A 72,089-nucleotide genomic window follows, 5' to 3' on the forward strand; every position below is an offset into this window, starting at 1 on the left:
TTTGAGGATAGAGTGAAGAAATGGTTTCTAACTTAGAACTTAAGATTTAAAGTTCCAAGTTTTTGGAATAATCAGAGTTTGGAAAAATAAATCTGGACTTCGAAAGGAATGATTTTGAAGTTGAGATAAAAGTAGAAGAAAAGAAGTTTCAAAGTCATAAATGGACTTTGAATTAGAATTTTGAACTTGAATCTAGGAGAAGGAATGAATATTTAGAATAGAATTGAATTCTACATGTGAAGCTTTGAAATCAGAATGGGATCTGAGAAATCCAAATGGAATTGGTTGTAAAAGAAATGGAATGGGTTTTTGGAATTTGATTTGAAGTCTGGAATTCAAGATGGAATTTAAATCCCAAGTGTGGATCCTAATTTGAAACCCAAAATGAAATTGAATTCTGGATTTAAAATGGGAATTGCATCTGAAATCTGAGATCCAATGATGGAATTTGGATATGAATTCTGAGATGCAAGATGGAATTGAATTCTGGATCCTAAATGGAATTTTGGACCTGAAGTCTGAGATCCAAGATGGAATTGGGTTTTGGATCCTAAATGGAATTTGGATATGAAGTCTAAGATCCAAAATGAAGTTGAATTATAGGATCCTAAATGGAATTGGATTTTGGGATCCTAAATGAGATTTGGATCTGAAGTTTGAGATCCAAAATAAAATTGGATTCTGAAATCCTAAAATGGATTTTTGGTCTGATTTCTAGGATCCAAGATGAAATTTGGATCTGAAGTCTGGGATCCAAGATGGAAGTTGAATTCTGGATTTAGAATCCTAAATGGGATTGGGTTAATTTTGGATTCGGATTTTAAAAGTCAAAATGGGACTTTTGAAGATGGATCTGGGTTTTAAAAACCCAGATTGAATTTAAAATTAAGGAAGAGTCAAGTTTTGAGGTTTAGAATCAATCTCAAACTTTGATTTTGAATTTGAAGATAAACTCGATTTTGAATTTGAAATCAGAGGATGAATCATGAACTTCAAAGTTAAATTGAACTTTGAAGTTTGAATTTTGATTTGAATTGGAAATTTGAAGCTTGAATACAAGATGATTTTGAAATTTTAAAGTCAAATTGGACTTTGAAATTTGAATTTTTGAATCTCGAAATGAGATAGAATTGAATTTGAATCTATAAATAAGATTTGATCTGAGAAATGAAGAAAATTCTCAAAATCACTTGGAGTTTTTAAAAGGGAATTTTGAAAATATGATGCAATTCTATCCTGAATGATAAATGAATTTAAAGAATTTGAAATTGGATTTTGAAAAGCATATTTCATTCTTTTCATGAATTAGAAATAAGATTAAAGATATAATACATCCCTGACTATGGTCATTGAATGTATTATATAATAATCATTTTTAAATTCAAGTGAAGAATAAAATACATTTTTGTGCTTTTATAGAGTTTAAAATGAAATTAACTCTCAATATATCCTGACTATGGCCATTGATATATATTTTGAGCTAATTTTAAATTAAACTCTAATAAAAGAAAAAAAATTGAAAATATGATGATTTTTGAAGAGGATCCAGTGTGGATCCAGTGTTATTCCATAAAAGATGAAAATCTTAAGTATTGTCCACATCCTGACTATGGCCATTGATGTAAATCATCAACTTAGAATTAATTACCTTTTACAAAATGGTGCACGTGCCATTCATGTTCCCATTTGTGAAACTTTGAAATAAAGGAAAAATGATGCAACAAATGATATTTATATGCTCATTTATTCTAATCTAGAACAGGAAATGTAAATTTTCATTAAGATCTAACTTATTACAACATTAGAAATTTACAATCCTCAAATAATGACATTTTCCACATATTTCCTGAAAAAAACATTTAGTTAATGTGAATATAGAAAAGAATTGCTCATATATGGATTTCAAAGAAGCCAATGGTGAGATGTTCACATGCCATGACATTTAAGATCTAAAATATAGAAAGATGGAAATGATATATACCTATGTACATACATATATATGTATACATGTAAATCTATATATGTATATGTATATATATGAATGTATATATATATTTATATATATGTATATATATAGGTGGAATTGTGTGGGGAGTTGTTATACAGTAGTGATAGTGAAGGAACAAGATATCAGGTAATGTTTCCTGTGGATATGCTATAGGTGTGTGCAGAGAGTGGATGGCTGTAGCAAAGGATTCTTGAAGAATCCAGCAGATGCTTGGGTCAGTAAACCAGAAAATTTCACAATCGTATTGTATGTTAATGCAGCAGAGACACAGAGTGATAACAGGGAAAAGCTTGAGAGGCCCGCAACAGGCTCAGCATACAATAATCAAGGATTTAAACCATTCAAGAGAAATACCCTGTTCAGCCTCACTTTATTGGGGTTTATGCACAACCTGATTTCAGGTATTGGGGATATAGTTTATCCTGAAAGATTCTTATGAAGGACAGAGAAAAAAAGTTAACATATTTATTCATTGTAACATCAACCTGCCACTGAACACAGTCATGATAAAAAATACTTTTGAATGCTTTTGAGGTTAACCATAGACAGCGTCTACTCTTACAGTAGATTGAGTTCAGATAACTACTACATGGGATGATGAAAAATTGATAATGCAGTATGGAGATTGGTAAGACGATGAGTGCTATAATCAAAGCAATGTCACTGTGAGAAGATAGGATATGTGTGCCTAAATGATGTGCACAGGTTATCCATACAATGTTGTCACATGTATTGGGATGACCTACAGGTGGTACTGTTATGAAGGGTGACTTTGTATGAATGCAACAGTGACATGATATACAATATGCTGAGAACTTGATACACTAGAAACAGGTCCGTTGGTGAAATAGCAGGTTTATCAAGAGATTTACCTTCAGTTTTGGAGGGATAATTGCTATTATGACTAGTTGTGGCAGAGTATGTGCAGGAAAAGAGTGGAACAGGTGTTTAGCAAACAAAACCCGATTTCGAATCAGGAAACATATGCTTTCAGCCTATTACAGTAATTTTGGTTAGCCTATCGAGGCATTTCCAGCCGACTTATCAATCCAGCAGGCCATGTTTGAAATAATTCTCTGTGACATACCAGAATTTTCAAAAGAAAGTAGGGAATAACATGGTTGCATGTAGTGAGATGCTTGGGTGGATATGGAGGTGAGTTATGCGTGCCCCTAGCGAGATGTACTTGTCGAATAGACACGCAATACCTATGTTCATGGTATATACAGCTTATGTGCAACTGATACTATAGGTAACTGATCACCAGTAGAGGATTTGGAGCAGACACTAGCATGCTGGAGAGTGGTTGTGTAAGTGTTGTTGTAGCCATTACAGCAGATGATGAGGAAACCTATCATACCGATTTAGGCCATTAATATCCACAGGAAAAACTAACACAGCCACAGAATCTACTAGAGCGATAATCCAAAACTCAACTTCACCCATATAATAAGCATGATATATCAATGCCTATAGAGATAAAGCTTATTGATACATAGGGAATATGTATAACAAAACAGAAAAACTTGGCGTTATGAATCAACCAAGTGCCTAAAAGAAATGTCATTGAAACATATTGAATCAAAATCAGCAAATTGCAGTCAAATATTATGAATGCAGATAAAATAGACATGGTAACCAAAACGAATTGAAGAATAACAATGGGACAAGAAATAAAGAGAAAAGATTTACATGCATACCTGAAATCAATCTGACAGTGGGGTACAAGTGACAAACCTGATATTATGATTTAGGGCCCCAGCATCTGTTTCCTTAAAAAAATACATCATTATACCCAGAACTCCATGATTCACGTAACCCCCTGCAGTAATCTGATCGTGTTTCCCAGATTCAGCAAATGTTTTCAAGTTGTTTCACCTTTGGCATCATTCTTGGAGAGATGTCAGCATATCACCACATTTCTTTACCCCCAGTGTGACACCAAGAAAGAACAGTATGGCCGGGACGGAAGTAACAAAACGATTCATAGAGAAAAACTGTACGATTGGGTGATCCACGCAGAAGATAGACAAAAGGCATGCTAGGTGTAAATACATCTCCAAATGATGCCATCAACAAAATGTTATAAATCAGTAACTGTGGCAATGTCAACAGCTTTAGCATCACATCAAAAATATTCAGAATACCAAATTATATGAAGCTTCCTACATCTTCAAATGCACACTAAGATTATGGGCACACACACACACACACACAAAGACTACATCTCACAGTAGATGGTAGCCAAACAATTAATCTCTAAAATATTGAAAGGTAACTCCCAGCAAAAGGGACTTGTAGAAGACAACAACAACAATCCCCAATATTGAAGTATGCATGCATATACCCAATCGCCATAAAAATAACAAAGGGACACAACAAGGAACTAGCCAAACCACAACGAGATCAATCTCTGGTGGGCCAATTCAGCGTGACTCAAAGTTGAAGTTACCCATATTGAAGTGCATTACAGAAAGCAGATATATAGAGGAGGAATGAAAGGGGTATTACTATACGACATTGTATGCTTGCTGAAGATCTCGCCAGCTTTAAGTAATAAATTTCGCCATCACAGAGCAAAGGGACATGCCTGCTAGTGCCTTGGAGGCTTTTCCCTTTTAGGGCCTGTGTGGGTCTGAACTCTACTCATGGAGACCTACAGTACAGATGTCATAGATCTGGGAATGGGTTGGAACGTCAAATATTACATTTCCAAACCATGTCATGTTCTATCCTTCCCAACATTCAGCTTGGCAGCTATCGTTTGCATCAATAGTGAGCAATCACTTAGCTCAAAACTCCTCAACATCTCTTCTAGACTACCTTAACCAACTTTCACCATACTTTCAATTCCTTCACTGTGCTATTGGGAGACCTGACCAACCTATATGCTGCAGAGAAAAGCTCAGGCCAGTGTATTATCGTCATTCCATTCAGTAAAGATTTGGGCCTTTTGTACATATCTAGATGCTTCAAGAACTTCTAACACTATACAACCTAGCTGCCTTGTTACCAGCGTTAGAAAACAAGTGAACTATTGAAATTGATAAATGATCGGCATGAATTACATTAAAAAAAAACAATCGTAATGTCACGCCCAACAAACAGCAGATTGATTATGCAGGGATCCATAAAAAGCAATAAAACAGGGAAAAAAGGAAATCCAGGAAAAATTTACATGAGAGGAAACGAATGTCAAATGATATTTTAAGACGAGAGCATAGCAAGGATGAAAAACCACGAATCTAAAAGAAACAAAACATCCAATGTATACCGATAATATTTCTAAAAAAAAAATGAATCGAAGAAAATCAAAAATAGAAATGTAGGTCAACTTATCATGAGGAATCAGAATTCCTATATAAATAGGAAGTTGAAACAACAGAATGAAATCAAAATAAACTTGACTATGGGTCAGAAGGTAATGTAAATAATAAGATGAATGAAAGGAAAGAAAAAAAAAACAAAACAAAACAAAGTATGTCAGAAAGGGGCCATTCTGTCGTTGTTGCACAGTGATGGATTGAGGTTGCTATTGGCAACTCAATACCATCGATGATGCATTAATGGGACTGAAAATAGAAAAAATTTAAAGGTAAAACAAGGAAAAACACAGGGATGAAGAGACACTTACCGCAGTTGTCACTGGAAACTGAGTTTCCTTTGCTCGATCAGGGAAGATTTGAGAGTAGGAAGAGGAAATGAAAAGGAGACGTCAGGGAAAAGGAGAGGTGAAAGCGATCCTCTGTGTAACACTGCAGAGACGAAGCCGATGCTCTAAGTGGCGGTAGTGGAGATGAAGAAAATGGAAGGGTGGAAAACGGATGTGGAGAGGAAGAAGGTGTGGGGGTGAGAGGCGATGGAAAACCCTCTTCCCCCTGTGTCTTTTTATAAATAGGGGAAGAAGCATCGAGAAAAGGGGGTTTTGCGATAACGATACGGGAATTTTAAAAAAATTCAAAAAAGTGGCCGCTTTATAAGAGATTTTCAAAAAAAAGGTTTTGCTAAAACGACTTTTATAAAAATGGATTTACTTAACCACTTTTCCACATCCCCCCCCTTTTTTTTTTGCTCCTTTGTTCTTTGTAATTTTCTATATATATATATATATTTTATCTTTTTTGAAAATAAAAACTATGAAATCTGAGGAAAAGTAAGGGGGTTAAAACTATTTTTTTGGTATTTTTGAGAAATAATCTAAAAAAAGAGGTTTTCTGAGCATTCGGGCTCGATTTTCTCAGAGAATGGGGTCAGGGTCAAAAAAAGGAATATTTATAATGTTTTGAAAAATTTGGAGTGTTCACATATGGTCATTGAATGTATTATATAATAATCATATTTAAATTCAGGTGAAGAATAAAATATATTTTTGTGCTTTTATAGAGTTTAAAATGAAATTAACTCTCAATATATCCTGACTATGACCATTGATATATATATTGAATTAATTTTAAACTAAACTCTGATAAAAGAGGAAAATGTTTAAAGAAAATATGATGAATTTTGAGAGGGATCCAGTGTAGATCCAGTGTTATTCCATAAAAGATGAAAATCCTAAGTTTTGTTCACATCCTGACTATGGCCATTGATGTAAATCGTCAACTTAGGATTAATTACCTTTTATAAAAATGGTGCACGTGCTATTCGTGTGCTCATTTGTGATTTTTTTAAATAAAAGAGGAAAATGATGTGAAAAATGAATAATTCATGATATTTACATGCTCATTCATTCTATCTAAAAGCTGGAAATATAAATTCTCATTAAGACCTAACTTATTACAACATTTAAAATTGAAATTACAACTCCCAAGTAATGACATTTTCCACATGTTCCCTGTAAAACATTTAGTTAATATGGAAATAGAAGAGAATTATATGAATTTCAACGATGCCAATGGTAAAATGCTCATATTCCAAGATATTCATGATGGGAAGATGGAAAGTGACATGTATACCTATATACATACCTATATATATGTATATATATATATATATATATGTGTGTGTGTGTGTGTGTGTATACATATATATACATATATACATATAGGTATATGTATATATATATATGGCATATACAATACTTTGTGAGAAAAGAGAGGTGACAATTGGGTATGCACTCATGTGTTGCTGAATTGAACTGTTCCAGTTTATTGATTTTTGAATAGACTACAAAACAACTCTTCCAAGACATGTTCAAAGTTGATTTTATGGCAAAATCAACCTCAAAAGACATCAATGCTAAATTCCATAATGAAGTTCGAAAGTCAGCAACATTTACAAGGAAGGAAGAGCAAAAGATGAGCACCGAGCATTTGGGAAGTTGTGTGAAGGCGAAACACAGCAAAATGCTGCTGTATAGCAGGTGTATGATGAATTATGGGATGTCGGGCAGCTGTAAACATTGCCAGGGATGTTGCAGCTGTAAACATTGCCAGGGATGTTGCAGCTGTCATGACCAGGGCTGGTAAAAGATGTGCTAGAAGAAAGCAACACTATGCATGGTGGATGGCAAGGTTATGGGAACAAGTGATAGTATTTGAGTGAGTTGTAATGATGGTTTGAAGGAGACTGGTTCAGCAGTGAACCATCTCCTGTTAATGGGAAGTGGTGATGTTTTGTGGCAACGGATACAGCGGGGTGCTGCTGGGAAAAGTAAAAATAAGAAATACCTGAATGCTAGTGCAAATAGAAAGTGTAGGAGATGGAATATTAAGATACTGATGGTGGGAGCAATCTAAGTGACAGTGCTGAAAGTGATAGCACAGGGATATGTAACAGACAGGTATGATGTACTGGAGGGTGTAAATATACAGGTAATGGGGTGGTGTAGGACACAGATGTTGACATGCAGTGACGGGTGCAAAGGTATATCAGTGGTGGCACCTGTACTTAATAGATCATTTCAGCAATGTTGTTGAGCCTAATACATAGGTATATAAGGGAGCACTATTATATAGGTGACCAAGTGCTGAGTGCCCACAAGGTGTTGTGCCAAAAAAATGTACATATATGAACTAAGATGCAAAGACATATATATCTGTGGGCTAATGTAACAACATTCATGGCCATAGGCTGATACAAAGGCACATATTGGCATGAATCAAAATGCTAAGATACCCATAATCACAAACAGAAATATGACATTCTAAAAAAAAATCGTCTGCAGCTGAGAAATGAAAAGAATTTGTATTGAGGCACATCTAATCTTCCCCTGTTTTTAAAGCTTTGGTAATAAGGGCCTTTTCCTGCAATATCTTTACAACTGGATTATTTTGGAGAACCTGTGATAAAGAATGAACAAAATATTTCCTAGAATTTTATATCTCCTGTATATTCACAAAGAATTAACCTAAAGTGCATATATCAGGTTACAGTTCCATCAATCCTTGTGTGGCCTCTCTAACCTTCATTCGTATTCTTCACTTCAGCTGGTTGAAAGAAGGAAAAAGACCCTCACTATACTGAAACAGAGATCAATGTATGCCAACATTCAGACAACAACATGATTCATCATGTAATGCTGAATCCAGATTTTTAAACATTAAGAAGGCCTCCTGCATGGTTTTGCAATATTTGAATAATAACACACAGCTATTTCCTTACCTGAGTGGACGAACACACAAAAGATCATTATTGTTCCTATTCAACTTTGAATAACAGCATGCTAACCCTGTCATTCTCCTTCTAGAGGGATATTCATACTGATAATCAACTGACAAATCTGATGCTTGGAGATTTTTTTTTTATCGAGACTAATGGGAACTGAATCCAAAACAACTTTGAATTACAGCGTCATTAACCATTCTAAGGAACATTATTGAAAAAAATAGGCCATGGCTTGATTTTATTCACGATCTGAACCAGGGAAAATGGCCCTTCCCTTCTGATTCGGGACTAAACTGAAGAGGATGTGAGATCCAACATTTTATTAGCTTTCTTGGAGTCTGGGTGTCTCCAACTTAACCCCAACTTCACGGCCTATGTAACACCATCACTCGTGTTATTTCTCTTTTTTTTTTTTGGATTATCCATCGGATGATAAACAGACTTGAGGCCTTAGATCATGGAAAATATGGAGTGATTACTGACAACATGGTTCTGACATGGTCGACGACCATGTGTAATCAGCATAGACTGCCGAGGAGCGAGTAGAGAAACTCGCAGAGGCAATGCTGATTATCAATGCAACGATACATGATGCAGAAGGACTTGCTTCAGAAGGGTATCCATTCAGTAGACTTTGAAAGTGGAAAAAGAGGTCTAAGACTAAATAGATGCAGATAATATAATGGATGTCATGGAAAAAAAATTAACAAGGATCAGAAATAATATAGCTAAAAGACAATTACAGGTGATGAATATCTAAATGGAAGACAAGCAACCAACATATAAAGAGGAACAGAAGGAAACAAGGATAGATTGTTAGAATAAAGTAAAAAAAATCAGGTGTAAATTAAGAAGAAACAAAAAACGACAAGAAAAAGGGCCAAAATAAAACAAGGAATGTAATTTTCAGAGGAGCCAAAGGAAGTCACGGTGGGAAATCACCGATTGCCCCAGTCTAGTGTTATCACGGGTGCAAATTATACCCATGGATACTATGAATTTACCATAGATAACATCAACGTGAAGCAGATCTTCTGCAAATCGTAAACGTACATAATGGAAAATGGCTTATCTAATGTGAAAATGCAAAAGTAAAAAAAAAACAGAGAAGAGGGAAAGGAAGAATGTCATACCGAAATGTGGAACATAAAAGGTAGAAAATACAGTGAACTATATAACGACTTGCAAGTAATACCAGGTTTAAGCAATATCCAGCGACCATAATGTAAATGAGAATTGAAATACCATGGTCAAAAGGGCAAGAAATCAAATATTAAAACAGAGATCATATAGGCAATTCAAAAATTCACCAGCAGACTTGAACAGGAAACTGCACTGGGATTCGGATAATCCTCATCAGATCATTAAATCTGATAACCCGAGCCCAGAAATCATAATATAAACAAAACAAAGATATAAAGAGATGTTGGAACGTTATTGTTCCATTAATGCTGCATTAGGAGGAGGATCGGTCCTGCTACATGCAGGTCGATTTCTTCCTTGATGCTCTTTGATGGAAGGAAAGAATCAAAACACAATGATAAGATAAAATTTGTACGAAAGGAAAAGAAGAAGAAGAAAGGAAATCAAAATAAGAGGGAGGAGGAAGCTAAAATGAAAGATGTCGTAAAGCAGCAACAAGGATGAGTAGTATGAAAGAAAAGGGGGAGAGACGAGCCGCTTACCACTGATTGCTGGTGTGAGAGTGGATGCGTGGAATGAAGAAGTAGATCAATGATGGTTGCTCAGAGGAAAAGAAAGATGGATCTTCAAAGGGGCCTGGAGGTTTCTTCTTAAAGGAAGAATGGAAGGCTCGAGAATAGGGGTTCGTTGGAGATGGAGGATAAAGATGAAGGAGGTTTGTTGAGGATTGATGATGGAGAGCCATTCTGCGATGGAGCTCGATGGGAGCTTCCAGAGAAGGAAATGCGCAGAAGGTAAACCATTGCATATTCCCAATATTTCCAAAAAAAGGATTCTTTTACAGAAGATTTTTATAAAATGGTTTAAAAAGAGTTTTTTAATAAAACTAACTTTAAGAAGTTTAAAACCACTTGTTTTCTTCACATTTTTTCCGATTTTTTTGGTTTTTTTGTTATTTTTTTCCATATTTTTGTATTTTTGGAATAAAATTCTAAAATTTACGAGAAAACAAAGATTAAAAACTACTTTTTTTTGTGTTTTTGCAAAATATTTACAAAGGAGGGTTTTCTTGAGATTTCAAAGCTATTTTGGGGAAATTTCTTCAGAAAATGGGTTTGGATTCAAAAATTTTAGAAGATTTTCGAGCTTTTAATCTCAAATTGAGGAATATCAAGTAATGAATCCAAACGGATGCCGGATGGACTGTCTGAGCCATTCAAAAACTATTTTTGGTATTTTTGTAAATTCAATTTAAAAATTTGGACAACGAGGCTCAGATTACCGGATCTGAAATCGAATTGGATATATCAATATGGGATTTAATCCAAAAAATCTGAAGAATAACTGAAATTTGGTTTTGAAATTGCTTTGATTTTCTCAGAAAATGGGGCCAGGGGCAAAAAGGTCATTTTTATAAAATTTTGAAAAAATTGGGGTGTTCACGGATGCTTCTCTTTGTTAATAAGCCGGTTGAAAGCCAAGCTTAGTGGCAAAGAAAACACTCCAAATTTTGAAAATGCCCCAGTCAGGAGATATGAACTGGGTGTGGAAGAATTATTTTGGAAATATGACTTTTCAGGCTTAAACCCTTATCTTGAATGGTTTTGGGGAGACAAAATCCTTGAAAATGATATGACTGAATAAGTAGAAATGAGGAAATCGTGACGAGACTTTGGATAAAAATCCCAAAAGTGGTGGGAAATAAGGATTTTGATCAGGTCTCATGGGTGAGACAAGATCAACTTTCTGGAATGACTCAGGTTTAGCCCTTAACCTGGATGGGACGAAGATATATCAAAATGAATTGAATGATGAAAGGAATACATGAGGACCTTGATGGGACATTTTTGGAAAAAATGCCTCGTGAGATGAAACTCGAGTATGATCCCTTTTTTTTGGATGGATATACAAAGAATGGATTCCTTGATGGGAAGAACTATGATGGGACTGAAAGAAAAATATCTCATCAAAATGAGGAATCTCATTGGAACGAGACTCAGGTTTAACCCAAACCTGAAAAAGGAAAATACCTCATGGTACGAGGTTCAGGCTTAACCCTTAACCTGAAGGGGACGACCAAATGGAATCCTCAAATGAAGAAACCATGATGGGACCTTCGGAGTTTGGACGAACAAATCCGAAAGGGGTTTGCGAAAGGAGGAAGATGGGGTTCCCTAAAGCTTGGAAAAAGGGATGATTTTGGGCGTCTTATTGCTGAGACTGAAATAGCTTTTGAAATCAATGACCTCTCGCAGAAAGTTCAGGTTTTGACCCTTAACCTGAGTAGGAACAACCATACGGAGTTCTCGAATGGAGATACTATGATGGGACAGGAAGAGATACTTCTCCTGAAAGAGGCAACTCTTTTGGAAAATATAAACAACGCTAGGTTGCATCAAAATGGATATTGAATATTTATTTCATTCTTGGAATAGCTAGAAAATTTTGCCAATAAGATAAAATTATAGTTGACTCAAATGGTTGAAAATGTGCACATGTGTGCAAAGATATTCCCTCTTTTACCTAGAGTATTTCCTTCAACGAGGTTAACTTCTTGGTTTTAAGGGTCAAATTCAAAATTTTAGCGCTGGTGATTTTCTTCAAGGAAGCTATCAATTTCCCTGATATGAGAAGAGAAGAAATATTCTTAATTTCATAAAAGCAAGTAGTGAAGAGATATTGATAAAAAAAAATTTGCATAAGAAAAGATGACTTCTGGCAACTTTGGCAGTTTAATACCTGGGTGTTTTCTCATGATGATCTTTTGCACTCTTTTTGAGTCATTGAATTTTCTCGGGTTTTTAACATCATCCTTCATTTTGGAGATGTCCTGACATTTCTCTCTTTTTTGGGGAAGGGTACGTCATAAACTCCTTCATCTTGGAGATGTTTTGATCCTTCTTTTATCTCAGGAATTCTATTGATGACATTGGCTCAAAAGGTCTTTAGATGATAGTAGAAATCAAATATCTTTTAGGGTTTGTCGGTAGGTTCAGTGCAATCGCCTTCATCTCGACGGTGATCTAAACTTTCCCTGGAAGGATTTGTCACAAATTCCTTCATCTCAGAGATGATCCAAATCTTCTTTGGCCTCGGGGGTCTAGCTCGCATATTTGTCTTCATCTTGACGACAATTGAGAGATCCCTTTTGCAGATATTTGATTGTAACTTAAATGGTTGAGAATATATGAGTTGAGTGGATTCTTTTTATAGCTCAAGATATTTTCACTGACTGATTGCCAGATAGCCGTCTTTAAACATGCGTCATAGCCATGATCAATATCAATTCGCTTCTGGCTTTTCAACATCATTGAAGATTTCTTTTATTGATCATATCGAGGACATTTCTTACATGCTTTTAGTTGATCAACAGGAAAAGATTAGAATTTTACCTCCTTTCGCAAAAAGTTTCACCTTTTTTTGTAAAGAAATACTAGAGGTAATCTGAGGTAATTCTTTTGTGTAGTTAGAATATTGGAATCAACAAATGTTTTTAGCAAATTGGCACAATATTCCAGAATTCTTTTGTGAAATAATCACTCAATATGGATTTTGATGAGACCTTTAGGTGTAATTTAGGGAAATGTTATAAAAATCAGACCATGGAAAACTTGATTGATGAGAGATATTAGATTTTGGAAATCCCGACCAGTTATGAGAAACTGGATTTGAAAATCCCGACCAGTGAAAACACTGGATTTTGAAAATCCTGACCAGTTATGAAAAACTAGATTTTAAAATCCCGACCACTGAAACATACTGGATTTTAAATCCCGACCAGTTATAAAAAACTGGATTTTGAAAATCCCGACCAGTAAAAAAAAATATTGGATTTTAAATCCTGACCAGTTATAAAAAACAGGATTTTGAAAATCTCGACCAGTAAAAAAAAATACTGGATTTTAAATCCCGACCAGTTATAAAAAACTGGATTTTGAAAATCCCGACTAGTGAAAAATACTGGATTTTAAATCCCGACCAGTTATGAAAAACTGGATTTTGAAAATCCCGACCAGTAAAAAATACTGGATTTTGAAATCCCGACCAGTGAAAAATACTGGATTTTAAATCCCGACCAATTATAAAAAACTGGATTTTGAAAATCCCTACCAGTAAAAAATACTAGATTTTAAATCCCGACAAATTATAAAAAACTGGATTTTGAAAATCCCGACCAGTTATGAAAAACTGGATTCTGAAAATCTCGACCTGTGAAAAATACTGGATTTTAAATCCCGACCAGTGAAAAATATTGGATTTTGAAAATCCCGACCAGTGAAAAATACTGGATTTTAAATCCCAACCAGTTATAAAAAAAATGGATTTTGAAAATCACGACCAGTGAAAAATATTGGATTTTAAATCCCGACCAGTTATGAAAAACTGGATTTTGAAAATCCCGACCAGTGAAAAATACTGGATTTTAAATCCCGACCAGTGAAAAAATACTGGATTTTGAAAATCTCGACCAGTGAAAAATACTGGATTTTAAATCTCGACCAATGAAAAAATACTGGATTTTGAAAATCCCGACCAGTGAAAAATACTGGATTTTAAATCTCGAACAATTATGAAAAACTGGATTTTGAAAATCCTGACCAGTGAAAAATACTGGATTTTAAATCTCGATCAGTTATAAAAAACTGGATTTTTAAATCCCGACCAGTGAAAAACACTGGATTTTTATTTGAAAAAGGTTTTATCTGAAGGTTAGAGAATGATTGAAATTTGAGAGATTATAACCCGAGGGTTGAGAAAATGATGAAATTTTGAGAATGTTACACCCCAGAGGTTGGGGAACCGATAGAATTTGAGAGATTGAAGATCTTGAAGGTTTGGAAATGATAGAATTGACAAATCGCACTCTAAGGGTTTGATCTTTTGGAATACGTGACCAGCAAGAGATGGATCCTTTGGAATACATGACCAGCGAGAGCTGGATCTTTTTGAAATACACGACCAGTGAGAGCTGGATCTTTTGGAATACATGACCAACGAGAGCTGGATCTTTTGGAATACATGACCAACGAGTGTTGGATCATTTTGGAAATACATGACCAACGAGTGTTGGATCCTTTTGGAAATACATGACCAGCGAGTTGCTGGATTCTATTGGAAATACATGACCAACGAGTGTTGGATCCTTTTGGAAATACATGAAATGTTGGGAATTTTAAGTCAGAATTTGAATTTTGTAGAAGGGAAGACTTTGATCAGAAGACTGAATGTAGAAAGTTATTAGTGCGAGGACCGGATTTTGAAAATGATCTTAATATAGGATTGAAAAAAGTTTGAGAAATAACCAGTGTGAGGACTGGGTTGTGAAGATGAGTTAGCTTTTCAAAATGAATTTAGAAAGTAAAGATTTTTGGTGAAAATTAATGGACCGTCATAGTTTTATCTGTATGTGATCTATTTTCAGGATTTATCCCCTTATCCTGAATGGGGGAAAAAAGAATACCTCATTGAAAGGAGGCATCAGGTTTATCTCTTAACCTGAAAGGGTATTTTTAAAGATAAAGATGGATGAAATTTAATAAGATTGACGAAAATTTGTTAAAACTTGACAAAAATTGACAATGATTTGATGAAAACTTGATTAAATTGAGAAGATAAACCATATGAATGAAATTATTAAAGATCACAAGATCATTTAAAATTTTGTAGAATTTGAGAAAAGAATTTTGTCTAATCCTGCCTGCATATGATGAAGGAAAATGATTATAGATCAAAAATAAAAATGCCCCAGTATTATGGAGAAGAACATGAGAATTGATAGAAGATCATTATTTTATTGAAATGACTCTTTGGATAGTACAAAAGGCTGAAATGAACATTTTAAGTATAAAACTTCTTTAAATGAAGAGCATTGACGGGATCTGGCATTTCCACCCCATCTGCATTGATTAGCCGATATGAATTACGAGGAAGCGCTTCCTTAACCACATAAGGGCCTTCCGAATTGGGTGACCACTTTCCCCGTGGTCGATGCTTGAGATGAGTTGTCGATTTGAGTACCGAATCGTTAACTCGAAATTTTCTCTCAATGACGGACTTGGCATAGTGTCGAGCTATCCTCTGACGATGAGCTTGAGCATGCTCTGCTGCCTTGAGCCTTTTTTCATCCAGTAGATCCAGTTGCACCAACCTCTGTTACTGATATTGATCAAGTGGTAATTCTATAAGGGAGGCAAATTTGAGAGCAGGCTTCTGGACATGAAGAGGCAACACTACTTCAGTTTCGTAAACAAGTTCTGAAGGAGTAGCATTGGTTGGAGTCCGAATGGTGGTTCGGTATGCCCAAAGCGCATCATGAATTTTCTCATGCCAATTTCGACCTGTTCTCACAGTCCGTTCCAAAATGCGGATTAGAATTTTATTGGTAGCCTCTGCTTGGCCATTCCCTTGAGAATAGTAGGGAGCTGAGAAATGGTGGCAAATTTTAAATTTAGAATAAAATGTTTTCATCCTCTCATTTTTTAAATGGCTTCCATTGTCGGAAACAATGTCATGTGGTATGCCAAAGCGGCAAAGAATGTTATTGTGAATAAAAGAAACCACATGACGGCCTTCTACTGTGCGTAGAGTAACAGCTTCATCTCATTTGGTGAAATATTCTGTCGCAGTCAGAAAGTACTTGTGGCCATTGGAAGCAGAAGGGGTAATTGGGCCTACGACGTCGAAAGCCCACATAGAAAATGGCCAAGGAGAAACAACTGATTGTAGATATGTGGCCGGTGCGTGAATGGAAGGTATGTGCATTTGGCACTTGACATATTTCTTCACAAATCGATGGCAGTCTTGTTGCATGGTATTCCAGTAGTACCATGCTCGGATGATCTGCTTGACGAGAGTTTGATAACCAACATGGCCACCACAAATCCCTTCATGTGCCTCTTGGATAATTTTCATAGCTTCTTCTTTGTCTAAGCATCTCACATACTCAGAACTGAACCCACGGCGGTAAAGGACACTGGCAAGAATGAAATAACGGGTAGACATACGCTGAATTGCACGTTGCTCCCTTTTTTGGCATTTCTGGTGGAAATTCACCAGTCTTAATGAAATTTTTGATATTTTGGTACCAAGGCTTCTCCTTCTGATTGACCTAGTTTATTTGCATGGTTGAAATGAAAGCAGGTTGCTCAAGTCTGCCAACTTCAAAAGAACAACATGATTTACTGCCTTTGAAGGATAAAATGGAGCCCAGGCTGGCTAAACCATCGGCTATCTGATTATGCTCTCTTCTGATGTGGTTGAGTTGAAATTCTTTGAAGCTGTCCATAAGGGCTAGGACGATCTTCTGATACGGGATCAATTTTGAATCTTTCACTTGCCATTCAGTGTTAACTTGACTGACGACAAGTAATGAATCGCCAAAGGCATGCACTCTCTTAACATTGAAATTTTTCAAGATTTTGAGGCCTTGTATTAGAGCTTCATACTCGGCCATATTATGAGTGCATTGGAAACCAAGCTTGAGAGAATAAGGGATCATTTCTTTTTCTGGAGTGATTAATAAAACTCCAATCCCTATGTCAGGCATATTTTTAGAGCCATCGAAGAATAGGTTCCAAACTGGGGGCTGTTGGACATTACAGATGTGCTCATCAGGAAAAACATCTTCTGCCTTAATTTCTTCTGTCAAGGAAAAGTTTGCCAACTGATCTGCTATCGCTTGGCCTTTAATGGACTTTTGAGAAACATACTCTAAGTCATATTGCATCAAGAGGACTTGTCACTTTGCAATCCGTCTTGTGAAAAATGGTTGTTCAAGAATATATCTAAAAGGATTAAGCTTCGATAGAAATTTGATTTCAGATGCCAACAAGTAATGTCTCAATTTCTGGCACATCCAAACCAGAGCTAGACAAGTCTTCTCCATCTGATAATACTTCTTCTCATAGTCAATGAAAGTTTTGCTCACATAGTAGATGGTGTGCTCTATCAAGCTGCCTTCTTTATATTATGCGAGGAATCCACCACAGGCGTTCTGATTGACGGAAATATATAGTAAGAGAGGCTTTCCCAATTTTGGCAGCTTCAAAACTGGTGGATTAAGGAGATACTGCTTAATGCGCTCAAACAAGAGCTGGCATTCCGATCCCCATTCAAATTTTACTCATTTTCTTAGTAGATGATTGAAGGGTTCACATCTCATGATCAAATTAGAGATGAATCTGCGAATAGACTGAATACGCCCTTGAAGGCTTCGCAGTTCCCTTAGATTAGTTGGAGGTGGCATGTCAATAATTGTCTTTGCTTTAGCCGAATCCACCTCTATTCCTTTCTTGCTGATAATAAAACCAGGCAATTTGCCAGACTCAACTCCGAAAACACATTTCTGAGGATTAAGTCTCAATTTATAAAGAATGGGTCTTTTAAAAACTTGACTAAGAGCATCAAGGTGATCCTCTTCTCCTTTAGATTTGACCATAATGTCATCCACATAGGCATCCATATTTTTGTGCATCTGGTCATGGAAAATAACAGCCATTTCCCTTTGGTAAGTTGCCCTGGCATTTTTTAGCCCAAATGGCATGACTGTATAGCAAAAGGTTCCCCATGGTGTAGTAAATGAAGTCTTTAACTGATCGCGAACGGCCAGCTTGATTTGGTTATAACCTGAATATCCATCCATGAAAGAAAACATGGCATAACCTGTTGTGCTATCGATCAACAGATCAATGTTGGGAAGTGAAAAATCATCTTTCGGGGTAGCCTTATTGAGATCCCTGAAATCAATGCAAATCTGAACTTTTCCGTTCTTTTTAGGAACTGCCATGATATTTGCCAACCAATCTGGATAATCAATGGCTCGGATGAAGCTTGCTTTCAACAGATCTTCAAGTCCTTCCTTGACTTGTTGCTCAACTCGAGGGTTTAACTTCCTCAATTTTTGCTTGATTGGTCTGGAATCTGATTTCAACTTGAGTCGATGCTCAACCAGCTTGGGATTTAATCCTAGCATATCTTCATAAGTCCAGTCTAATACTTCTTGATGCTGCTTAAGGAATTGGATGAGTCTTGCTTTTTCATCTGCATTTAGACCCGAACCGATTTTGAGGATTCTCGGATCATCTTCCAAACCAATGTTGATATCCTCAGTTGGATCTTAAACCAAAAATGAGGGTTCATCCTGCTTCTGAATGTGAGCAAATTTTGGCAATTCTTGGATAGTTGAATCAAATTCTGCTAGCTCTTTGGTCTGCTCTACTGCCTGGCTGACCTCTGCTCTGTCTTTCATCTTAGGAATCCTTGCCAATTTTAAATATTTAGGATTGATAATGAATTTTTTCATCGATTCAGGAGTTAATGGTCCTGAAAATGTAAGTAAGGTTTTTAAGAGAAAGTACAAGTCCAAAACGAGTTTTTGTACAAAGCAAAGACTAATGGCACGGACAAAATATAAGCAAGAAGAATAGATGCTCAAATATGAAGGAAAGATTAAGTTTTCATTGATTGAGAATAAAATATTTACAAAACTAAACAAAAGGATTGGGATGGTGCTGTCCCTACAAGATTTAACGGAAAGATAAGAAAAGCAGGAAAACTAAGGCATCATCTTCATTTGTTTCCTCTGACAAAAACTGTTTTTTACTGGAATCTTAGCCGGTGAACCCCAACCCTGAACTGTTTACATGCTGAACGAGAATGATAGGCTCCACTATGCTGTCCTTATTTTTCCCCATGCCTCGGAATGACTGGTATCCGTGTTTTATCAGCAAATCAAATCCTTTTCTTGCTTTGGAAAATTGTGGAAATAGAGAATGATCTTTGAAGGAGGTGTAGTTGATACATCCTCTTAACTTGAAGAAACAGGGCCCTTTCCATTGGACTACTGCTGCCATATTTTCTTCTTCCAGGACATCTTTCAGTTTTAGCATCTCTAAGCTCTCGCTGAGATTGATTTCATCAGCTTCTCGGATGCTTGGAATATCCGCTGTAAATGTTGGATGAGGAATCATAGGCTGTGGCAGCCTCTCTTCGGGATCTTCTCCCAGAATGGTGGTAATCATTCCTCCCTTGGACCATTTTATGCACTGGTGGAGAATTAATGGAACGACATTAGCATTATGGATCCATGTTCATCCCAACAGAAGATTATAAGTTGGCGGCATATTGACGACATGGAACAAAACTGTGTGCACCAAGTAATTAATGAAAATTTCCAAAAAGATTTTGCCCTTGGCGGTCTGCCCGTGATTGTCGAAGTTTGTCGAAGCCATAGATGGTAATAGGATCAGGCACATATTCTTTTTCTTTCAATTTTAAGGCCTTCGCTGTCATTTTTGGGCAAATATTGAGGTTGTTGCCTCCATCAACAAGTACATGTGGGACAGTCATGCCCCTGGTCCTTACCACGATATATAATGCATTGTTATGAAATGAATGAGGCTTTGACAAGTTCTTATCAGAAAAGGTGATAAGCGCATTAGTCATTGCCTGATTTACTATCTGTGCCATGTCTTCCGGCGTAGTGCCTGACTTCACCTTAATCTTCCTCAATAAATCATCTAGCATTTCTTGATGCTTGGGAGAATCATGAGTCAATTAAAAAATGGAAATGTTGGAGAGCGCTGTGATCGGCTTCTGGAGACTATTGGCCCGCTCTTCTATTGCCTTAGAGGTTTCTGCTTCCTCTGCGCAGACTTCCTTGCTAAGGAATCTCTTCGGGAAAACTTGAGTTTTTCCGCTCTCAACTGATGCATTCATCTGTTTCAAAAATGAGAAGATGTTCATCTTTTGAGATGTAGGCTGATCTTGATACAGAACCATCACCTGATGCTGAAGACTTATGCCTTTGTTGGAGCATGGATGTATACGGCTTTGTGGAAGAAATGAATGTTCTGAAATGGTTGATGCGAAATGGTTTGGAAATGGAGCTGATAAAATTTTCATTTTTCCTTCCTCTTCATCTTCTATGAGGATGCTTTTGTCAATGCAGTCCTGGATCAAATGCTTCAGGATGAAGCAATATTCTGTATCATTCCTCATCGCCCTATGAAATTTGCAATACTGTTCTTTGAACCTTCCCATGATCACTGGTGGATCTGCAACTTTGGGAAGTTTAATCATTCCGTGGGACAGTAAATATTCCAGAACTTTTTTTAAAGGCTGGTCCAAGGGAGTAAATTTCCGATCCCTGCTCCAATTGATGTGCTTGGGCTTTTCCTGAAGATCCCCTTTTTGTTGAGGATCGCTTAGAAGAGGCTTATCATTGTTCTTGAAAAACTTTCCTTTTCTTCCACTATTATGATCGGGCTTTGTGCCACTGTTGTTGTCGTTCTTGCTGCTACTGCCCTGATTAACCCCGGGAGCATCGACTGAGTAAGTAAAATGTGCCTTCTTTTTCGGATCCTAGACATTCTTGGCCAGAGTGACAACTTCATATATTTCATTCTCTACTCTCATTTCGAGCCATTCTGCTTGTTCTGTTAGTTCAATGAATGATTTGGATGGGTATGAAAAAATGAGGCTCTTCAAAGGCTGAAAGAAGTTGTTGAGGATAATTTGGAGGGCATGCTCCTCAGAAATGGGATTCCTCATCTTATTACAAATACTTTTGCATTTGTGGATGAAATCCCTGGCCTTTTCATCGGGCTCTTGCTTGAGGTTGCATAGATGATTGAGCGTGGGCAAAGCTTCTGTATTAAACAGAAAGCGCTCAACAAACATATTGATAACTTTGTCAAAATCCCTCAATTCAATGGGATTGACATGCTCAACATACCATTTGGCAGCTATCCCCTCCAAACTGCAGGGGAAACAGAGAAAAAGGGCACGATTATCTTCGCTGAACCTGGCACATTCTGCAAAAAACATTGCCAAATGGGCCTTGGGATCGCTGGTTCCGTCGAACTTAATGAATTTCTGGGGGAGGTTCTCCATATTGTTATCCCTTTCTAATCCAAGGTAGAAGTCCTACCTGGTGTATGATCTCTTTTCCTTGTCTCAGATTTGCAGATCCTTGACTATCTTTGTCAATGCTTGAATTGGATCTTCCGCAGGGGCCCCGTACTTGGGTTTGCTTACTGGCACAGGTTCTTCAACTGCCCTCTTAGGCTATCGTAGATGCTTCGGGATATACATCATTTGCTCTTCTCCTTCAAAGTCTTCTTCTGTCAATTCTGAGCTCTCAGAAGTACTGTCACGCTGTATTTTCTGTTTACTGATTTTGACAGGCTTCTTCATGGGCTTCTTCTTAATTTTGCTTTTAGAAGCTGCTTTCTTTGGATCAGCCTTAGCCTGCTCAACCATCATCTTTGACATCATTTTCTGGAAAACCTTATACATGGCAGGATCAACATCACTTTTTTCTCCAGAGTTGTGTCCTCTGGACGATCTGGGAGAATTCATTTCCTCTTTCTCGCTGTCACTGTGCTGCTGAACAGTCTGCTTACTAGCTCTTGTCTGAACCATCTTTGAGATGCCAAAGTTTTTCTGTAGAATACGGGAATGGTTAGAGTATGGAAGAAACTTTTTTGAAAACCATAATTTTTTTAGAAAAGCAAGAATGAAGGGCTTTGGTAGACAATTTTTAAGAAATTATCCCATTACCCAGGATTGGGTCATCACAAGACTTGTGATAATTGTGTTATCATTTTTATGATAACGGAGAAATGTGCCTTGTTACCTAGGCGAGGTCGTCAACCATGATAAGAGATATTGAAGAGAAGTAGGAGGAATATCTCATTTACCCAGGATGAGGTCATCACCAGAATTATGACTATTTATAAAACAAACTAAAAATTTTGGCCAAAAAAGTAAATTTTTTTTATAGTAATATTTAAAGACAAAGAGAGGGTGGGCAGACAGTTTGCCACCACTCTTGATATTTAGAAGATATATTTGATCCAGGAAATACAGATAGAGAAACGAAAAAATCCCAAGTATATTTGGTGACATGGTATGCTCCAGACCACTGTTCCGACTGCAGATTGAATTCTGGCATATTGCCCGTCGGGAAGCGAATGTTGGCGCGAACCTGTCGCTGCGAAAACTGTCTGAGACATCTTTCTGGCTGATAATCGACACAGAAGAAGGGGCCAAGCAATCAGTAACGCTTGCTGCGAGCATAAGTGTAACAAGGAACTGATTCTCGCCTATCGAAGTAATCCCAAATGATCTCCTCCTGATGCAGTTTCTCAATCAAGGCACGATACTGAATAGCAGACTTCGGCTGCTTACTGCTGAATCTGAAGGAACTGGCCTTCGATGGAACATGTCGCAGGAACCACGACTGCAGGGCGTAGGTGCATCCTTCTACTAGAATAGTCTCTTCAAGGCCAAAATGAGTCAAGCCTCGATAAAGAAAGGCTAAGGCTGCCATAGAGACTAAAAGTTGATGGGTCTACTTGCTTCCCCATCTATGAAAGAGTTGGGCCACTCTAACATCTATGAAATTCTGACCATCTTAAAAGAAAGCTAATCCCACTGTGCATAGGATCATGGCATGTTGAATTTTATCTTTTGTTGCTCGAGATAAAGTGTCAACCTCTTCGTAAGCTCCGTACTTGCGATAGAGTCCGAACAGGTCAATGAACTGATTCTCATCGATCTTAGTGAGAGGCCAAGATCTGCTTCCTGTTGCTCTGACCAAAGCTTCTCGAACATCCACCCCTTTGATGTTGATTAGGAACTGTTGCTCGACAGGATCATCTAGCTGACCAGCTGGTTCGGGCAATCCCATAATATTATTAAATTCATCCATCAGTAGAGTCATCTCTCCCCATGAAAACCAGAATGTGCAGGTACGTGGATTCCACTGTTCTGTCATAGCTTGAATCAGACTTCCATTGATGGTTTGCTTGCCCACTGTCGATGCCATCTCCAATCCACAGTCATCCAGGTGGTCTAGGAACATACGCGAGAAGGTGGCGAACCAAGAATAATACCACCGAGGGAAGAAGGGATGAGATTGGATGACCCGATGATCTGGGGATCCATACTGTATCTGATAGAAGGCATGATCTCTGGGAAAGACAGCATCGAGAGAATTGGATGCCATTTAAAATAACACTGGGGCAAAGAAGAGATGAGGATAATTAGATAGAATGCAGGACTTACAGATAGACTCTTCAAGAATCAAAACTGAATTTTTTTTGAAAGATTGAGGAAATTTTAAAGGAAATTTTCCAGGGTTTTTGAAGAAAATTTGATCTAAAAAAAGAAAAGAAATATAGGAAGAGGAAAATATACACCTGGGGTTTTGAAAAATAAGGAGAGGTTTTGAATAATACACCTAGGGTTTTTGAAAAGGTTTTATATATATACATAAGAGAAACATCGTATAACCCAAGCTGCACAAACAAGGATGCACACACAACACTCCTTAAAGGCTGACTCTAAATGCATTTTTTTTAAAATGGCTGGTAGGACCTTAATCCTAACTCTAAGGTTTAGATCATCTGATTTCAATCAAGATATGCCAATATACCCAAGCCGAAGCTCGAAGTACGTGGCATAGAAATATTTCTCCGGTTCTAAGATAATGGCGTCCCAACATCCTTGAGCACCTACCGATATACCTTGGACTATGGCCCTTAGGTACGTGGCAGGGGGGCACAAACCCAAATAAGTGGTCCAGTTGTGAGGCTCTCTCCCGAACTATGGTTCAGTGAGATAGCCCAGCAACGTGAAGACCGGGACAATATAGGTAGGGATGTTTTTCAAAAACATGCTCAACATGCAATAAATCAGATGTCTCTAATGCAAGTCCTAAAGAGATAGATTTAAATGAAGAGAAGCATACACTTGCATACATTGTTTACATTCAATCCCTAGAATTGAGGAGAATTGTATTTCAGACCTAAGTCTAATGTGAACATGGAATAATCTCCTCAATATGGTCCTACCAAACCATACTTAGATCCTATACACAATGATGTCAGCTTAGGACAGAGTCTAGGCTCCTAAGGTTTTGCATGGAAATGAAGCTGACATTTGTAGAATAAAGACTTAGATAATATCAAGGTAAAGCAAAAGGAAAAAATTCGACTGGACGAAGACGAGTCCCATCACGGTTGCCAAAACTGTGATCATCGCAAAAATTTTCCTCTCTTGGTGTTCCTCTCTCTTCCTTCTCTTTTTCCTTTCTAACCTCTATTTCCTCCTTTTTGAAGGGAGAAAATAAAAGAAAGAAAAGAAGAGAGAAGAGAAAAGAAAAGAGGAGAAGAAGAACTCTTTTGCGAAGGTCTCACTTGACCTTAATTTTTGAAAATATTTAAGAAAATAACTCGCCTCCATTTTGAAAATATTTGCGGGAAAATTGGGAGATGGGATTCGTTCGTCGGTATGAGGTTCGACCATTCCTGGCGCCTTTACCAGGGGTAATCGAACCAAGGGTCGAATTCATGCCTTTTGCTTTGCTAAAAGATTATCTAAGAATTTATCCTAAGTCTACATGCACAAAAAATCATGCTTGTGCAGTGCAAGGATGTATGCTCTTTTCGAAAATGATTTAGAAATCTCCAAGTATTTCTGAGATGAATCTGATGATAGAGTGAAGAGATGATTTCTAATTTTTAGAACCTGAGGTAGATGTTTGAAGTTCTAAGTTTTTAAAATAATCAGAGTTTGGAAAAAAATAAATCTGGACTTTGAAGGGACTGATTTTAAAGTTTTCGATAAAAGGAAAAGAAATAAATGGACTTTGAATTAGCATTTTGATCCTGGATGAATGTTTGAAATGGAATTGAATTTTGAAATCAGGGTGAGATTTGAGAAATCCAAATAGAATTGAGAGATGTTATTGGTTTTTGGAATTTTGAGAATCAAGATGAACTTGGATTTCGAAATCTGGAATGAAAAGGAATTGGATTTAAGGTTAGAATTGGGAATGGAATTTGATTTGAAATCTGGAATTTAAGATGGAATTTGAATCCAAATTCTGGATCCTAAATAGAATTGAAATCCAAGATGAAATAGAATTCTGGATTTAGAATCCTAAATGGGAATTGGATCTGAAACCTGAGATCCAATGATGGAATTTGGATCTGAAGTCTGAGATCCGAGATGAAATTGGATTCTGGATCCTAAAATGGGTTTTGGATATGAAGTCTGAGATCCAAGATGAAGTTGGATTCTAGATCTGGAATCCTAAATGGGAATTAGATCTGAAGTCTGAGATCCAAGATGGAATTGGATTCTGGATTCTTAATGGAATTGAACCCAAGATCTGGAATCCAAGATGGAATTTGGATATAAAATCTGAGATCCAAGGTGGAGTTGGATCTAAAATCTGGAATCCTAAATGGATTTTGGATCTGAAGTCTGATATCCAAAAGTGGAGATGGAATTTGGAAATCTGGATCCAAGTTGGGATTGGATTCTAACTCTGGATTTGGATTTTCAAAGTCCAAATGGGACTTTTGAAGATGGATCTAGGTTTTGAAAACCCAGATTTGAATTTGAAATTTAAGAAGAGTCAAATGTTGAGATTCAGAATTAATCTCAAATTTTGATTTTTTGAATTTGAAGATAAGAAAATAAATTGGATTTTGAAATCAGAAGAAGAATGAAAAATTTCAAAGTTAATTGAACTTTGAAATTTGATTCGGATTAGAATTTGAATTGTGGGGTATGCAAAATAAATTTCAAAGTCAAATTGGACTTCAAACTTTAAAGTTACAATCTGAAGATGGTATTTGAATTTACAGAAGTCTGAAAATTGATTTGAGACGTGAAGAAGATATCTGAAGGAAATCACTTGGATTTTTGAAAAAGAATTTTTGAAAACATGATGTAATTCTATCCTAAATGATGAATGAATCTAAAAGAATGTAAAATTGGATTTGAAAATTCTATTTTAATCTTTAAGTGAATTAAAATAAGATTGAAGATATAATACATCCCTGACTATGGTCATTGAATGTATTATATAATAATCATATTTAAATTCAGGTGAAGAATAAAATATATTTTTGTGCTTTTATAGAGTTTAAAATGAAATTAACTCTCAATATATCCTGACTATGGCCATTGATATATGTATTGAATTAATTTTAAACTAAACTCTGATAAAAGAGGAAAATGTTTAAAGAAAATATGATGAATTTTGAGAGGGATCCAGTGTTATTCCATAAAAGATGAAAATCCTAAGTTTTTTTCACATCCTAACTATGGCCATTGATGTAAATCGTCAACTTAGGATTAATTACCTTTTAAAAAAATGGTGCACGTGCTATTCGTGTGTTCATTTGTGAATTTTTTAAATAAAAGAGGAAAATGATGTGAAAAATGAATAATTCATGATATTTACATGCTCATTCATTCTATCTAAAAGCTGGAAATATAAATTCTAATTAAGACCTAACTTATTACAACATTTAAAATTGAAATTACAACTCCCAAGTAATGACATTTTCCACATGTTCTCTGCAAAACATTTAGTTAGTATGGAAATAGAAGAGAATTATATGAATTTCAAATATGCCAATGGTAAAATGCTCATATACCAAGATATTCATGATGGGAAGATGGAAAGTGACATGTATACCTATATACATACCTATATATATGTATATATATATATATATACATATATATATAAGTATATGCATATATATACATATATACATATAGGTATATGTATATATATGTATATATATATGTATATATATATATATATATATATGGCATATACAATACTTTGTGAGAAAAGAGAGGTGACAATTGGGTATGCACTCATGTGTTGCTGAATTGAACTATTCCAGTTTATTGATTTTTGAATAGACTACAAAACAACTCTTCCAAGACATGTTCAAAGTTGATTTTATGGCAAAATCAACCTCAAAAGACATCAATGCTAAATTCCATAATGAAGTTCGAAAGTCAGCAACATTTACAAGGAAGGAAGAGCAAAAGATGAGCACCGAGCATTTGGGAAGTTGTGTGAAGGCGAAACACAGCAAAATGCTGTTGTATAGCAGGTGTATGATGAATTATGGGATGTCGGGCAGCTGTAAACATTGCTAGGGATGTTGCAGCTATCATGACCAGGGCTGGTAAAAGATGTGCTGGAAGGAAACAACACTATGCACGGTGGATGGCAAGGTTATGGAAACAGGTGACAGTATTTGAGTGAGTTGTAATGATGGTTTGATGGAGAATGGTTCAGCAGTGAACCGTCTCCTGTTAATGGGAGGTGGTGCTGTTTTGTGGCAACGGATACAGCGAGGTGCTGCTGGGAAAAGTGAAAATAGGAAATACCTCAATGCTAGTGCAAATAGAAAGTGTAGAAGATGGAATATTAAGATACTGATGGTGGGAGCAATCTAAGTGACAGTGCTGAAAGTGATAGCACAGGGATATGTAACAGGCAAGTATGATGTAATGGAGGGTGTAAATATACAGGTAATGGGGTGGTGTAGGACACAGATGTTGACATGCAGTGACAGGTGCAAAGGTGTATCAGTGGTGGCGCCTGTACTTAGTAGATCATTTCAGCAATGTTGCTGAGCCTAATACATATATAAGGGACCACTAATATATAGGTGATCAAGTGTTGAGTGCCCACAGGGTGTTGTGCCAAAAAAATGTACATATATGAACTAAGATGCAAAGACATACATATCTGTGGGCTAATGTAACAACATTCATGGCCATAGGTTGATACAAAGGCACATATCGACATGAATCAAAACGCTAAGATACTGTGAACAGCCCAAATTTTTCAAAAAGTTTGTAAATATTCCCTTTTTGCCCTTTATCTTCATTTTTGGGTAATTGAGTCACTTTTAAATATAAATCCCATTTTATTTCTCAAGTTTTCTGAAAACAAATTCATTTTGTATATCTGACTCAATTTCGGATCCGGATCCAGATAAAAGATCCAAATCTGAGCTTCGTTGTCCAATGTTTAAAATCAAATTCTTGAAATTTCCAAAATAACTTTTGAAAGGCTCAAACACTTCGTTCGGTATCCGCTTGGACCCATCATGTTATATTCCTCGATTCGAGGTTTAAAACTTGAATATTTTCTCAAACTTGAGTCCAAACCCATTTTCTGAAGAAATTTTCCCAAAATAGCCTTGAAAACCTCCTTTTGTAAATATTTCTCAAAAAAAATACAAAAAAATTAGTTTAAATCCTTGTTTTCTAAATTTTAAGATTTTAACCCAAAAATACCAAAGAAAATGGAAAATGAAAAGAAAAAAAATATATGTCTAAACAAAAATCGGTCTTTGAAAACCTCTTTCTAAAAATATCTTTCTTTAGGAAAAACCCTTTTTAGAAAAACCTGGTAAACAAGCCTTCCTCTTGAAAATTTATGAATTTGAAGGACCCCTTTTAAACTTTTTTTAGGGTTTCATTCTTTGTAAAAGAGTCGAATAGGGTTACGGTTTCTCCACTCTCGTCTCTCTCTCCCTCCATGGCCGACCCCCCCCCCCCCCCCCCAATGTGCGACCCCCATTCTCATCCTCCATCCACCCTCCATCACCAACAATCTCCTTCTCCGCAAGCCATTCATCGCCAACCGAAAACTCCTTCTTCCCCTTTAAAAGAGACACACAGAGAACCCTAAAGGCACCGCGTTTCACCCCTGCACCCCTCTTCTTCTGGCATCAGGATCCGCCTTCACCCCTCCCCTTTCCTGTACATAGCCTCCTCTTTTTCACGTACCATCCATCTTTCACCCCTCCACAGTGGTTTCTTCTTCCCTTTTCATCTGAGTTCTCTCAGATCCCCTTTTTCTCTCCTTCAGTCCTTCTTCCTTTTCTTCTTATTTTCCTGGATTTTCTTCCACCTGACGGAGGAGAGCCTACCATCGAAGGTTCTGCAACTACGGGTAAATTCCCTTTTACTTCCCTTCTTAGATTTTCATTTTTTTTTTTATATTGAAGCAACATACTGCAATATCAGTCTGCTTATCGCAGCCCTGATTTGCACTCTGCAATAAAATTTCACCCTCATTGGGGTTACATTTCCTTTGTTATCCAATTTTTTTTTCATTATTTTATTTTCCCATGAATTTCCATTTCATAGGAACGGGATGTTGACATTTTCGTGGAACTCCAGTTTTATCAAGATATTATGACATTTCGTTCATTGGGATTTTAGTTCTTTTTTTTTTTTTTCTTACAGTCGTTATTGTTATTTCGGGTTAACATGTGGTCAGATTTCTAGTAAATTTCTTTTTCTTCTTTTTGATTCATCATCGCGTTTTGTTTCACGACTTCTTCATTTCTTTTCTTAATCTTCTGGTTTCAAGCTGACAGAACATGGTATCGTCATGTGAATAGTTGAGCATCAATATGTCACAGAGATCGGCATCTGCTGTGAGATGCTTTGCTTAATCGACCAGAAGTTTGGATTCGTAATTGATTTATTATAAAGAGGGGTCTTATATCAGTTTATTTTTTTTATTTTTCAAATCCTTGATTCAACATCGCCACTTTGCCTTCTTTAGTAGTTTTTTTTTTCTTCTCTCTTCCCCTGTTTATATTATGTAGATTTAACATCCCTTTGCATTTCAGGGGGATCACAATTTACATCATGATTCATTTTCACTCTCTTTTGTATTACATCCTCGTCTATGGCTCATATCATTTTCAATCTTCTCCATGTATTATGATTCCCAGTTTTCCCTATTGGTGATCGATTTGTAATCTGTGAATTCTTTTTTTTTTTTTTAGTTTCTCGTGTACATTACGATCTGATCTCCTACTGTTTCCTAATTGCTTTCTGTTAATTAAGAATTGTTAGTGACATTTTGAGTTTATGCTTTTTCCCTTACTTAGATATAATCCTTTCATTTTTTTTTCCTGAGCTTAACCCACTGTTACCACAATATTCACATTCGTATCTATCTGTGTTGCTGCTGGCATTACCATCCTTATTAGGAATGGTCCTGGGGTTGTGTGGTCAGAACCACTGCTCAAGATTTGAAAATAGCAACAACATTAACCTTCATTGGTTGGCTCACTGTATCCCCATCATTCCCTCTAAATTTCGGTTTCTGGTTTTTAGATGGAACAGATGTATCTATTATGATATATCGTCTTGCACCAATAGAACGTGTTGAAGCTCAGTGATAACCAATTCTCAAGGGGGAACTCCCAGCACTTTAATTCACTCATATTCTTGAAGTTCTGAAACTAAGTTGTAATGAATGGCGTACATCCATACCATTTGAGTTTCTGAAATGACAGCTTCATGTCAGGTGACTGACCTGTCAGCAACCAGTTAGCAGGTTGTTAGCCGGTTAGCAAAATTTCATGTCCGATGAGTTTTCACTGCCCATAGGGATCTACGTCGTGTTTGATCTATCAGATCACTCGTTCATTGAAAATCTGTTTGTCGTTATAAAAGAGGAAGTAATCTGGAGTTTGCTGATCCCACCAAGAATCAGCTCATTGGATACCTTCCGAAGTCATTCAGCATGAACTGATGAATGGGCTAATTGTCATAGCGTGTTATTTGTCATAGCAAAAGGGGTTATATTTTCTTTTTTTTACCATGTTGAAATTTAAGTTGCAGAGGATCCGCTATTACAGGTAGTGACAACAACCAGGAGAAGGCTTGCGAGCTATTTCAACGGCATTTCAGAGAAGTATATAATAGAACCCCTATCCAATTCAAAAAGGAGTTGTATTAAGCATGTTGGTATGTTTGGAAGATCAGTGGATTTTGCAAAAATCACTGGTTATGAAGAACTGATAGCTGAGTTGGGCCATGTGTTCAATTTTTAGGAGAATTCGTTGTCTGCAAAATGACATTCATTAGCTACTTTTGGAGGCATGTGTTTATATTTTCACTTTTTTTTTTGCAAAACTCTTGAAATATCTGTCATGATGAACTGTTATGGATGCATTAAGGCTTGAATATATGATAAATTTGTTAATATTATCAAAAGAATTTTGAAGCCATCATCTTCCCTTGTCACATTTGCTGCATATTTCCCTGCACTCTTCATAAATAACTTCTTTGTCAGCTACAATCCACAACATCTTATTTGCACATACCTTACACGCACTTCTATGGATTCATCTGACTCTTCAAAATTAAAAGACTATGCACATCTTCTCAGTGGTTGGCTAAACAAAGAAGGAGATAGCATGCACCAACATGAATCTACAGTGGTGGATGGTTTGCTGAATGCAGAAACATCAATTGGTCTTCCACAATCGCCATCGGATGAAGAGGTCACCAATAATATAATACTTTTGTGTGAGTTCATAGCCAGAGTTGGACCAGAATTTGAGAAACAAGGCTCGTATTGAAGAAGCTGGGAACGCCAAATTTGTATTTTTATTTGGTGGTGAGCCACGAAGTAGTGCTGCACGTGATCATGAGTATTTTCTAGTGGATGAAAAGGCAGTATTGTTCTTCATGTATAACTCTCACCTTGTCGCTGCCACGTTACAGCCATACCTCACAACCCTTTGCTGGCAGCTACTGCACAGTACACATCAGCACCATCATTTATTCGTTGTAATTACATTTGCATTGTTACAGCAACACCCTGTTACAGATTCACTCCATATCATAGCTTCATCTTATACTTGCTGCATCTTCGCTTTCGCAATACCTACAGCAGCACCTCGCTGCGCCCTTTTCCTGCCACAGCACCTATCTGCTGAAACACAACAGCACCTACTTGCACTAAACACCTATAGTCACCTTAGCACCATTCGTGGTTTCTTTACCTCTGTGCCCACTTACAAATTTCATCTTGTATATAGCAGGAGGTTATTTGTACTGTGCATGCATAGACACAGGAGCTGTGACAGATTATAGGGTCTCTCACCACCCTGTAAGTATATAACACCCAACATTTGCAGCCATATCAATTTCATAACTTACCACCTCTACACATTCACCACTAATTACCCATGTTAACAGCCACCCCATCCTGCTGCTGCAGCATCAACTCCATTCAACCCAGCCTCCACCAACCACCTCTTGCCACTAGCTGTAGTGACGTCATATATCCACTGTACCTAACTTCCAGTTTGCCTTCCATATTGCTTACTTTCATCCAGCTACTCCTTCTCCATCCATATCACCATTCCCTACATATGTCTACTTATCATATTCATCTCACATCTGCTATTACTGTTTCACAGCATAGCATCTTCCATCATGACCATCAACAACATTTCACTTCCAGCCCTCCCCTCTGAGTAGTATCATAAAGTTAAAACTTATTTTCCTTAACAATCCCTGAATAGGCACTACAGCACATTTATACCGACTTTCCATAAACTGTGAGTTCTCACAAGTGATTCACAAAAAGCCACTAGGGTCTCCCATTTTCATAATAGCTCACCACGAGCAGCAATGGCTGTTACATTTTGGTTCATCTTGGACCATCTTGATTCTTGCCCTCATCTATTGTATATACCCTCTCACATAGGTTTTCATTCATCTATGGTGTTATGTACATACATATGTATATATATATATATATATATATATATATATATATATATATATATATATATATATATATATATATATATATATATATATATATATATATACACGCATTCTCTCATGAATACATAATGTGCCATTGCCTCTCATATATGCATTTTTATTTTATTTTATTAGGCATATCTATCTCAAATCCTTTGATTCAATATAAATATTTTGTTGTTTCCATCTTTCTCTCATTTTACACTAATAGAGTGTTTTGCAGAAAATATGCGGGAAATGTCATCATTTGAAGGCTTGTATATTCAATTTTATATAATTGTAATAATTAGATCTCAATGAGAATTTACCATTTCCAGTCTTAGATTAGAATGGATGAGCATGTAAATAACATGTGTTTCATTATTTTCCTTTATTTCTTGAAAATTCACAAATGGGAACACGAATGGCACGTGCACCATTTCATAAAAGGTAACTAATCCTAAGTTGATGATTTACATCAATGGCCATAGTGCGGATGTAAACAAAACTTAGGATTTTTATCTTTTATAAAATAACATTGGACCCCCACTGGATCCTTTTAAAAAATCATCATATTTTCAAATATTTCCTCCTTTTATCAGAATTTGACTTAAAATTAACTCAAAATATATACCAATGGACATAGTCAGGGTATATTGAGAGTTCATTTCATTTTAAATTCTATAAAAGCACCAAATGTATTTCATTCTTCTCTTGAATCTAAATATAGATTATTATACATTCAATGACCATAGTCAGGGATGTATTATATCTTCAAATCTTATTTTAATTCATTTAAAGAATGGAATAGCTTTTCAAAATCCGATTTCAAAATTCTTTAAATTCATTCATCATTTAGGATAGAACAACATCATATTTTCAAAATTCTTTTCCAAAATCCAAGTAATCTCAAACATCTTTCTTCAAACTCTATTTTAATTCATTCTTCCATCTTATTTCAAAGGTTTAAATTTCAATTTCAAAGTCCCATTTGACTTTGAAATTTCAAAATTCAATTTTATATTCAAAATTCCATTTCTAAATTCAAGTCCAATTTCAAAGTTCAATTTAACTTTGAAAATTTTGATTCATCTTCAAAACCAAGTTTATCTTCCTACCTTTAAATTCAAAGTTTGAGATTGATCCTGAATCTCAAAGCTTGACCTTTTCCTAAATTCAATCTAGGTTTTCAAAACCCAGATCCATATTCAAAAGTCTCATTTGGACTTTCAAAACTTAAATCCAAAATTAGATCAACTTGGATCCAGTTTTCTAAATACAATTCTATCTTTGGATCTTAGACTTCAGATCCAATTCCACTTTAGGGTCCAGAATCCAACTCTATCTAGGATCTCAGATTTCAGATCCTAAACCCATTTTAAGATCCCAGACCCATCTTAGGATCCAGAACTCAATTCCCTCTTGGATCTCATACTTCAGATCCAAATCCATTTTAGGATCCCCAATCCAATTCTACTTTGGATCTCAGACTTCAGATCCAAAATCCATTTTCAGATCCAGAGCCCAACTCTACATTGGATCTCAGACTTCAGATCCAATTCCATCTTCGGATCTAATGTGAATCTCCTAAATCCTTTTCTATTCTTAAAATGCCATTTGATTTTCTTAGATCCATTCTAAAGATTCGAATTCAATATCACTTCAAAATTTCATCTTCTTCTCCTAAATCCATGATTAAATTCAAAACCCATTTCCGACTTTAAAATTTCATTTCCTTTCATTTCAAAGCTTCAAATCATTCTTTCTCAAAATCAAGATTTATTCTTCCAACAATGATTTACTTCAAAGACTTAGAACTTCTTTGATTTATCTCAAGTTCTAAGTTAGATTCAATCATTTCTTCACTCCCTTACAAAGTTCATCTCAGAATACTTAGAAATTTTCAAAACATCTTTCAAAAAGAGCATACATCCTTGCATTACACAAGCATGATTCTTTGTGCATTTAGATCTTTAGGATAAATTCTTAGATGATATTTAGGCAAAGCAAAAAGACATAGATTCGATCCTTGGTTCGATTACCCCTGGTAAAGGCGCCAGGAACGGTCGAACCTCGTACCGACGAGTGAATCCTGTCTCTCCATTTTCCCGCAAATATTTTCAAAACGGCGGTGAGTTATTTTCTAAATATTTTCAAATTAGGGTCAAGTGAAACCCCGCAAAAGAGTTTCTCTTCTTCTTTTCTCTTCTCTCTTTCTTTTTCTTTCTTTTATTCTTCTCCCTTCAAAAAGGAGGAAAATAAGAGGGTAGAAAAGAAAAAGAGAAGGAAGAGAGAGAAGACCACAAGAGAGGAAAATTTTTGCGATGATCACAGTTTTGGCGACCGAGATGGGACACATCTTCGTCCGGTTGAATCTATGCCTTTTTTTTTTGCTTTGATATTATCTAAGTATTTATTCTTCAAATGTCAGCTTCATTTCCATTCAAACCTTAGGAGCCTAGATTCTGTCCTAAGCTGACATGATTGCATATAGGATCTAAGTATGGTTTGGTAGGACCATATTGAGGAGATTATTCTATGTTCACATTAGACTTAGGTCTTAAATACAACTCTCCTCAATTTTAGGGATTGAATGCAAACAATGTATGAAAGTGTATGCTTCTTTTCATTTAAATCTATCTCTTTAGGACTTGCATTAGAGCTTTCTGGTTTTTATCTGCATGTTGATCATGTTTTTGAAAACATCCCTACCTACATTGTCCCGGTCTTCACGTTGCTTGGTTGTCTCACTGAACCATAGTTCAGGAGAGAGCCTCACAACTGGACCATTTATTTGGGTTCGCGCCCCCCTATCACGTACCTAAGGGCCATAGTTCGAGGTATATCGGTAGGTGCTCAAGGATGTTGGGAAGCCTTTACCTTAGAATCAGAGAGATATCTTATATGCCACGTACTTCGAGCTTCGGCTTGAGTATATCGGCATACCTTGATGGGAATCAGATGATATAAATCTTAGAGTTAGGATTAAGGTCCTATCAGCCATTTCAAATATTGCATATAGAGTCAGCTTTAGGGAATGTTGCTTGTACATCCTTGTTTGTATATCTGTGATTGTATGATATTTTATATATTCTCCAAAACCCTGGGTATATACTATTCCAAATTTCCTCTTTATTTTTAAAACCCATGTGTATTTTTTTCTTTTCTTCTTCTGATTTCTTCAAATTCTTTGATCCTACCTGCAATTCTTCAAATTTTTCTTTAATATCCTCTTTCAAATTCTTTTTTATTTCCTTACCCTCTTTTGTGATAAAATAAAATTTTTGTCGGGATATGTCCCTTTCAAAATTAAATATTTGTTCATCCTTTTCACAGAAAAAATGCGGTTGTCACGAATTTTTGGTGACAACCCGATCCCTCGTAATGGGATACTTTCATCATCAGACTTTGATTTCTTCCTTTATCATAAATTTTCCTCCAAAAATTTCCTAAATATCCTGTTTTATCCTACAGAGAGAACATTGATATCTCATCATAGTTTGGATGAGAACTGGAAAGGAAACAGTGCCCCAACAAAGCGACAGTGAAGGAGAAGAAATGAACTCCATCAGGTCATCCAAGCAGCAGGGCCAAGAAGCAGAAAGCAATGTTGATTCAGCTACATACAAGTTGTTTCAGAAAGTGATGGCCAAAATGATGGTTGAACAGACTGAGGAAAACCCTGAGAAAATATCTTCTAAAAGAAAAGCCAAGGAAAAAGTCAGCAAGAAGCAAGTTCAGTATGACAGCACTTTAGAGTCAGCAGAGGAGGACTCAGAGGAAGAGCACCCGACATATTTTCACAATCCCTTGTATTGGCCCAAGAAAGTCAACGAGGGGCATGAGTCAGCAAACAAAACCAAGTTTCAGATCCCAGCAGAAGATCCGATGCATGAGCAGATAAAAGAAATGACTCGTGCAATCAAAGACTTGCAAACCCAAGACAAAGGCAAAAAGATCTACACTGGTGCAGATTTTTATGACGACCTAGAAGGAGATGACAACTGGGAAGATCTTCCTCGTAAATTCATAAAGTTTGATGGGACCGGCAACCCCAAGGCTCATCTGGCCACATTTTTCGCCGAGTGCAACCGATTCAGAAAGAACAACAAGGCTTTATTCCTATGCTTTCTGACCAGTCTGGAGGGAGTTGCAGCAAGATGGTATGCCGACCATATCAACCCGATTGAATTGCGGGACTTTGACAAAGTTATCAACCTGTTCATCGAAAGGTTCCTTTTCAATACTGAGGTTCCGCCTACCCTCAACCATCTTTTCAACCTAAAGCAAAATGACAATGAGAAGGCAAAAGATTTCATTCATAGATGGAGATCTACTTGCAACAAGATGAAGGATCCGATATCAGAAGGGCATGCACTCTCAATAATTTTGAACAATTTCTCTCAACCTCTGAAGGGTCTGATCTCTACTTCTCCGTCTAAATCTTTCATCAAATTAATCGAGCGAGTTGAATGGCTCGAAATGGGATTAGAGAATGGAACCTACCATGGCCTCACCTTGGCAGGAGGCAGTCAGGACGTGAAAAAGAAAACCAACTTCACCTTCTCTACCAACTCCTCTAACAACAACAACAGCAAAAACAAAAAAGGTGGTAGAAAGAACCATACCAGCATGTCAGGCAAAGATGATTGCTCCGGTCAAAAGAATGGGATCAGCAGGAAGAATAACATCCCTCCCTCGAGCATCCAGTTAGAATCAAAGCCCCAAGGGAAGCCAAAGCACGATGGTTGGGGATATGACCGTGAGTTTACCCCCTTAGAGCAATCGCTTGAGGAAGTTCTTGAGTATATGACAACAAAAGAGATGGTTAAACTTCCCAAGGTAGCAGATCCTCTTGTGACTATGGGAAGGTTCAAGGATCAGTTCTGCAAATTCCATTGAGCAATGGGGCATGACATCGAGCACTGCTTTGTTTTCAAAAACATCGTCCAAGACTGCATTGATAAAAAGCTGCTGGTGGAAGATCAAGAAGAAGAGTAGCTACCCGTCCTGACCTAGCTTCCCGAACCATGTCAATATTTTTCTGTTTTCTCTCCTTTTCAGACACCTAATAGGGACAACTCAGTCCCAGTCTTTTGTGACCTTTGGTCAACAAACTTGTAAATATTTCAGTCCTTATCAATATTTCCTATCAATGAAATGTCAATTTTCTTCGTATATGTTGATATCAAACACTTCTATCCTTCGCCATGATGGGGCATTTATTTTGGAAAAAATTGTATTTCTCCTATTCTTTTTAAAATAAGGGACAATCCCAAAACATCATCATGAGAGAAATGATATTGCCTATGAGGATTTTCAAAATCATAAAATCTCAAAAATTTCTGCAAAAGTCTTCGAAAAAGTTCAAATATTTTGATGTAAATCCTCTTTAAATACACTAACATGTTGCTTTTTTTTTTCTAAATTAGGTTTTGAAAGCCATTTATCTTTAAAATCAAACCTCATGATGATCTCTCATGATGATTCCCCTTTTTAAAAGGATCAGACCTCGCACTGATCATTCTTCTTGTAGTGAATTTTCTTTCCAAAAATGATTTCTCACTTATCTTTTAAATAAACATTTTTTTTTCCTTTCAAAGATCCCATATGCAGGCAGGATCAGAAAAACTCCTTTTTCTCTTAAATCTTATAAATTTTCAGTTAATTTGGATATCTTTATCAGTTTCATTCATTTTATTCATATTTTTTATCAAGTTTACATCAATTTTATCAAATTTTATCAAGTTTTTCCCTCAATTCTATTAAATTTTATCAAAATCTATTACCCTTTCAGGTTAAGGATAAACCTAACCCTCGTTGTCTGAGGTGTACCCTTTCAGGTTAAGGGATAAACCTGACCCTCATTGTCCGAGGTATTACCCTTTCAGGTTAAGGGAAAAACCTCACCCTCGTTATCCGAGGTGTACCCTTTCAGGTTAAGGGATAAACCTGATGCCTCTTTTCCCATGAGGTATTCTTTTATTTCTTTCCTTCCCCTCAGGTTAAGGGATAAACCTGACCCTCGTTGTCTGAGGTGTTCCCATTCAGGATAAGGGATAATCCTGAAACCCCTCTTAGGAGCAATAATGCTACCTATGAGGATTCTTTTGTAAAAACAATTTTTCAATTTTCCTCAAATTTGTAAATATCTATCAATTTCTCTTTTTAATTTTCCCCCAAAAATTCTATTCTTTTATATCCCCGCTCAGGTTAAGGGATAAACCTGACCCTCGTTGTCCGAGGTGTTCCCATTCAGGATAAGGGATAATCCTGAAACCTCTCGTAGGAGCAATAACGCTACCTATGAGGATTCTTTTGTAAATACAAGTTTCATCAACCTTTATTGATTTTTCTAAATTTATATTAATTTCTCTTTATTTTTATTAAATTCTATTCTTTTTCCCATTCAGGATAAGGGGTAATCTTGAGACCTCTCGTAGGAGCAATAATGCTACCTATGAGAATTCTTTTTGCAAATACAAGTTTCATCAAATTGATTTTCTAAATTTATTCTATTCTTTCCCCTTTCAGGTTAAGGGATAAACCTAAACCTCGACATTCGAGGTATTCTTTCTCAGGATAAGGGATAATCCTGAGATCACTCATAGGAGCAACAAATGCTACTTGTGAGAATTCTTTTACAAAGTAAATAAATTTCCTTAAAATTTCTCTATTTTTTATCAATATTTCATCAAATTTTATTTTCCTTCTATCTATTTAAATTTTATTCTTTTTCCTGTTCAGGACAAGGGGTTAATCCTGAAAATTGGACCGCATGCAACCAAATGTGCTGGTCCATCTAAATCCTAGATCATAAATCATAAATCTTGTCATATCTCTTCTAAATTCAAGTCTCAAGTATATCCTCAAAAATCTCCCTCCTCCCTTCCAGGTTGAGGGACAAAACTGAACCTCGGCCATTCGAGGTATTCTTTCCCTTTCAGGTTAAGGGACAAACCTGAATAATTGTCTATTATATCCTAAATCCTCATTTAAATGTCTATCAACCTCATTAAATTTTAATCTCATCAAATGTCTATCAATTTCATCAAATGTCTTTTATTATTAAGCCTTCGGGTTACAATTTCATCAAAATATATAATTTTCAAGCCTTCGGGTTACAATTTTATCAAAATATATCATTTTCAAGCCTTCGGGTCACAATTTCATTAATATTTTCTCATTTTCAAGCGTTCGGGTTACAATTTCATCAATATCAATCCTTTTCAAGCCTTCGGGTTACAAAATTCATTGAAGTATATCAAATTCAGGCCTTCGGGTTACAATTTCATCAATATCTATTATTTCTCAGCCTTCGAGTCATGACTCCAACAAATCCTGCTTTCGAGCTGGTCGGGCAATCAAAATCCTGCTTTCGAGATGGTCGGTCAAACAAATCCTGCTTTCAAGCTGGTCGGGCAAACAAATCCTGCTTTCGAGCTGGTCGGGCAAACAAATCCTGCTTTCGAGCTGGTCGGTCAATCAAATCCTACTTTCGAGCTGGTCGGTCAAACAAATCCTGCTTTCAAGCTGGTCGGGCAAACAAATCCTGCTTTCGAGCTGGTCGGGCAAACAAATCATGCTTTCGAGCTGGTCGGGCAATCAAATCCTGCTTTCGAGCTGGTACTTCAAAAAATCCCGCTTTCGAGCTAGTCGGTCAATCAAATCCTGCTTTCGAGCTGGTCGGTCAAAAAATCCTGCTTTCGAGCTGGTCGGTCAATCAAATCCTGCTTTCGAGCTGGTCGGGCAAACAAATCCTGCTTTTGAGTTGGTCGGTCAATCAAATCCTGCTTTCGAGCTGGTCGGGCAAACAAATCCTGCTTTCGAGTTGGTCGGTCAATCAAAATCCTGCTTTCAAGCTGGTCGAACAACAAATCCTGCTTTCGAGTTGGTCGGGCAAAAAAATCCTGCTTTTGAGCTGGTCGATCAAACAAATCCTGCTTTTGAGCTGGTCGGTCAAACAAATCCTGCTTTCGAGCTGGTCGGTCAAACAAATCCTACTTTCGAGCTGGTACTTTCAAAAAATCCTGCTTTCGAGCTGGTCGGTCAAACAAATCCTGCTTTCGAGCTGGTCGGGCAAACAAATCCTGCTTTCGAGCTGGTCGGGCAAACAAATCCTGCTTTCGAGCTGGTCGGGCAATCAAATCCTGCTTTTGAGCTGGTACTTCCAAAAATCCCGCTTTCGAGCTGGTCGGTCAATCAAATACTGCTTTCAAGCTGGTCGGTCAATCAAATCCTACTTTCGAGCTGGTCGGGCAAACAAATCCTGCTTTCGAGCTAGTCGGTCAATCAAATCCTGCTTTCGAGCTGGTCGGTCAATCCAAAATCCTGCTTTCGAGCTGGTACTTTCAACAAATCCTGCTTTCGAGCTAGTACTTCCAAGAAATCCTACTTTCGAGCTGGTACTTCCAAGAAATCCTACTTTCGAGCTGGTACTTCCAAGAAATCCTACTTTCGAGCTGGTCGGTCAAAACAAAAATCTAAAAATTCCTTCCCAAGTTTCAACTCAAGGTTTCGTCAAAACCTATATTGAGTGATTATTTCACTAAGGATTCTTGAAAACCTTGCCAATTTGCTAAAAGTATTTGTTGATTCCAATAAATCTTACTGCACAAAAAGAATCACCCCAAATTACCTCTACTATCCTTTCCAAAAAGGTGAAACTTTTTGCGAAAAAGAGGTAAAATTCAAATCTTTCCCCTGTTGATCAACCAAAAGGATGAGAGAAATATCCTCGGTATGATTGGTGAAAGAAATGTTCGATGACTTTGAAAAGCCAGAAATGAATTGATATTGATTTTAGCTTTACGCATGTTTAAAGATGATTTTCTAGCAATCAGACAGTGGAAATATCCTGAGCTACAAAATGAATCCACTCAATTCATATCTCCTCATCCACTTAAAGCTGCAATCAAATATCTGCAAAAGGGATCTCTCAATTGTCGTCAAGATGAAGACGAATAGGCGAGTAGACCCCCGGGGCCAAAGAAGATTTGGATCATCTACCGAGATGAAGGAGTTTGCGAAGGATCCTTCCAGGGAAAGTTCAGATCACTGTCGAGATGAAGGCGAGTGTGATGAACCTACCGACAAACCCTAAAAGATATTTGATTTCTGCTATCACCTAAAGACCTTTTGAACCAATATCATATATAATCCCTGAGAAAATGAAGGATCGGAGCATCTCCAAGATGAAGGAGTTTGTGACGTACCCTTCCCTGAAAAAGAGAGAAAAGTCAGGACATCTCCAAAATGAAGGATGATGTAAAAGCCCAAGAAAGCTCCATGATTCAAAAGAGTGCAAAAAGATCATCATGGGAAATGCCCAGGATATCAAACTACCAAAATTGCCAGAAATCATCTTTTCTTATGCGGAATTCTTTTATCAATGTCTTTTCACTACTTGCTTTTATGAAATTGAGAATATCTCTTCTCTTCTCATATCAGGGAAATGGATGGCTTCCTTGAAGAAAATCATCAGCACTGAAATTTTGAATTTGACTCTTAAAGACCGAGGAGTTAACCTCGTTGGAGGAAATACTCTAGGTAAAAGAGGAAATGTCTTTTTGCACACACGTGTACATTCTTCAAACATTTGAGTCAACTACAATTTTATCCTAATGGCAAAATTTTCTAGATATTCTAAATAATGAAATAAGTATTCAATATCCATTTTGATGCAACCTAGCATTGTTTATATTTTCCAGAAGAGTTACCCCATTTAGTTGAAGTATCTCTCCTATCCCATCATGGTCTCTTCACTCGAGGATTCCAGTTGGTTGTCCCCTTCAGATTAAGGGTTAAGCCTGAACCTCGCCCCTTGAGGTATCTTCCTTTTCAGGTTTTGGTTAAACCTGAGTCTCGTTCCAATGAGTTTCCCTCGTTTCGACGAGGTGTCTCCTTCCAGTCCCATCATGGTTCTTCCTATCGAGGAATTCATGCTTTGTATATCCATCCAGGACAGGATCCTACTTGAGCTTCATTTCACAAGGCATTTTCCAAAATGTCCCATCGAGGTCTACTCATATTCCTTTCCCCATTCAGATTATCTCGAGATATCTTCGTCCCATCCAGGTTAAGGGCTAAACCTGAGCCATTTCAAGAGTTGATCTTGTCTCACCCATGAGACTTGATCAAAATTTTTACCTTTCATCACTTTGGGGTCTTCACCTAAAAGTCCCATCATGATTTTCTCATTTCTATTATCTAGTCATATCATTTTCGAGGATTTCACCTTCCCCTAACCATTCAGGATAAGGTTTTAAGCCTGAAAAACCATGTTTTTCAAATAAATTCGTCCATATCCAGTTCAGATCTGCTGACTGGGGCATTTTTAAAATTTTGGAGTGTTTTCTTTGCCACTAAGCTCGGCTTTCAACCGGCTTAGTAGCAAAGAGGGGCATCTGTGAACATCCCAAATTTTTCAAAAAGTTTGTAAATATTCCCTTTTTGCCCTTTATCTTCATTTTTGGGTAATTGAGTCACTTTTAAATATAAATCCCATTTTATTTCTCAAGTTTTCTGAAAATAAATTCATTTTGTATATCTGACTCAATTTCGGATTCGGATCCAGATAAAAGATCCAAATCTGAGCTTCGTTGTCCAATGTCTAAAATCAAATTCTCGAAATTTCCAAAATAACTTTTGAAAGGCTCAGACACTTCGTCCGATATCCGCTTGGACCCATCGTGTTATATTCCTCGATTCGAGGTTTAAAACTCGAATATTTTTTCAAACTTGGGTCCAAACCCATTTTCTAAAGAATTTTTCCCAAAATAGCCTTGAAAACCTCCTTTTGTAAATATTTCTCAAAAAAAGTACAAAAAAATTAGTTTAAATCCTTGTTTTCTAAATTTTAAGATTTTATCCCAAAAATACCGAAGAAAATGGAAAATGAAAAGAAAAAAAAAATATATGTCTAAACAAAAATCAGTTTTTGAAAACCTCTTTCTAAAAATATCTTTCTTTAGGAAAAACCCTTTTTAGAAAAACCTGGTAAACAAGCCTTCCTCTTGAAAATTTATGAATTTGAAGGACCCCTTTTAAACTTTTTTTAGGGTTTCAATCTTTACAAAAGAGTCGAATAGGGTTACAGCTTCTCCACTCTCGTCTCTCTCTCCCTCCATGGCCGACCCCCCCGCCCCCCCCCCCCCCCCCCATGTGCGACCCCCATTCTCATCCTCCATCCACCCTCCATCACCAACAATCTCCTCCTCCGCAAGCCATTCATCGCCAACCGAAAACTCCTTCTTCCCCTTTAAAAGAGACACACAGAGAACCCTAAAGGCCCCGCGTTTCACCCCTGCACCCCTCTTCTTCTGGCATCAGGATCCGCCTTCACCCCTCCCCTTTCCTGTACATAGCCTCCTCTTTTTCACGCACCATCCATCCTTCAGCCCTCCACAGTGGTTTCTTCTTCCCTTTTCATCTGAGTTCTCTCAGATCCCCTTTTTCTCTCCTTCAGTCCTTCTTCCTTTTCTTCTTATTTTCCTGGATTTTCTTCCACCTGACGGAGGAGAGCCTACCATCGAAGGTTCTGCAACTATGGGTAAATTCCCTTTTACTTCCCTTCTTAGATTTTCATTTTTTTTTTATATTGAAGCAACATACTGCAATATCAGTCTGCTTATCGCAGCCCTGATTTGCACTCTGCAATAAAATTTCACCCTCATTGGGGTTACATTTCCTTTGTTATCCAAATTTTTTTCATTATTTTATTTTCCCATGAATTTCCATTTCATAGGAACGGGATGTTGACATTTTCGTGGAACTCCAGTTTTATCAAGATATTATGACATTTCGTTCATTGGGATTTTAGTTCTTTTTTTTTTTTCTTACAGTCGTTATTGTTATTTCGGGTTAACATGTGGTCAGATTTCTAGTAAATTTCTTTTTCTTCTTTTTGATTCATCATCGCGTTTTGTTTCACGACTTCTTCATTTCTTTTCTTAATCTTCTGGTTTCAAGCTGACAGAACATGGTATCGTCATGTGAATAGTTGAGCATCAATACGTCACAGAGATCGGCATCTGCTGTGAGATGCTTTGCTTAATCGACCAGAAGTTTGGATTCGTAATTGATTTATTATAAAGAGGGGTCTTATATCAGTTTATTTTTTTTATTTTTCAAATCCTTGATTCAACATCGCCACTTTGCCTTCTTTAGTAGTTTTTTTTTTCTTCTCTCTTCCCCTGTTTATATTATGTAGATTTAACATCCCTTTGCATTTCAGGGGGATCACAATTTACATCATGATTCATTTTCACTCTCTTTTGTATTACATCCTCGTCTATGGCTCATATCATTTTCAATCTTCTCCATGTATTATGATTCCCAGTTTTCCCTATTGGTGATCGATTTGTAATCTGTGAATTCTTTTTTTTTTTTTTAGTTTCTCGTGTACATTACGATCTGATCTCCTACTGTTTCCTAATTGCTTTTTGTTAATTAAGAATTGTTAGTGACATTTTGAGTTTATGCTTTTTCCCTTACTTAGATATAATCCTTTCATTTTTTTTTCCCTGAGCTTAACCCACCGTTACCACAATATTCACATTCGTATCTATCTGTGTTGCTGGTGGCATTACCATCCTTATTAGGAATGGTCCTGGGGTTGTGTGGTCAGAACCACTGCTCAAGATTTGAAAATAGCAACAGCATTAACCTTTATTGGCTGGCTCACTGTATCCCCATCATTCCCTCTAAATTTCAGTTTCTGGTTTTTAGATGGAACAGATGTATCTATTATGATATATTGTCTTGCACTAATAGAACGTGTTGAAGCTCAGTGATAACCAATTCTCAAGGGGGAACTCCCAACACTTTAATTCACTCATATTCTTGAAGTTCTGAAACTTAGCTGTAATGAATGGCGTACATCCATACCATTTGAGTTTCTGAAATGACAGCTTCATCTCAAGTGACTGACCTGTCAGCAACCAGTTAGCAGATTGTTAGCCGGTTAGCAAAATTTCATGTCCGATGAGTTTTCACTGCCCACAGGGATCTACGTCGTGTTTGATCTATCAGATCACCCGTTCATTGAAAATCTGTTTGTCGTTATAAAAGAGGAAGTAATATGGAGTTTGCTGATCCCACCAAGAACCAGCTCATTGGATACCTTCCGAAGTCATTCTACAGGAACTGATGAATGGGCTAATTGTCATAGCGTGTTATTTGTCATAGCAAAAGGGGTTATATTTTCTTTTTTTTACCATGTTGAAATTTAAGTTGCAGAGGATCCGCTGTTACAGGTAGTGACAACAGCCAGGAGAAGGCTTGCGAGCTATTTCAACGGCATTTCAGAGATGTATATAATAGAACCCCTATCCAATTCAAAAATGAGTTGTATTAAGCACGTTGGTATGTTTGGAAGATCAGTGGATTTTGCAAAATTCACTGGTTATGAAGAACTGATAGCTGAGTTGGGCCATGTGTTCAATTTTTAGGAGAATTCGCTGTCTGCAAAATGACATTCATTAGCTACTTTTGGAGGTATGTGTTTATATTTTCACTTTCTTTTTTTTTTTGCAAAACTCTTGAAATATCTATCATGATGAACTGTAATGGATGCATTAAGGCTTGAATATATGATAAATTTGTTAATATTATCAAAAGAATTTGGAAGCCATCATCTTCCCTTGTCACATTTGCTGCACATTTCCCTGCACTCTTCATAAATACCTTCTTTGTCAGCTACAATCCACATCTTATTTGCACATACCTTACACACACTTCTATGGATTCATCTGACTCTTCCAAATTAAAAGACTATGCACATCTTCTCAGTGGTTGGCTAAACAAAGAAGGAGATAGCATGCACCAGCATGAATCTACAGTGGTGGATGGTTTGCTGAATGCAGAAACATCAATTGGTCTTCCACAACTGCCATCGGATGAAGAGGTCACCAATAATATAATACTTTTGTGTGAGTTCATAGCCAGGGTTGGACCAGAATTTGAGAAACAAGGCTCGTATTGAAGAAGCTGGGAACCCCAAATTTGCATTTTTATTTGGTGGTGAGCCAGGAAGTACTGCTGCTCGTGATCATGAGTATTTTCTAGTGGCTGAAAAGGCAGTATTGTTCTTGATGTATACCTCTCACCATGCCGCTGCCACGTTACAGCCATACTTCACAACCCTTTGCTGGAAGCTGCTGCACAGTACACATCAACACCATCATTTATTCGTTGTAATTATATTTGCATTGTTACAGCAACACCCTGTTATAGATTCGCTCCATTTCATAGCTTCATCTTATACTTGTTGCATCTTCGCTTTCGCAATACCTACAGCAGCACCTCGTTGCGCCCTTTTCCTGCCACAACACCTATCTGCTGAAACACAACAACACCTACTTGCACTAAACACCTACAGTCACCTTAGCACCATTCGTGGTTTCTTTACCTCTGTGCCCACTTACAAATTTCATCTTGTATATAGCAGAAGGTTATTTGTATTGTGCGTGCATAGACACAGGAGTTGTGACAGATTATAGGGTCTCTCACCACCCTGTAAGTATATAACACCCAACATTTGCAGCCATATCAATTTCATAACTTACCACCTCTACACATTCACCACCAATTACCCATGTTAACAGCCACCCCATCTTGTTGCTGCAGCATCAACTCCATTCAGCCCAGCCTCCACCAGCCACCTCTTGCCACTAGCTGTAGTGACGTCATATATCCATTGTACCTAACTTCCAGTTTGCCTTCCACATTACTTACTTTCATCCAGCTACTCCTTCTCCATCCATATCACCATTCCCTACATATGTCAACTTATCATATTCATCTCACATCTGCTAGTACTGTTTCACAGTATAGCATCTTCCATCATGACCATCAACAACATTTCACTTCCAGCCCTCCCCTCTGAGTAGTATCATAAAGTTAAAACTTATTTTCCTTAACAATCCCTGAATAGGCACTACAGCACCTTTATACCAACTTGCCATAAACTGTGAGTTCTCACAAGTGATTCACAAAAAGCCACTAGGGTCTCCCATTTTCATAATAGCTCACCACGAGCAGCAATGGTTGTTACATTTTGGTTCATCTTGGACCATCTTGATTCTTGCCCTCATCTATTGTATATACCCTCTCACTTAGGTTTCCATTCATCTATGGTGTTATGTACATACATATGTATACACACACACACATATATATATATATATATATATATATATATATATATATATATATATATATATATATATATACACGCATTCTCTCATGAATACATAATGTGCCATTGCCTCTCATATATGCATTTTTATTTTATTTTATTTTATTAGGCATATCTATTTCAAATCCTTTGATTCAATATAAATATTTTGCTGTTTCCATCTTTCTCTCATTTTACACTAATCGAGTGTTTTGCAGAAAATATGCGGGAAATGACATCATTTGAAGGCTTGTATATTCAATTTTATATAATTGTAATAATTAGATCTCAATGAGAATTTACCATTTCCAGTCTTAGATTAGAATGGATGAGCATGTAAATAACATGTGTTTCATTATTTTCCTTTATTTCTTGAAAATTCACAATTGGGAACACAAATGGCACGTGCACCATTTCATAAAAGGTAACTAATCCTAAGTTGATGATTTACATCAATGGCCATAGTGCGGATGTAAACAAAACTTAGGATTTTTATCTTTTATAAAATAACATTGGATCCCCACTGGATCCTTTTCAAAAATCATCATATTTTCAAATATTTCCTCCTTTTATCAGAATTTAACTTAAAATTAACTCAAAATATATACCAATGACCATAGTCAGGGTATATTGAAAGTTCATTTCATTTTAAATTCTATAAAAGCACCAAATGTATTTCATTCTTCTCTTGAATCTAAATATAGATTATTATACATTCAATGACCATAGTCAGAGATGTATTATATCTTCAAATCTTATTTTAATTCATTTAAAGAATGGAATAGCTTTTCAAAGTCTGATTTCAAAATTCTTTAAATTCATTCATCATTTAGGATAGAACAACATCTTATTTTCAAAATTCTTTTCCAAAATCTAAGTAATCTCAAACATCTTTCTTCAAACTCTATTTTAATTCATTCTTCCATCTTATTTCAAAGGTTTAAATTTCAATTTCAAAGTCCCATTTGACTTTGAAATTTCAAAATTCAATTTTTAATTTAAAATTCCATTTCTAAATTCAAGTCCAATTTCAAAGTTCAATTTAACTTTGAAAATTTTGATTCATCTTCAAAACCAAGTTTATCTTCCTACCTTCAAATTCAAAGTTTGAGATTGATCCTGAATCTCAAAGCTTGACCTTTTCCTAAATTCAATCTGGGTTTTCAAAACCCAGATCCATATTCAAAAGTCTCATTTGGACTTTCAAAACTTAAATCCAAAATTAGATCAACTTGGATCCAGTTTTCTAAATACAATTCTATCTTTGAATCTTAGACTTCAGATACAATTCCACTTTAGGGTCCAGAATCCAACTCTATCTAGGATCTCAGATTTCAGATCCTAAACCCATTTTAAGATCACAGACACATCTTAGGATCCAGAACTCAATTCCCTCTTGGATCTCAGACTTCAGATCCAAATCCATTTTAGGATCCCCAATCCAATTCTACTTTGGATCTCAGACTTCAGATCCAAAATCCATTTTAGGATCCAGAGTCCAACTCTACATTGGATCTCAGACTTCAGATCCAATTCCATCTTCGGATCTAATCTGAATCTCCTAAATCCATTTCTATTCTTAAAATGCCAGTTGATTTTCTGAGATCCATTCTAAAGATTTGAATTCAATATCACTTTAAAATTTCATCTTCTTCTCCTAAATCCATGATTAAATTCAAAACCCATTTTCGACTTTGAAACTTCATTTCCTTTCATTTCAAAGCTTCAAATCATTCTTTCTCAAAATCAAGATTTATTCTTCCAACTCTGATTTACTTCAAAGACTTAGAACTTCTTTGATCTATCTCAAGTTCTAAGTTAGATTCAATCATTTCTTCACTCCCTTACCAAGTTCATCTCAGAATACTTGGAAATTTTCAAAACATCTTTCAAAAAGAGCATACATCATTGCATTACACAAGCATGATTCTTTGTGCATTTAGATCTTTAGGATAAATTCTTAGATGATATTTAGGCAAAGCAAAAAGGCATAGATTCGATCCTTGGTTCGATTACCCCTGATAAAGGCGCCAGGAACGGTCGAACCTCGTACCGACGAGCGAATCTCGTCTCCCCATTTTCCCGCAAATATTTTCAAAATGGAGGCGAGTTATTTGCTAAATATTTTCAAATTAAGGTCAAGTGAAACCCCGCAAAAGAGTTCCTCTTCTTCTTTTCTCTTCTTTTCTCTTCTTTTCTCTTCTCTCTTTCTTTTTCTTTCTTTTATTCTTCTCCCTTCAAAAAGGAGGAAAATAAGAGGGTAGAAAAGAAAAAGAGAAGGAAGAGAGAGAAGACCACAAGAGAGGAAAAAATTTGCGATGATCACAGATACCCATAATCACAAACAGAAATATGACATTCTAAAAAAAATCATCTGCAGCTGAGAAATGAAAAGAATTTGTATTGAGGCACATCTAATCTTCCCCTTTTTTAAAAGCTTTGGTAATAAGGGCCTTTTTCTGCAATATCTTTACAACTGGATTATTTTGGAGAACCTGTGATAAAGAATGAACAGAATATTTCCTAGAATTTTATATCTCATGTATATTCACAAAGAATTAACCTAAAGTGCATATATTAGGTTACAGTTCTATCAATCCTTTTGTGGCCTCTCTAACCTTCATTCATATTCTTTACTTCAGCTGGTTGAAAGAAGGAAAATGACTCTTACTATACTGAAACAGAGATCAATGTATGCCAGCATTCAGACAACAACATGATTCATCATGTAATGCTGAATCCAGATTTTTAAACTTTAAGAAGGCCTCTTACATGGTTTTGCAATATTTGAATAATAACACACAGCTATTTCCTTACCTGAGTGGACGAACACATGGAAGAGCATTATTGTTCCTATTCAACTTTGAATAACAGCATGCTAACCCTGTAATTCTCCTTCTAGAGGGATATTCATACTAATGATCAACTGACAAATCTGATGCTTGGAGATTTTTTTTTATCGGGACTAATGGGAATTGAGTCCAAAACAACTTTGAATTACAGCGTCATTAACCATTCTAAGGAACTTTATTGAAAAAAATAGGCCATGGCTTGATTTTTTTCATGATCTGAACCAGGGGAAATGGCCCTTCTCTTCTGATTCAGGACTAAACTGAAGAGGATGTGAGATCCAACATTTTATCAGCTGTCTTGGAGTCTGGGTGTCTCTAACTTAACCCCAGCTTCACGACCTATGTAACACCATCACTCGTGTTATTTCTCTTTTTTTTTTGGATTATCCATTAGATGATAAACAGACTTGAGGCCTTAGATCATGGAAAATATGGAGTGATTAATGACAGCATGGTTCTGACAAGGTTGACAGCCATATGTAATCAGCATAGACTGCCAAGGAGCGAGTAGAGAAACTCGCAGAGGCAATGCTGATTATCAATGCAACGATGCATGATGCAGAAGGACTTGCTTCAGAAGGGTATCCATTCAGTAGACTTTGAAAGAGGAAAAAGAGGTCTAAGACTAAATAGATGCAGATAATATAATGGATGTCATGGAAAAAAATTTTAACATGGATCAGAAATAGTATAGCTAAAAGACAATTATAGGTGATGAATATCTAAATGGAAGACAAGCAACCAGCATATAAAGAGGAACAGAAGGAAACGAGGATAGATTGTTAGAGTAAAGTAAAAAAAATCAGGTGTGAATTAAGAAGAAAAAAAAACGACAAGAAAAAGGGCCAAAATGAAACAAGGAATGTAATTTTCAGAGGAGCCAAAGGAAGTCACAGTGGGAAATCACTGATTGCCCCCAGTCTAGTGTTATCACGGGTGCAAATTATACCCATGGATACTATGGATTTACCATAGATAACATCAACGTGAAGCAGATCTTCTGCAAATCGTAAACGCACATAATGGAAAATGGCTTATCAAATGTGAAAATGCAAAAGTAAAAAAAAAACAGAGAAGAGGGAAAGGAAGAATGACATACCGAAATGTGGAACATAAAAGGTAGAAAATACAGGGAACTATGTAACGACTTGCAAGTAATACCAGTTTTAAGCAATATCCAGTGACCATAATGTAAATGAGAATTGAAATACCATGGTCAAAAGGGCAAGAAATCAAATATTAAAACAGAGATCATATAGGCAATTCAAAAATTCACCAGAAGACTTGAACGGGAAACTGCTCTGGGATTCGGATAATCCCCATCATATCATTGAATTTGATAACCCGAGCCCATAAATCACAATATAAACAAAACAAAGATGTAAAGAGATGTTGGAACGTTATTGTTTCATTAATGTTGCATTAGGAAGAGGATCGGTCCTGCTACATGCAGGTTGATTCCTTCCTTGATGCTCTTTGATGGAAGGAAAGAATCAAAACACAATGATAAGATAAAATTTCTACTAAAGGAAAAAAAAAAGGAAATCAAAATAAGAGGGAGGAGGAAACTAAAACTAATGATGTCGTAAAGCAGCAACAAGGATTAGTAGTATGATAGAAAAGGGGGAGAGACGAGCCGCTTACCACTAATTGCTGGTGTGAGAGTGGATGCATGGAATGAAGAAGTAGATTAATGATGGCTGCTTAGAGGAAAAGAAAGATGGATCTTCGAAGGGGCTTGGAGGTTTCTTCTTAAAGGAAGAATGGAAGGCTCAAGAATAGGGGTTTGTTGGAAATGGAGGATAGAGATGAAGGAGGTTTGTTGAGGATTGACGATGGAGAGCCATCCTGCGATGGAGCTCGATGGGAGCTTCCAGAGAAGGAAATGCGCGGAAGGTAAACCGTTGCATATTCCCAATATTTCCAAAAAAAGGATTCTTTTACAGAAGATTTTTATAAAATGGTTTAAAAAGAGTTTTTTAATAAAACTAACTTTAAGAAGTTTAAAACCACTTGTTTTCTTCACAGTTTTTCCAATTTTTTTGGTTTTTTTGTTATTTTTTTCCATATTTTTGTATTTTTGGAATAAAATTCTAAAATTTACGAGAAAACAAAGATTAAAAACAAATTTTTTTGTATTTTTGCAAAATATTTACAAAGGAGGGTTTTCTTGAGATTTCAAAGCTATTTTGGGGAAATTTCTTCAGAAAATGGGTTTCGATTCAAAAATTTTAGAAGATTTTCGAGCTTTTAATCTCGAATTGAGGAATATCAAGTAATGAATCCAAACGGATGTCGGATGGACTGTCTGAGCCATTCAAAAACTATTTTTGGTATTTTTGTAAATTCAATTTAAAAATTTGGACAACGAGGCTCAGATTACCGGATCCGGATCCGAAATCGAATTGGATATATCAATATGGGATTTAATCCAAAAAAATTGAAGAATAACTAAAAATTGGTTGTGAAATTGCTTTGATTTTCTCAGAAAATGGGGCCAGGGGGGAAAAGGTCATTTTTACAAAATTTTGAAAAATTTGGGGTGTTCACAAAGACTTACCTAAACAGACTTCAGAAAATGTCTAAGACACCAAATCCTAATTCAATGAATCTAGACAATCTTATGAGCTTACCTATTCTGAAATAAAACTTACCCAACACCCTAAAGCTCCAGCTCGACCTCTAATGGCAGACGTCTAGCTTGGAGAAGACAACATTCTACAAAACTCGATTTTTCCTAAACAAAAAAAATCAATAACTTTTTGTTTATCTTTTGAACAACTCAAACAAAATAAAAAGATAACTTCTTCATTGACTAAATCAAATGGAAAAATGCTGAAACACGACCTATTGAATCTGCAACAAAATTAAAACTAGTGCTAAACTGAAACGAAGAAATAACACATCTAACCGATCAACCTAACTTGACAACTCTAAGCTATGACCAACGGTTCAAAAAGCAATAACACTAATTGAAAATGGAAATTAATTGCAACAATCTATTTTCGACACACAATACTGCTAAAAGAATTGCAGAAATCTGAAAATAAAGAAATAGTACAATCGGCTAGACTAGTTCTAGCTGATTGAGTTTTCACCCAAAGATTTTTCAAAATCAGACTGCACGACACAATTGGAACTAAACCAACTTGAAATTTAAGACAAATCACACTAGACACGACTTGAACAAGATCTGATTGACACGTTCTAACTGCAGAAAAATTTCAGAACACACACAATAAAATGCCAAGATCGGCTAGAAGTAATCTAGCCGATTTTTGGATTTTGACTAAAACAACAATATAAACCAGACCCAACGACACCCCTAGATCTAAATTAGACTTTGAAACTCATTTTTCTGCTAAGAAAACATAGAAAATCAAAATAAGCAAAAAGATAAAATCGACTAGAAGAGATCTAACTGGTTTTCACGTTTTGGGCTAAAACAATTGGAAACTAAGAATCTAACACCTAGAGAAAAAAGAACACACTAGATCTAATGTGCTGGTCTCTGCATGAATTCTATACTAAGTTTAAAGCAACACACATACAGAAATTACAGTAGAAGAACACCACACGTAGCTTGGGTTTTATCTAGAAGATGGGAAAGAGGAAGATCTTACCCCAAGGGCGATCTGACGACTGGGGGGATGGAAGGAGCGGATTCAACCATTGAAAACACAGCTCATCATCTTCGTTGATGCTGGAATATCACCATGGAACTCTCCTTTGCAACTGCACCACGTTTGAAGTCCACCGAGGATGGAAAATGAGTTGATTCTCGATCAGGTGGCTTAGAAGATCGGATAGAGGTAGAGCTGATCCTTCTTGTTGGAGTGTCTCGCACTTCCATGCAAGAAAAGGTGTCTTCAACCTCGGTTACACCTGTAAAACACAACAAACATAGTGAATATCTAACAGGGAGGAAAAGAAATGAAAAATAGATATGAAAGAAAGACGAAGAAATGCTTGAATCTCAAGCAAAACCCAAGTCTTCAATGGAGGTGGCGTGGAATGAGAGGGGAGAAAGGGGGCTGGAGCAAGATTCAGCTGAAAGGGCATGAATTCCAAGGAAAAAACGAGTTAGGGCTTTTAGAAACATGTATTTATATTTTGGGCAGTTTTCAGAAATAGGTTTAAAATAAATTGTATTGCTATGCGCCCCTTTTTGAGGGGGTTTTCTGAAAACCTTTGTTAAATGGCTATGGGTTCACGTATGGGTTGGATTTATGAGGTTTTAAATATTGGTCCAAGGTCCAAGACAATCCATTTGGGTCGGATATGGGTCTGATCCACCTCGAAAACTGTGCCCGAGCACTAAAATAGCCATAACTCTCAATTTAACTCTGATTTTTCTGAAATTCGAACCACAACCCCTTGATATCAAAATACATCCAATCATGGGTTCTAAACCTTAAAATAATCTAAAAATGCATGAATATCTTCATAACATGATGTGCATTTCATGCATCATCAAAAGCAATAGGAAAACTAAGACCAAACCACAGATCCAAATGAAAACATAAATCCAGAAATCATGAGAAGGAAGATAAAAGAGTGTTGGAATGATGCCATTCTAATTAATGTCGCACAGGGTAAACTGATATCGCTATATGCAAATCAGGAATTACATAATGTGCTTTAATGAGACTGCAACGAGAAAACTAAAAATAAAGAAAAATATTGATGATGAATTACCAATCGGTTGCAGAGGTAACAAATGGGTATGCTGATGACATACAGAGACCCAAATATAATGAGAAATTGAAATGTTCAACTGATATTGTATTAATATGTCGCAGAGGGATCCCCACACCTTTCAAAATCAGGATGGATACGAAAGAAAAATATAACGATCAACAAGAAAAGCAAATTCCGAAACAGAGACCTAAAAGGGGAATCCGAAATTCAATGGAAAGCTAACCTAAAATCAAAATTTAGCATGAAATCTGGACTGGAATTCGAATGAATCCTGCCAGATTGCTGAATCCGACAGCCTGAACCCAACAAGAATAAAATCATAAATGAAACAAAAATACGAAAGAGATGTTGGAACAGGATTGTTTCTCTTGATCTTGCTTATCTATAACTCAGTTTGTTATATACAAACTAAGGTTACGAAGAGTGCATCAATAAACTCAAGCTAAAGAAATAAATAAAACAAAGAAGGAAAATTGAAAAGAGAGAGAAAGGAAAACAAAACAAAACAAAGGGAAGTGCAGTAACGAGGTAAAAGAAATAAACGATGCGAAGAAGGAGAAAGAAGGGGATGAGGCACTTACTTCTGACTATGATGAGATTGACCTCTTTTAGGGTCCCGCAGAGGAGATGCCTTGCAGAGGGAAGATCGTGCTTCAGTGTCTTACCGGAAAGAAGCCTCAGGAATGTAAAGGAAAGGGCAGAAATCGGATGGCAGTGGATGGTAATCGATGATTGATGGATGCTGAAGGAAAATTGATGCGAGAGAATCGGTGCCATGGATGCCCTTGTGCTTAATTTATATAAGAAGAGGGGGAAGATTCGAGAAGAGGAGCGACGGTTGGGCATCGACGGGGGAGAGGGAGGCAGCCGATCGGAGGGCCCTCTGACTTCCTTCCTGCGGTCTCTTCTTTGCAACGAGAGATCGTTGGAAAATTTACTGTCTTGATCCTTCTAATTTTTTGAAAATTTCCAAAATAGTGTCATTTTCGCAAAGTTTTGTTAAAAGTGTGATTTTCAACAAAACAAGTTTCTAAAGGAGGCTTGAAAGCCATTTTTTTCTTTGGATTTTTTTACATTTACACACTTTTTTTTTCTTTTGAAGTAAAACTCTAAAAACTATTGGGAAAATAAGAGATTTAAAACTTTTTTTTTGTATTTTTAAGAAATATTTATAAAAGAGGAGTTTTTTGAGAAAATCTTTTGAAATTTACTCAGACAATGGGCTTAAATCTGGATTTTGAGAAAATGTTCGAGTTTTGAACCTCGAACCGAGAAATATCGATCATCGAATCCAAATGGTCACTGGATCAACTGTCTGAGCCCTTCGGAAATTCTTTTTGGTATTTTTGCAAATTTAACTTTAAACATTGGATAATGAGGCTCAGTTTTGGAATTTGGCAATGGATTCAGATCCAAAATCGAGTCAGATGGATAAAGATGGAGCTTATTCTAGAAAATCCGAAAAATAACTGGAATTTATATTAAAATTGACTCAGTTTTTTCAGAAGATGGGGCCAGGGGCAAAAGGGGAATATTTACAGAATTTTGAAAATTTTGGGGGTGTTCACAGAACTTGAGATAGATCTGAAAAGATATTTGAAGTTCTAAGTCTTGAAATAATCAGAGTTAGGAAAATAAATATTGAATTGAAAAGAATGAAGAGAAAGAGGGGTTTTTGAAGCTGAGATAGAAAAAATGAAGTTTCTAAAGTCAAAATAGACTTTGAATTTCGATTTTGAATCTGGATCTCAAAGTAGATGATGAAATTTCAAGTGGAGTTGAATTCCAGATTTAGAGTTTGAAATCAAGATGGAATTTTGGATTTAAGAAATCCAAATAGAATTTTGAAAATAGAATTGGATTTAAGAAATCCAGATGGGATCTGAAAATAGGATTGGTTTTGAAATATGGAATTCGGAGTGGAACCGGATCCGAAATCTGGAATCCTAGATGGAATTGGATCCGAAGTCTGGAATCCAAAATGGAGTTGAATCCGAAATCTGGAATCCTAAATGAATTTGGATCCGAAGTCTGGGATCCAAAAAAAATGGAGTTGAATCCGGAATCTGGAGTCCTAAATGGAATTTGGATCCGAAGTCTGAGATCCAAGATGAAGTTGGATCCGAAATCTGGAATCCTAAATTGAATTGGATTCGAAGCCTGGGATCCAAAATGGAGATTGGATTTTGGAAATCCAGTTTTGAATTAAAAAGTGGGATTTAATTTTTAGGGAAAATCGGATTTTGAGATTCAAAATCAATCTCAAAACTTCGATTGAGAATCAAGACTCAATTTTTAGATAGAACTTTGAAGATAAAGAAATAAACTTGATTTTAAAGTTTTGAATTTGAAATCAGAAGATGAATCAGAAATTTTAAAGTTTAAGTTGAACTTTGAAATTGGATTCGAGATTGAATTTTGAAATTGAATCCTAAAAAAATGAATTTGGAATTTCAAAGTTGAATTAAACTTTGAAATTTGATTTGAATTAGATTTTTGGATATAAAATGAATTTGAAATTTCAAAGTCAAATTGGACTTTGAAATTGGATTTTGAACTTTAGAAGTGATGAATTGAAATGGAAATTTGAAGAAAGATATTCAAGATCACTTGGATTTTGGAGAAGAATTTTGAAAATATGATGCAATTCTATCCTGAATGATGAATGAATTTAAAGAATTTGAAATTGGATTTGAAAATCATATTTCATTCTTTAAGTGAACTTAAATAAGATTGAAGATATAATACATCCCTGACTATGGTCATTGAATATATTATATAATAATCACATTTGAATTCAAGTGAAGAATAAAACATATTTTGGTGCTTTTATAGAGTTTAAAATGAAACTAACTCTCAATATATCCTGACTATGGCCATTGATATATTTTTTAGTTAACTTTAAGTTAAATTCTGATAAAAGAAGAAAATATTTAAAAATATGATGTTTTTGGAAAAGAGATCCAGTGTGGATCCAGTGTTATTCCATAAAAGATAAAAATCATAAGTTTTGTTCACACCTTGACTATGGCCATTGATGCAAATCATCAACTTAGGATTTAATCATCTCTTATTAGAATGGTGTGCATGTCATTCGTGTCTCCCATTCATGAGATTTTTTTGAAAGAGCAGAATGATATGGAAACAGATAATTCATGATATGTACATGGTCATACATTCTAATCTAGTACTGAAATATAAAGTTTCTCATTAATATCTAACTATTACATCTTTGAATTTTGAATTGAAAGTAAAAATTCTTAAATTAAGAAGGAAAACAAACTTTTCCACATAATTCCTGCAAAATTCGAGTTAGCACAAGGTAAGAGATACATATTGAACAAGAAATATCACATTGGACCTAAGATGTGACTAATGAAATACTAGGCATATACTAATAAAAAAATGCAATGCAAATGACAAAACTTATATTGGAATGATGTATCAAGCTAATGAGGAATGAATACCAAAATATACCTGAAATGTTCTAAACTAAAAAAAAGTAAATGCCAAAATATGTGAATGGTACCTTAGGCTAATTAGGATGCCTATATGATGACACTGTGCAAATGAACAAGATACATGTCAAGCATTAAAAATACACCTCTCATAGCAAATCAAACACCAATTTTGTTTTATCAAATCCATTGTTATATGTCATATCGGAAGACTTGACTAATGAACTGATGCATTAGGATCTTAGAGCAAATTCTGCTATTCCTAACATGTGAATCAAATTTGCAGCAAATACTCATAGCCATAGTCAATGGACAGGCTGAGATGCAAGGGGTGGGTGAAGAAGTTGTGGAAAAGATATTAGCTGAAGGTAAAAGTGGTGTAGCAGATGGCAGCAAAAAAAAAAAAAAGAAGGTGATCAGAATGAAATGGAGGCTATTGCAAATGTGATGACCTGCTGTGTAAACTACAACAAGTGGCATTGTAGTATTGTGGTATGGATGTGGAGATGGGTATAGAGCTAGAGGTAAGTGGATGAGAGTGTCGTGAGACAGCAAAGAAGGCGACAGTGGTATCTAAGTGAGTGTTTGGCAGGTAAAAATAAAGGGGAAATGACTGTGGCTGGTAGTATGGTTGTGCAGTAGATGCAAATAAGTGAGGATGGCGTGAACCTGTTGTAGGTGTTAAACAGTGAAAATAGCAGCAGTGTAATGCTGAATGTGTTGCACCTGTGGCAGTAGTGAATAGGGAAATGAGGGTTAGGATGTCATAAAAGTCTTGATTGTTGTTGCAAGTAGAGAACTGTTGCAACTGCTCGTGGTGGTATGATGCACAGTGTAGGGTATAGTAGTGGATAGTAAAAAAAAAATGATGTATAACATCTGATACAGGTGAGTGGTGGAGAAGAGCTGAAGGTATATTGTGGTGAACATGTATAACAGATAAGCATAGATGGGCAGTGAGATGTGGGACTTGTGTAAAGGGGAAGGTAAGTAATGAAGTGTGTGTGGAAAAGTGTTGCAGAAAATGCAGTTGGAGTAGCAGATGCTAAATGTGTAAGTCTAGTGTTAAGGAAAGATGATAATGTGAGGTGGATATGAGTGAAGATGCAGTTGTTGGAGAGGGAAGCAGAGGCACGGTTGTGCACATACTGTGTAAAGGGATGAAGATGGGTGGTGTGTCACCAACATGAAAGGGGGCTGAAGGAATAAACTTGTAGGGTATAGTTGTTGTTGTGCATATGAGAGTGGGAATATACAGATATGGCAGCAGCAGCAGGCTGGATATCTAAATGTCACGAGGTATGATGTAGTAAATACTATGTCAATGCATAAAATATTTCCAATGCTAAATAAAATAACATAGGGGTTGTGCATAAGCTAATAACGCATGCCCATTGCATTACATGTCATTATTTGGAGCAATGAAGCATAGATATTAAAACTCACACAATATGTGCATAGGTAGTCAATATCACCCAAACTAAATCTAAGCAGCTCATTAATTACAGAAATATACATGTAAACATAAACCAATTGATCTGCAGGTTGATTTTAAGAAGGATCTTGGCAGAGTACAACGCACGACTGATGCAGTGATCACAGAGATTAGTTAAAACATGATGATTCAGCATCGAACAACCTGAAAGGAGAAACTACCTAACAATGACCATGTTACGGTGGCTCTTTTGTATTCCTCTTGCTTTCATTATAAAGAACTCTTGTTTAAGGCATAAAACTAGAGACAAACTAAAGACGCACTCTCTTTTTTTTATCATGAAAAACACCAACAATTTCATTCAAAGGATAAATTATCCTAAAACCAGGCAAAGGAAGTACAACATCCTCAAATGAATAATCACCTGATTCCAAGTCTTTGTCGCTTAAAACCTTCACAAATTCAAAAAAAAAATCCTTGAGAAGTTCAGCCTGGGAAGCATCATCGAGACTGTTGAATGCCAATTCATCATTGGAACGTTCATCTTCTCATTCGCTCTTGCACATGGTGGAATCAACGCTTCACACTATGAAGGAACTCTGTAAAATTATCATGAATCTGATTAGCAGACAAGAATTTCAACTTATGCACGCCATTTTCCTTGTCTACGATCGATAACTCCTAAGTATGAAGCCTGCAAAAGATGGGGTTTGTTGAAGGCTACCAAAGAAACAACATCCATCATAAATATTGTTTCACACACTACATATGAATATCAAAACACATTTGGATGTCCATCTTCATGAGGAAGCACAAACTTCTCATCGAAAATACTTCTTATTTTTGTTGTTATCCCCAGAAATCCTCTTTTCTTGTTTAGCTAATTCTTAGAAATGGCTCTCCATATGCTAGAAGATATGGCCTGCTGACGACATGATGGGATGGTGTAATAAGTTTGTTCCACTTCTGATCAATAGCTAGTCTAGGAATTGACAATCCTGGGTTAATGACACTTTGTAAAGTAACACCCATGACTCAGGAGGGAAGTGTATATATATATATGAACGAAGAATAGTAACTCGACTTCATGTCGGTTGGTGGATCAATGGCATCTACTAACAGTCACATCCCAAAATTGGAATACCTCTTCAAACCCGCAAGCAAGACTTGAAATCAAACAAATCATAAAATGGAAATTGCAGAAAGTAAAATGCAAAGTAAAAAAAAAAAAGAAATGTTGCTGAATCAAAAATCAGGAAAATTTGCATAGTCAGGAGAATTGCAGATAAGAGAAAAAAAATGCAAATGTGATGCAATTAATGATGCAGATGGATGAGATGCTACCTAGATGCAAAATCAAAACAAACAACAGATTATGTGATGCTGGAAATTAAAAATGTGAACAGTAATTGCGATACGCGAATGCATAAATGTTGGGTCGGATAGAAATCTAAAAGAACGATGCAGCACAACGCACGATACTATTTTTTTCTGAATGATGTTGTGCTGCCGATGTAGGAGTGAACTTGATGGTGGATCAAAACAAAAGTAAATGAAATACCGGATTGAGCAAAATGCTATAAACTAAATATAAATAAGAATCTACGAATGAAATGCATTATAGATAAAAAAAAAAAGAAGAAACGAAACAAGCAAACCAAAGAGATAAAAAAAAGGAAATCGTTGAAGAAACTGTTGGATCTAACACATAATAGCGTAAACAGGTATTGGAAGTAAGAAATTCAGAAATAAATTATAAAAGAGAAATGAAAAGATGTCGGAATATATATTCCGTTGATATTGCATATGCGTAAATCGATTTTGCGATAAGCAAATCGACGCTACGATGGTTGCGTTAAGGGGAAAGAACAGAAAATGAATTTTAGAAAATGAAAGAGATGGTCCTTACCTTGGCCCTTCGTTGCAGGATTACTGGAGCCGAATGAAGACACAATGGAGAAGAGCCAGGGAGAAGAGAGGGGGAGAAGAAGAAAAGAGAAGGTTGAAGTTGAATGGCGCCGATGGATGATGGAGATGAAGAAAGGTGATGTCTGAATGAGGGATGAGTGATAATCTATCCTTTACCCTTTCTCAATGTTCATTTTTATAAGCATGAGAAGGGTCGAGAAAGGGGAAAGTTTGTTAGGAATCGATGATCAAAGATGAAGAGGAGCCGATCGTAGGGGTGGAAGGCAATGGAGGCTTCCAGAGGGAGAGAGCGTTAGAGGGAAAGGAGGCTATAAACACTCCAAATTTTTACTCTTATCCAGTGCTTATATTTCATGTGTCATTGCATATCATTGCATGCATTCGGCATACCATTTCATTGCACTGCATAGTATTGCAAGTCATTGCATCTCATTTTCGAGATCCAGCACTCCTGTTTTCAAAATATTTAATCCAGATTCGAGTCTTTAAAACTTTTCTTTCAGAATCAATTTTAAAACCTGGGTTTTTAATCAACATTATGTCATTTGCCAACCCCCAGGACCTTATATTTTAAAATGCTTTCTTAGAAAACAATCTGGATTCGTTTTAAACTCAATTTTCAACTGATTTCAATTCTCAAATGAGACCCATTTAGGTGGTGTCGCTTATGGATTCCTTCATTTATCAAAAATCTCAAAAATTTTAGAGTCCTAGTTGGATCAGGACTCTGTATTTTCATCTGTTTGAATCTTTTTGAACCTTTTTAAAACACCATTCTGATTTTAAACCAGTTATAGTCATATCCCTTGTCCATTTTATCTGTTTTGGCCAAAATCTTAGAGTCCTAGTTGGATCAGGACTCTTTTTCCAGAGTCCTAGTCGGATCAAAACTCTACTTTTCACTACCTTTTTTACCTGTTTTCGGAGAAAACCTTTCAAAAACTTCTGTTTTGGCCAAAATTTCAGAGTCTTAGTTGGATCAAGACTCTTCTTCAAGAGTCCAGTCGGATCAGGACTCTTCTTCAGAGTTTTAATCGGATTAGGACTCTAATCTTTTACAACTATTTTATCTGTTTTCAGTCAAATCTGTCAAAATGAGTCAGAAACTCAGAGTTTTAGTCAAAACAGGACTCTGTTTAGAGATTCCTAGTTGGATCAGGACTCTGATCCCGATTTCAATTTTGAAGAAAATCTGTCAAAATTCTTTTCATCTATCAAAATTGTTACACTTTTATCAAAAAAATGCAAAATCCTGAGGTTTTATCCCAGAGTCCTGATCAAATCAGGACTCTACCCAAGAGTCCTGATCTAATTAGGACGCTATTCAAAATTAGTTTTCATACTTCATTTTCACTGGTTTTCAAAAGTTTTGCTTAAATTTCATCATTTACTTACCAGAAAACCAAAATTTCTTAGAGTTCTGATCGAATCAGGACTCTTTCTCAGAGTCCTAATCAGATCAGGACTCTAAACTAAAACTTTCATTTCAACCTGTTTTTAACTATTTTTCAAAATTCTCTTATTTATTTTCTTAGAAAATCCAAAAATTGGAGAGTCCTAGTTCAATCAGGACTCTGTCCCCAGAGTCTCAGTTGAATCAGAACTCTGTTTTATTTCAATATTTGTTATTGCTTTCACTATTTTCACAAGTTCTTTCATCTATGTTTCAAAAAAATACCAAAAAAATCTAGAGTTTCAGTCCGATCAGGACTCTGTCATAGAGTTCTAGTCCAGTCAGGAGTCTGTTTTAAAGTCTGTTGTTACTTTCATTTTCATTTATTTCCATTTGTTTTCAAAAATTAGGTCATTTTGTAGAGTCCAATTGATCCAAGACTCTATTTCAGAGTTCTGATTGAGTTAGGAGTCTAACCCCGACTATATTTTCTGACTTATTTCATCATTTTTTGATAAAATCTTTTCAAAAACTTCTTCATTTGGCTTTTAAAAACCAAAATCACAGAGTCCTAAAAATCCAGGACTCTAACCCAGAATTCCAGTTCGCCTGAGACTCTATTTTCAAAGATTTTGAATTTTAATTATTGATTTTAACCTCTTTTCAAAGTTATTTTCAGTGTTTATTTCAAATTTCTCAAAACCTGATGTTGGCCCACTCAGTTGGCGCCACATTCAGAGGAGTTCTAACCCAGTTGGAACTTTATGCCATTTCAAAACTTTTAATTTCAAGCTTACTTTTGGAAATCTTTTGAAAATTCTCTCAATTTCATGTTTTAAAATCGTTTTTAAAAATTCAAGTGTAGCCCACTCGAGGTGGTGCCACATTTGAGAAAGTCAGGGCTAGACTAGGGTTAGTCAGTGTCTTGGTTAGTTTTAGAAGTTTAAAAGAGTCAAAATCCATTTTGAAAAACCCATTTGAAATTTTAGTTTTAAATTGTTGTTTTTAAAAGTTTTAGTTAAAACTTTAAAAACCCAACATGGGAAAACGCCAAGTGGCGCCACATTTGGGGGTTTTCTAGATTTAGCTAGCGGATAATTAGGAACTAATTAGGATAATTTAGGCTAGGGGTAGTTAGGTAACTCCACCCAAAAATCCCCCCCCCCCCCTTAGAGAGTCCGAAATTTTCAAAAGTGTGATTTTTAAAACCTAATTTTTTTATTATAAAATGAGGCTATAGGGGGGACGATTTTTCAAGCTCGCTCATTGAGGATTCTTGGAGCTTCTCTCTCCTCTCCAGCCCTTCCTCCATTGCTGCAACCTCAAGGTAAGAAACTTTCTTAGTTTTTTGGTTTTATTTAATGCTTTTATTAGTTTAAACATGAATTTAGTCATTGGTGTCTTCTATTTCATGGATTTAACCATGGATTCAAGTCTAAGAACCTCAAGAGAGGTTCAAGAAGATGATCTAACTCTATTGTTATGTTTTTTCAAGGATTCTAATCCGTTAGAATCGATTGTAGCATGGGTTTTCATGTTCTTAACCATTAAAACATGCGATTTACCCGTTAAATGGGTCAAATCCATGCTTTTTAAGGTAAAATCAAATTTCAGCCAATGATTCCCTGTGTTTATTTATTTTTTTTACTTCTTTATGTTTATTACATGTGTTTTAGCATAGAAATTAATTTCGTTTTACTGTTTAGTAATTTTTATTATTATTTTCGTTGGTTAAAGCATGATTTATTAGATTTTATCAAATTTCTGTGTGTTTTAAGCTTGAATCAGCAAAGAACATGTTATTTCATATTGAATTACTCACTGTAAATTTCTAATTTTTTAATATGTGATACATGGATATGTCAGTGAACTACTTTAAAAAATTTGGATGTTTTGGGATTCGGGAACCCTGCCAAAAAAATAAAAGATTAAACCGTGATTTTCAGTCATTTAGAATTGATATTGAAATTCATAGGTAACTTGTTGTTGGGTTATTTTTCTCATTCGATATTCGATTTGAGATCCGTAAAATGATGTGGATTTGTGTTGAGATGATCTATTTACTGTGAAATTTGGATAATTTTTGGTCTTTGTTTAGTATTTTGGCTCTGTCAGAGAATCAGATTTGAAGTTTAAAACTTGTTAGGGTTTACCAAAACCCTAATCTGACTTGTACTTTTCATAAATCTCAAACCACAGATCCGATTCATGATCTGTAAAAAAAGAGTTTCATTTTCTTTCTGTCTACTATTTACTGCTGAATTTTCAGAAATTTTTTATTAGGTTTGCTATTTATTTCTGTATTTTCAATTCGAAGTAGCTGTTTTAACCCCTGTTAGATTTGTTATATTTTGGTTCAGATTGTCGGAAGGGTTTCTCCCTAACCGGAGATGTTTTTTCCAATCTGTAAATAGGAATTTTTTTTTTCTGTCTAGTTTTTCTATGTAAAATTTCAGAAATTTTCATGGAGATTTGACCCCTGATTCGGGTCTAACATTGCAACTGGTCTGTAACCAAGGGTAAAAATAGCTTATTTTAGGGTTTTAATGTAATTTTTGAATTGGAATAATGTCAAAAATATATTTTTATAATTTCAATATGATTTTAGGGTTATAATAAGTATAGGTGTCGATTTTTATGAATTTTGTAATCCATTTGATGCTTGAATGGATCGAATTGCAAAATAGGGTACCCGCAGGATCCCGAAACACTGCCAAAATCATGATATTTGTGATATTTTTTTATTTTCGTGTATAAGTTCATGTTTTTAGGGTTTGTTCATGTTTAGAATCATATTAGGATGTTTCATGTTTGATTTTATGTTTATTTCAATCATAAATCCCAAGTTTTTACTAAAATCTATTTCAGAAAACCCTGATTTCAAGGCCATAGTCTTGCTATCAGGGGTAATTTGGTCCTTTGACCTCAATTTCAAAATTTAAACCCTAATTTTATCATTTTTTATCATGTAATATCATATTTGAGTTAATTTATCATTATTTGTATTTCAAAAGTTGTATTTTACAAAATATCTTTCTAAAAATCCTGATTTCAAGGCCATAGTCCTGCTATCAGGGGTATTTTGGTCATTTTGACCCAAATTTCGAAATTCTAAATTTCATGTTCATATTTATTCCATCTTATTTCATATTTTATTAAGTTTATATAAGGAAATCATATGGAAAATGGCTTATATCTAGCAAAATCCAGTAATTTCTATATATTACTGGATAAATCTAGAAAAGCCAACATATTTTCACTAACCAATTTTCTAGTTTTGCAGGGATATTGAAGACTTTACTTTTCTTTATTTTTCTGTGTTTAAATTCAATTAGTGATGTAAATTAAATATAAATTTGGAATAAGAATTTCAATTTCTGCTTAGAATAGGGTTGCATTGCATATAGTTTCAACTTTGATATATAATTGCTATGTTTGTCATTCATGCATATATTTACAAATTCACCATGGTCTAAACGAATGGCACGTGCACTAGCTCTTATGGAGTTGACAAACTTGGTGGAATTTATATTTATGGCCATAGTCAGAATACGAATGATACCCAGATTTGTAATCTTCGTATTAGCCACATTCAGCCTACACTCTTAGGCTAACTTCAAAATGCACTGCATTTCTCAAAAATACAAAAGGATTTTCTTAATTCCTCAAAATCAAGTCTTTCAAATCCATTTTCATTCATTTCATTCATTTGCAAATTCCAATTTCAATTCAGAGAAATCAATTTTCTCAAAATTTCTAAGTCTTATTCTAAAATCGATTTTCTCAAAACTCTAAGTTTTCAAATGATATTTCAAGTATTTTTCAAAGTTCAAAATTCGATTTTTCAAGTTATAGCTTCAATTTCCAAGTTCTAATTCAAAGAGATCAAGTTTTTCAAAGTTATCTGAAATTCCTCAGAATCGATTTTCACAAAACTTCAAGATTTATTCAAAAATCGATTTTCACTTTCCTCAGAAATATTCTTTTACCATGATTCACGATTTTCCAAGTGACATCTTTTCCAAGAATTTTCCAAATATTTTCCAATATTCAAATCAAATATCATGTTTTCAAATATGCATTTTCAGAAATTCATAGCACATGCCTGATTCTTTGTGCATTTAGGAAATAGAACACGATTTAGACAAGTTGAGCAAATCTAAGCATATAATTGATCCTTGGTTCAATTACCCCTGGTAAAGGCGCCAGGAAAGGTTGAACCTCATACCGACAGACAAGTCACATTCTTCGGAATTATCCCGCATTTTAAAACAGAGGCGAGTTATTTTCAAAATCTTTTTCAAAGGTCAGTTTGACTCGCAAAAGTAAAAATTTTGTGATGATAACAGGTTTGGCGACCGAGATGGGACTCGTCTTTGCCTGATCAATTGTGTGCTTAACTTACTTCAAATTGTCAAAATCGTGTTCAATGGAATGCCAGCTTTTATTTCATGATATCATGTGAACCTAGGAGCCTAGACTCAAACCCAGCTGACATGGATTGCATGTAGACTAGGCATGGTTTGGTAGGACCATATTGAGGAGAATTATTCATGCTCACATAGACTTAGGTCTAATACAACACTCCTCAATCTAGGAATTATATGAAAACAATGCTTGCTTCTTCAAATATTTCAAAATTCTATCTCTCTAGTACTTAGAGCCCTCTGTTTGCTTGCATGTGCTCATGTTTTCAAAAACCACCCCACCTATCTTTACACGGCCTTCACGTTGCTGGGCTTTCTTCCAGAACCATAGTTCAGGACAAAGCCTCACAACTGGGCCACCTATTTGGGTGAAAACCCCTCTGCCACGTACCAAGGGCTATAGTCCAATGTATATCGGCAGGCGCTCAAGGATGTTGGAAAACTTGAACCTAGAACCGGAGAAATTGATTTTATGCCACGTACATCGAGCCTCGGCTCGAGTATATAGGCATAGCATGATTAGACACAGATGATCTGAACCTTAGAGTTAGGATTAAGGTCCTACGGCCATTTCAAAACTTGTGCATCTAGAGTCAGCTTTTAGGTAATGTTGTATGTGAATACTTGTTTGTACAGGATGTGATTGAATGCCAGTTTCTTTTATTACATTTTTTCATAAGTTTTCTAAAATACTGGACGATTTTCAAAAATCTCCAATTTTTTCATCTGTTTCCATATACTATGTAAAATTCCTGTTTTATTCAAACCCTGGACGATTTTTCAAATTCTCCTTTATTTCCTTCAAAACTTCAGGTGATTTTCATCCTTTCGTTCTTCTGGATCTCGAATATTCTGCTTCATTTTTATCCTGCCTGGATCCTTTTCAAAATTCCTGTATTTTTTTAGTCTTATTCCAAATTTTCCATGTTTTCCAGTCTATTCTGATGGCATCCAGTCAACTCGATTCAATCTTTCCTGAGGGTCACATCTCCTACGAGGTGCAACAAGGTCTTCCTGAACATCAAGTCCTCAGCACCGGATCCTTTTTTCCCCGGTGGTATTATTCATGGCTCAAGAACTTTTCTCGCATGTTTCCGAACCATTTGGACGATTGTGGATTGGAACTGGCATCCGCAGTGGGAAAACAGACAGTTAACGACAATTTGATCCACGCACTGGCAGAGCGGTGAAACCCGAGTACTAGTACCTTCTGGTTCCCATGGGGGGAAATGACTTTGTTGATGGACGAATTCTCAGAGATTATGGGATTAAGTGAACGAGTTGGTCAGCCTGGAGATCCATTGGAGAAACAGTTTTTGATCAATGTCAAGGGTCTGGATCCCCGAGACGCTTTAGCTCGCATGACAGGACACAAGTCTTGGCCATTGATCGAGGAGAATGGAAATGAATATGTGGACCTGCTCGAAATCTACAGACAGTATGGGGCATTTGTAGAAGTCAGTTCCTTATCTCGAACGGCTCGAGAAATAATCCAGCATGCGATGGTCTTATGTACTGTGGGATTAGCACTCTTTCCAGATGGACGAAATTACATGGATATCAGGATAGTTCAACTTCTGCGAAGGTGGGGAAGTCGTCAGACCAGCCACCTCTCTATAGCTATGGCTGCACTCGCTTTTCTATACTAAGGGTTGACCCGTTTCACACTCGAAGAATCAATTCTAGTCGAAGGATGCACCTACGCATTACAATCTTGGTTCATCCGACATGTGCCAGCCCGAGCCAGCTCATTCAGATACAATGGTAAAAAGCTTCTTTCAGTTGCACGATACCGGTTCTTGATCGATAACCTTTAGGAGGAAGAGGTCGTGTGGGACTACTTTGATCGTCAGGAGTCACCTCCCAGATATACTTATGCATACGACAAGCGGTTCAGGCTACTTGGCCCATTCTTCTATGCATACTACCATCCAGAGCGGTGTGTCAGGCAGTTCTCTCAGAGACAGAAGCGCATAGAAATTCGCCCACTATCAGGAATCTTGCCAGAGTTTGATCTCACATCAGATCAGTGGTCCGGAGCATACCATTCTGCCAGACATGGCTGGGATTCTTTTGTTACTCTCACTATTTTTTCTGGTCCTCGAGTATCCTCTGATTATCAGAAATGGTGAAAAATTGTTCGACCCCCTCCCCTTTGTAAAGTTTATTATAAAATCATGCTTTTCCTTCAATAAAATTCCTTTAATTTTCATCCTATCTTGGCTTGACGACCTCGCCTAGGTAACAAGGCATATTTTTCAGTTGTTTATTTTTTGCAAAGGAATGACAACACAATTGTCGTAATCTCAGCGATGACTTAATCCCTAGTAATGGGATACTCTTTCAATTGTCTACCAAAATTCTCAGTAAATATTTTCCTCCAATCAAATTTTTTTTCAAAAGCCTAACCATCAATTCTGCCCTGCAGACAGCGGAACATCCAGAGCATACAGTGGCTATGACTCGTTGGAGAGGCCCTGTAAACACCCCAAATTTTTATTCACCTCTCCAACATTTCCACCATGCATCATCATCCAGCCTTTGAAATCACCAAAGGGCAAAATGGTCATTTTCTGAGCCCGGACCTCGCAGAAAGTCCAGATTGCATCTATAACTCTCAATTTTCTCTATTTTTAGCTCAGATGTTCAAAATTCTATTCTTGACAGGAGACGGGAATCTTCAAATCCTGATTCAAGATTACATTTCATAAAACATGTCTTTGCATGGCATTGCATAAGCATTTCATATCACTGCACTGCACAACATGTCATTTCGAGGTCCAGAACTCTCGATTTTCAAAATTGTTAATCCAGATTCAAATTTCAACTCTTTTCAAAATTGATTTCAAAACCCTGGGTCTTCAAAATTGTCAATTCTTCCCATTTTACCCCCAAGACTCTGAATTTCAAAATATTTTCTCAAGAAAATGATCTGGATAGTTTTCAATATAGATTTCAACCACTTTATCTCAGATTTTGCCCTTTTGCCAACAATCTCAAATATCATTCTTTTTCCAAACCGCCCTACAGGGGCCATCTCTTTTCAAAATTTCTGTTTTGCCAATTAGTCCAGATTTTATGAAAATTCCAAAAAGAGGTTTTACTGTCTTTCAATAAAGAAGCAATGTGGGGCCCACATTGAGGTGGTGTCACATAAGCTTTTCTTTTGAAAAACCTGAATTTTGAAAAACCCAAAAATATAGGAGCCTTGTCCCTGGATTGGCGCCACTGGACCTTTTTCTCTCTCCTCCCATTGCCCTGCCATGTGTCAGCGTGGGGTTCACCTAGGGGTGGCGCCACATGTCATTTTCTCTCTCCTTACATCCTCCGACACATGTCAGTGTGGGGCCACCTTAAGATGCCGCCACATGTCATTAGACATCCTCTTCATTCCATGCCACGTGTCAGTGTCCACCATCTTCACCCTATGCCATGTGTCATTCCAAGGTCACCCTGAGATGCCACGTGTCATGTGCTGCCTGTTCAGAAAAAGTAGAGCTTGTCTCCCCTGAGGTGGCGCCATTTGAATTATGTCTCCTGCAAGTGACACCTGTCA

Source organism: Nuphar pumila, chromosome 17 (assembly GCF_984573655.1).
Source record: "Nuphar pumila chromosome 17, dmNupPumi1.hap1.1, whole genome shotgun sequence".
Classification (NCBI taxonomy): Eukaryota; Viridiplantae; Streptophyta; class Magnoliopsida; order Nymphaeales; family Nymphaeaceae; genus Nuphar; species Nuphar pumila.